The following is a 69647-nucleotide window of genomic DNA, read 5'->3' on the forward strand; positions in this document are numbered from 1 at the left end:
CCTCGGAGCCCCTCGGCGGTTCCCGGCGCGCTCGCTTTTTTCCGCTCCACCCCACCCCGCCCCGCCCCGCCTCGCCTCGTCCCGCCTGAGAACTGGGACGTGTGGTCCCTTCTTCACCCCCCAGCCCCGGCAGCCCCGGCGCAGAGCTGGAGAGGGAGACGGACCCGAGCGCAAGTCGCGGGCCCAGCTGTGAGCCCGGCGGGAGACAATCCGCCGTCCGCGCTCGAGAGACGCCGCGGCCACAGGTCAGACCCAGGAGGGCATTCCCCGCCCGCAGGCCCGGGCGCTCCGGGGAAGGTGACTAAGGTGGCGTGTGCCCCAGCGCCGCCACGTTTTTGAGGGAAGGGGAATTCTAGCTTTGGCCCCCCAGCGCCTCCGTTCTTAACCTGAGGCTAAAATGAGCCTGTGAGGTCCTATCCTCCGCCCCCACCCCCCTCAACGACTGTTTGGAGAGACTGGATTCTTTGGGACCTGGGAATGTTGGGTGGCCTAGTTTGCCTGGGCCTAGGGGCTCTCTCTGGAGCTCCTCCAGCACATCATGCCAAAAAGGGAACTTTGGGCATTTAGAGTCCAGGCTTTCCCCTTCAGCCCTCCCTTGGGACCACATTGGACTACCTATGGAGCTGACTCATCTTTTCCCTAGCCCAGGGTCACCACACTAGGGCTTTGGGCCTGGAAAGCAGCCATGTGGGGAAAGAACCAGGCAACCTGTGTTCCCTCCTGGTTCTACCACAGCCCCGGGGGCTTCACTGCCTTGTCATGAGGCTGTGCTTTCTTTTCAAGGCTGTTGGGAAGTTACGGAACCAGCGATGCTGCGTAAATGGTTGTGGCTACCCACCCAAAAGGAGTGGTTATGAAGCGTGTCCACCTTCCCCTTCAGTTTCTCCCCACAGTCTGGCCTGAAAGCTCACTGCATGCTTTTACTGGTTGAGTGGTACACCTGGCTGGGGCCCAGACTCCTGAAGACATAGTGGTGGGGGGAAGGGGCAAGACATCCTGGATCAGGGAAGAACCACTGTGGCCACTTCAGCATGTCCAGCCTTTTGCCTTTAACCATCCAAAGCCCTTCACTGGGGTGGAGTGAGTGGAATGCTGAGCTTTTGAATTTTGCTGGGCCTACATATTTTTCATTTGTTTAATGGGAGATGTCAAGTCGGGGAGGAGATCATCGTCTGGGTTCCCTCCTCTGTGACTAGACGACGACAACCTGTCCAGGAGCCCTGAGGGTTTGGCTAGGGATGAGGCTTTCCCTGAGCTCCTACCTTCCTCTGCTAGACAGTTCCCCAGCCACACCCCACCCCCTTCTCCATATTGCCTTTAGGAGGTCTTCACTGGCCTTAGGCACTCCTTGCGCCACTCAGGAGTCCCAGCCTGAGTCCCCTGCTGCCTCTGTTTCCCTGTCATCCCTAGGTGATTTGTTGGCCTGGGAGAGAGAGCAGAAAGCCAGCCCCAAACACATAAGCACCGGGGGCTGCATCCTTTCTGAGTCTGCCCAGGGAAGCCAAGCTCCAGCCTACGCTCTCTATATCACATTTACATAACATCTGTCACTTTTCTTGCTTGGAATTCAACCTCATTCTCACATTTGATTCTGGCAACCAGGCTAGGAGGTAGACAGTTCAGGCATGTGTACTCCCATAGCCAGAAGAGGAAACCAAGGTCCAGAGCAGATAAGTGACCTGCCTAAGATCACACTAGTGGACTGTCAGCCGCACAGTATCCTGGCCTCAACCCAGTGTTCTGGCCCCCAAGCAAGACTCTGTCCAAGGAACACACACACACACACACACACACACACACACACACGGCAGGAAGCTGAGTCAAAGCAAGGTTTCCAATTAATCTGAGAAAGTAAAGTCTAGGAAAGCAGAGATTTCTGTCTGCTTTGTTTATCACTTAATCTCCAGTGCCCAAGTCAGTGCCCGCGATGTAGTGGGTGCTTATCAAGTGTTTGTTGAGTGAATGAAAGATTCTTGGGAGAGAGTCAGTCTCCTGCCATTTGCTACACACTCGGGTCTTGGCCCAGTCCCAGGCCTTGATTCATAGGGGCCTCAAGAGGCCCTGACTCTCCTGAACTGCTGGAGCTCATTCTCTCTGTCCTTTGTCTTTTTTCTAGGGTCTCCATTTTAGGGTGTTCTAACAACTGAGCCCTATTAACATTTTCATCATGGGCTTCCACTCGGCTCTGACATGGACACTCCTGGTTGGGCCATGGGTGCCCATGGGTGAGTACAGATTGGAGAAGAAGCACAGCTAGGAGCAGAGGAACCCAGCATCCTCTGGGGTCCTCCAAGGACAGAAGCTGTGTCATATTCACCTCTGTATCCCTAGTCAGTCCCTAGCTAATCCAGCACGCTGCACATGGTAGGTGCTCATTTCAAGCTTCTTGACTAGATGAATGGATAATGGAATGAAAAATTTCCCCAAATACACAGAATTAGGGAGCCTTCATCTGCGTGTCAGCACTTCCTGTTTTATTCCTTACAAACTGGGGGCCCTTTCTATCTCTTCTGTCTTCTCTCTTTCTTCACGCAGTAAGGACCCCTGACACCCCATAGAGGAAAAGACTGATTAGACACACAAAACAATAAAGGATCTTGGTATCGGACTGGACCCAAAGCTAAAGGGAAGTCGCCAGTGTTTTAACACAATATGATAAAAACAAAAACAAAAATCAATAAGATCCGGGAGTTTCCTGGTGGCCTAGTGGTTAGAATTCTGGGCTTTCACTGCCGTGGCCTGAATCCAATCCCTGGTCGGGGAACTGATGGCATGGCAAAAAAATTAAAATTAAAAAAATATATATATCCATAAGCATTTGTTACTTCAGCTTTGGACAGTCTCTTATTAGAATCTGAGGCCATTCTCTGTAGTCTGGGTCTCTGAGGAGAAAAGTGAGCTTAAGGTGCCACAAATTAGGTTAAGAGAGCAAGTCTCTGATCATCAGGGGTGGGGGATGCACCAGGAGAAAGCAGAGAGAATCTGTGGCGTGATTGGTCTTGGCTGGAGGTGACAGCATGGTGAGGCAGCCCGTGCAGTTTCTCCCTTGCCAAAGCTGCTCACGTTCCCTTTCCTCCCAGTCCTCTCCTTGCCTTGGCCGTGGATTTTCCTTTTTCTCCCCAGCTCTTGCCTCTTATTCCCAGAGGTATTCTCCCCCATACCCTATGCAAGAGGCGGCCTCCTTGTTCTGCCACCGGTTCATCTTATTTTAGAGACCACATGTATGTGGCTGCCCTAGTTCCTGCCCCATGTCCTGGATCCTTAGTTGAGCTCTTTGCTCAAACATCAGGGCCTGAGTCATCTACCCTCTCAGACCCCCTGGCGAGTGTATGTATGATGTGTGCTGACGTGCGTGCTCCCAGGGCACGGGGCAGGAAAGTAGCTCTGAGATCCTGTCCTTGGTCTGAGTGGAGAGACAACCGGAGGAATGGGTCTCTCTCTGGCTGATGAGAGTCCTTTTCTTTTCTCTGTTCTCTGAGGTGAGCAGACAGGGAGCCTAAGCCCTGTAGCCTCCTAGTTTGGGGAAAGGACTCTGGCTGGTCATCTGATCTACTGACCAGAAGGATCCTTGCTCCACTACTGATTCTAGACCCTTTCTTCTGCCCCCACTGCCTGAGTGCTTTCCTCGACAGCTGAGTGCTTCCTCCTAGACCCTAGTTTTTGGAGAATAAAGTAGGGTCAATAGAGGAATCATATGGGGAACATGATGCCCCAGAAGAGGAGGCAGCAAGGTTATCCACATGACCAGTCAGTCCCTGATCTCACCCAAGAAACTGGGGGAAAGATAGGGGTAGCAATAGGCCCCAAAGCCACAGCCCCATGGCCCACACCCTTGCTCTGAGAGTGGCTCAACGAGAGAGCCAAGCCCCTCTCCATATTTCCCCTGCCCAGGGGTGAGTCACAGAATGACATGTCCTTCACTGGGTGGAAGCGTGGCTGACTCTTGCACTGTATGATGTTTTAGGGCTGGGAACCGTTTCTGTCCTGTCCCCCAGGGAGTTGGGGTGTGAGGGCAGTAGAAGGCTCCTACATCCCTTGCGCCACCGCCACTGTTCTCTTTCACCCTCCTCTTCCTCTCTGAGGCCATTTATCAGCACACACTGGCTACACCACTTTAGTGGTCCCTGCCATAGTTGTCCAGTGAGCAGCTTAAAGACTGGGCTTGAGTTTGGACATACCCTGGGTAAACTCCCTCCATACCCTACCTCCTGCACTGTGCTGGGTATCCACTTTCTGCTGCTGGCCTGTCCTCTCATGCACTGATTTGCTCAGCTGCCCCTTCCCTCTGTTCTCACACAGGAGCTCAGAACCCCATTTCATGGGAGGTGCAGCGATTTGATGGGTGGTACAACAACCTCATGGAGCACAGATGGGGCAGCAAAGGTAGGTGAGAGCCAAGTGGAGATGGAGCCCCAGGGTCAGGGAGGTAGCCACCGCTAAGGGGCAAGGGCTGGCAGGTACCAGCAAAGGCTCACCCATTCCTAAGGTTTTAGGATCTGTGGTGTGGAAAGGAGCCTGGCAGAGAGTTCAGGGAGCCCCCTGAGGATTCATCCTTGCCCCTACCCCTCCTACTCTAGGCTCTCGGCTGCAGCCAGCTATGCAGTTGGTGTGTACCAGCCCTTCCGAGAGCCTCATTTGCCCAACCGCCGGGCACTTAGCAACACAGCCATGAGGGGCCCCGCAGGGCAGGGCTCCCTGCGAAACTGCACAGTGCTGGGAGTGTTCTTCCACGAGAGCCTCAACCTCTGGGGAAGGGAAGCCAGTGGGGTCAGCTGGACACCTCTGTGTCTGAGGCGGGAAGTCAGGGAATGAAGGGAGAGAGTGATGGAGGGTCTGAGAGAAGGGGTGAGAGATGGAAGAGGAGGCAATGGGGTGGGGTAGGGGTCGGAGCAGGGGGAGAACGTCTGCTTGGGGGAGGCATAAATCTGCGTCACCTTGAGTTGTTGATGGGAGTGGGGTTAGAGGAGCATGGAAATAATCTGGTAGGTACTCTTGGGGGGACTCCGTTCTCACTCTGCCCCTGTGGCTCCTAGGACAGGTTCAGGGCAGGGTTCTGATTCTGGTAAGAGGGCTGGGGGGTAGGCCAGCAAAATGGGGGTGCCAGGTGGGCCTGACTGCAGTGACTGTGGGTTGTTGGCTCCCAGCAGGAATGCTCAGCTCCTGCTGGCCATCCATGGTGCCCACACTTGTTATCCAGTGTCCCACTGAGTCTGGCAGGCCCTTTGGGCAGGCTGCATTTTGGAGCCGGTGCTGCCAGCCCTACGGCTTAGGCACATTCACTGGGCACCTCCCAGTTACCAAGGAGACCAAACTTACAACGAAAACAGTTTGGATGAAGGCTTAGGAAGGGGTGGGGAGGTCAAGGCTTACGCTTGACCATAATGGCTTCTGAGTCTTTTGAAGCTTCAGGGGAAGCGGGGGGGGGGGTCTAGATAGACTGCTCAGCGGCTCTCAGCTGGCCCTCCCACGCCTTCCTCCATTGCGGGCAGGCTACCACGTGCTCTCGGACCTGGTGAGCGTGGAAAAGCCTAGCTGCCCGGCCGAGTTCCTCAGCATCCACATCCCGCCCGGAGACCCCGTGTTCGATCGCGACCAGAGCGGGGACGTGGTGCTGCCCTTCCAGAGGAGCCGCTGGGACCCCGAGACCGGACAGAGCCCCAGCAACCCCCGGGACCTGGTGGGCGGGGCAGGCGGCTGGGGGGGTGGGGTGGGGCGGGACCTGAGGCAGCTGTGGAGAGGCTCCCACCACCCGCAACGGCCGCCCGGCCCTCGCCCGCCCTGAGCCGCCTCGGCCACCCGACCCCCGGCTCAGCCTCCCGCTGTCCCCACAGACCAACGAGGCGACGGGCTGGCTGGACGGCAGCGCCATCTATGGCTCCTCGCACTCCTGGAGCGACGAGCTGCGGAGCTTCTCCGGGGGGCGGCTGGCGTCGGGGCCCGACCCCGCCTTCCCCCGGAACGCGCAGGACCCGCTGCGCATGTGGACTGCGCCCGACCCCGCCACGGGACGGCGCGGGTCACGGGGGCTGTACGGTGAGGCGGCGGGGGCGCGGGCGGGGGACCGGCGAGGTGCGCCCCCCTCGGGCCCACCCGCGCTCAACTCCTCGCCTGTGTCCCCACCGCGCGGGCAGCCTTCGGGGCGGAGCGAGGGAACCGCGAGCCCTTCCTGCAGGCGCTGGGCCTGCTCTGGTTCCGCTACCACAACCAGTGGGCAGAGAAGCTGGCCCGCAAGCACCCGCTCTGGGGAGACGAAGAGCTGTTCCAGCACGCGCGCAAGAGGGTCATCGCCACCTACCAGGTCGGTCGCGCGGCCCTGCCCCCACGTCCTTGTCCCCGGGAGACTCCGCTGCCCCGCAGAGCCCTCCATCCTTGGACAAGCCCACCCAGAAACACCCCTCCCCAGACAGCTACCGTCTAGGGAAAGCTCCTGAGAGTGATAAGGAGGCAAAGCGCTAGTTATACCAGAGGTTTTCTCGTGATTGTTATTTAGCTGCCCCTCGCCCCTGCCCTCGTTCCTCGTGGGCAACGGGAACCTCCGCCCCTCTCCTGTTTGAGTGTCTCTCCCGTGACTGCCCCTGCCTGGTCCTCGTCTCACACCTAAGCCTTCCTTGAGCTCAGATCCTTCCTGGCCTGGCTGCTCCAGCGCTGGCCTCCCATTTCCCCCTCTCTTGACCCTCAGAACATCGCGATGTATGAGTGGCTGCCCAGCTTCCTGCAGCAAGCACCGCCGAATTACACAGGTGAGGGAGTTTGGGGAACACCTGGGCTGAGGGGGGTTTGGGGAGGGGGAGGGGGTCAGGATCCATAGGACAAAGAAGATAGGTGGGTTCGTGTGACGAGAGTGTGTGAGGGTAAAGAGCCTATTTCTCTTCTTACCCCTGTGGACAGAGTACCGCCCTTTCCTGGACCCCAGCATCTCTCCGGAGTTCCTGGCGGCCTCTGAGCAGTTCTTCTCTACCATGGTGCCCCCTGGCGTCTACATGAGGTGAGGGAGGGGCTCAGATGTTTGTGTGTTTGGAGGGGTGGAGGTGTATATTGAGAAAAATCTGCCTCAGGAGACCTCAGGACAGGCTTATCAATCAGAATTGTGCCCATTCCCCAGGGATCAGTGAATATGGAGGGAAAGAAGAACAACAGTTGTTTAAAATGATACATCATTGTGGTTTTTGAGCACCTTAATGTCCACTTTTCTGCAGCTGGTTTAGATATTAATACTCCAATTAAAGACGGGCTAATTGAGGTTCAGAGGGTGAGTCACAAAGCCCGCAGGTCTGAACCTCAGGTGTTGACACTACACTGGGGATACTTTTAGCTATAAGGACAGGAAGTGGGGCTTATAAGCCTTTGGAGGGAATTACAATAAAAATGTGTGAGAGCTGAAGAAAAGTATTGACTCCAAAATAATGAAAAATAAACTTAAAAATATACATATTAAATTAAAAGTATATAAAAGCATGCAGTCTATTTTTTTTACAATTGCGTTATAAGTTAAAACAGTTCATGGATTAGATTATTTTTACTCTGGACCAATTTCTGGATATGGCTTATGATGGCCAAGAAATCGTAGTAATTGAGTTATCCATAGACAAGTAATTTCAAAAGAACGATTAATAATCCTTTTTAAAATGTTTTAATTTACATATATAAGAAGATATATAAAGAATGTTGCCCACCATCCAGCTCTACAAGGATCATGTCATTAGCCACTGCAGTCGCCTTCTAACAGTACACCCTGAAAAGGAATTCGGGACAAAAAACAGGATAAGACACTCAGTGCTTTGGGAAAACAAATCCCTTAGATAGTTAGAGATATCTCAGGAAAAAATTTTAATGGACCCAGATTGTTGCACCTTCCCATACACAGAAAAACACAAAAACCATTTACTGAGGTATCTGATCCTTGTGACTAGCAGTAACCTTTTACAGAAATGTATGTTTGACTGCACCCATTCCCTAGCCCAAATCCTATACATACTGGGTTCTCCCCCTCCCTCTTTGGAGCAGTCCCCTCAGAGCTACTAAGAGGCTGTTTCCTGGCCGATAGTCCTCAGGAAGTTTCCTGAATAAAATTGAAACTCACAACTCTTATGTTGTGCATTTTTTCTTTCAGTTGACAGTTTATCTGTCTCTGTCTCTTTCTCTATTGAGAGAGAGAAGAGAGAGAGAATGAAACATGGTGAAATAAGGGATACACTTTTAGACGTTTGGTCTGATGTTTTCTTTATTTTTATTTTTTATTGCTTCCAAAAATTCAGGTTGTTTAGGACCTACCCTGACCACACACCACCTCAAGGAAGCAATAGCCTGGACCCTTGGCTCTAGCCTTGGACACCAGAGCTGATGCCTGACATTGGGGCTTCATAGCCTCGGTCACCACTAACCTGCTCCTTGCATTTCAGAAATGCCAGCTGCTACTTCCAGGGGGTCATCAATAGGAACTCAAGTGTCTCCAGAGCTCTCTGGGTCTGCAATAGCTACTGGAGCCGAGAGGTCAGGGCTGGGGGCACATGTGTGGGTGTGTGTGTATTGTGGTGTGTGTGTGTTTGTGTCTGAGGGTGTGTGGTGAAGGGGGGCAGTAGGACTGAGGCAGCCAGCTGGGATGGGCTGGGGTAGAGGAAGCAGCCTGGGGCACCCCAGCCATCTCCCCTACCAACTGTCTGAGATGACCCGGTAGCTATACACCATCAAACGTCAGTCCTCCATGCCCACCTCAGGGCTGTGTGAGGCACAGCAGGGGCCTGTGCAGATGTGGCTCTACATCTATCACTTCCTTCTAGGTTTCCCTTCTCCCTTGACAACTCTGGGTCCCTTGTAGGCAATGGAGTACCCCAGCCATCCCGGCCCCCAAGGAAACTTCCCAGTTAGACACACCAGGGCAGTGTGTGAATGTGAACATGTGGGGAGGGCAAGGTGGAGAAAGGAATTCTGAGAGATTACCAGGCATCATCTGTCCAGGCCAGTATGGGTAAAGACCATTGACCATTAATTTAAAGCAAAATCAGATACTTTGTGTAGAGTGTTCATAAAGGGGGAAGGCGGTGGGAGGAAAGAGGGAAGAGGCAAGCATAGAATCAGAGTCATGGAGCTGAGCTGAATGAGACCTCAGTGTCCTGCTAATACCTGTTTATTATTTTATTTATTTTATTAATCCCTAAGGCCCTTTTTATTAAGGGCAGGACACTGAGTTCAGAGAGGTCCTGTCACACAGCTGGTTACTAACCGAGCAAGGACCAAGACCTAGATCTAGTGCCTTTGTCAACCATACCGTCGAGTTTCCTAAAATAGAAGCAAAGTTTTCAGTTCCTTGTGCTTGTGGAGACCTGTGTCCTAGCAGCATGAGCTTTGGATGGGGACATTGCGCACCCTGAGTGGGGAATCAACCTGTAGAGAAGCAATGGCCCCACAGTTTGGGAGCAAATAGCAGGACTGGGTGGGCCCAGGACATGAACTGTGGGGTTGAGAGAGCCTGGCTGCCCAACCGCTGGCCTCATTAGCCATGCCCCTCTCTTCTCCCCACCCCAAAAGCACCCAAACGTACAAAGAGCTGAAGATGTGGACTCGCTGCTGCTGGGCATGGCCTCCCAGATCGCTGAGTGAGAGGACCATGTGGTGGTTGAGGATGCATGAGGTGAGGCTGAGGCTGTCCCTGCAGGCTGTGTATGCCTGGCCCCTGGGAAGAAGTTCAGCTGGAGCTCCAGAGTTGGGCAGGGAGGGGTGCCCAGGGCTGGGAGCCTGCACTCTCTCGCTGCTAAGAGAGCTTCTGACCTACTGACCATGGCTCCCTCTGTATGGCTCAGGTCCCCCTGGGGCTGATTGGAGCCTGGGGCATGGGCTAGAGGAGCTCCCTCAGACTTGGTATCTCATCCCGATTTCTTGCCTGGGCCACTGAAGTTTTTCCGCACAGACCACCTGGCCAGTTGCCTGCAGCCAGGCCGGGATCTGGGCCTACCCTCTTACACAAAGGCCAGGGCAACACTGGGCCTGCCTCCAGTTACCAGATGGCAGGACGTCAACCCTGCACTCTTCTGGAGTGATGGCACTGTGAGGAGGGGTCAGGACCCAGAGGGCAGGGTGGGAGGTCCAGGGCACACTGGCTTGAGACACGGAAGATGGGCGGCGAAACACATGCATCAGAGACAGGCACCTGGTGAGAGGGGCAGGGCTCACACAGGTCGCTTTTCCCAGTATCACACACCAGGATAGAGGTTACCAGACCAGCAGGATTAGGCTTTAGACTCTGTGACTGTGCAGATCCAGCGAATGTTTATTGAGCATTTGTTGCATGCCAGGCACTTAATAGAGTTCATCTCATGTATTCTTCCCAACAACTCCCTAAATGGGTTTAGAAGGTCCTTGACTCAGGAACAAGCTATCTTTCATGCACCAATATTCGAGCTGCTTTTGAGGAGTCCTCTGTCATACCCTGAGCTACCGGCTGGACAAATGGCATTGCCTGCCAGCCAACAGACCAGTCTTGGCTGCCTTAACATCTTGGCACAGCATTGTTTCTACACGTGGGTGCCTATTTTATTGTGTTTGCCCTTGCTATTTTATAACATTGTTGGAAAGTGGAGAATTGAAAGGCTATAAAGAAGTGATGTGTACATGAGACTTGTAACCTTTTATAAAATCAGTAGGTAGATAGGAATCACCAGCTATGCCAAAGGTAGCAAATCTTTAACTTTGGACTTCCCTGGTGGTCCAGTGGTTAGGACTGGATGCTCTCACTGCCAGGGCCCCGGGTTCTATCCCTAGTCGGGGAACTAAGATCCCACAAGCCTCTTGGTGAGCCAAACAAACAAAAACACGTAATTCTATGAGAGAAACCAAAGGAATGAACTTCTAATGGTATAATTTCAGACGCATGTGGCTATTTACATGGATGGTGTGTATATGGGGCAAGGGAGGAACAGGAGGTTTATTAAAGAATAGAAGTCCAGATCCCTAGGGTCCTTTTTCAGGCCCCCAACTCTGGCCGGCTGGAGTCCTGGAGCTTGGGCTGAATGGGTTGAGCATCCCCAGTGGGCTGGCCCCAGGCTCAACCCCACCCTGTCTGGTCTTCCTTAGCCTTAACACAGTGCAGGCCGTGTGGTGAATGTCTACCTCTTCTCCATCAGCCTGCTCAGCGTCCTTTCCTGCCTCTTACCTGGTCTCTTCCATGACAACGGGTGAGTGAGTGTGTGTGTGTGTGCGCGCGCGCGCGTGTGTGTGGCCTGGCTCGGGGGTGAAGGGGGTGAAATTCTTTGCAGAAATTCTCTTGGTTCAGAGGAGTGTGTCACCCTCCAAGTTACAGGACAGTGACCAGCCTGAGTCCCCAATCCCAAGTCACAGAAAGGGAGACTGGTGACTGGTGTGGGGCGCTTCCTCTGGAGGATCCTTTCTGGAGGTCCCAGACATCTCCTCACAGGATCTGTCCTTGCTTTCCCTAACCCTCAGGTCCGAGTTCCCCCCAGAAGTGTTACTGGTGGTTCTTCCAGACCATGCCAGGTGAGAGCCCTCTCTGCTCCGTGAATTTCTGGGCCTGGCTCTGAGTTCCAGGCTCTGGGTTCTATCTGCCACAGGCAGCCCAGTCGCTCTCACTCAGCCCTCATAGCCTTCACGGTGAGCCAGGCTCTGCCCTTGCCCCGAGCGCGCTCCTGGGCAGTAGGAGACTCTGTATTCCAGGCCTTCTCTCAGGAGCTTAGCTGGGCTTCTGCCCCAGTTCTGAGCTAGTCCCTCCCTCTGAGGAATGGGAGTGCACCCCTCCACCTCTGACACACACACCTACCATGACAGTGACTTTGAGGAATGCTATGCCCCAGCTGCATGGGGGAGGGACCAGGCTCCTGTGGAGCCTGGTGGACACCCCCTCCCCCTCTCCCCCTCCATTCTGTAGTCTGTCTTGACAAGAGCTGTTTAGGGGCATATTCCTAACTCCCCATCATCACCCATTTTAGAGCTATTAGCTGTGAATATATTCAAATGCTTCTTGAAGCTATTTATATTTTCACTCTGTTCCCTCCTTGGGGTAACACGTTTTCTATAGTCCTTTCTGTGAAACACAGCGTGTTGTTTTTTATTTTTCTTTAAATCCTAAAACGATTGGCTTTGAACTTCAGAGAGTGCTTGCTAACTTCTGCACACTGGGGTTTACTGGCTGAGGCCGCGTTTATGCCCTTCTCTCCATTCAGGACTTTACAGGCTTTGGCTAGATCCCTTCTTTTTTTTTTTTTTTTTTTTTTATAAATTTATTTATTTATTTTTGGCTGTGTTGGGTCTTCATTTCTGTGCGAGGGCTTTCTCCAGTTACGGCGAGCGGGGGCCACTCTTCATCGCGGTGCGCAGGCCTCTCTCTCACTGTCGCGGCCTCTCCCCTTGCGGAGCACAGGCTCCAGACGCGCAGGCTCAGTAGTTGTGATGTGGCTCACGGGCCTAGTTGCTCCGCGGCATGTGGGATCTTCCCAGACCAGGGCTCGAACCCATGTCCCCTGCATTGGCAGGCAGATTCCCAACCACTGTGCCACCAGGGAAGCCCTAGATCCCTTCTTAACCTCTGCTTTTCCACACTACAGGGCTCTAATCTTCTTCACTTCTGCCTCTCTCCTCCTTGATCACTTGAGGGGCCGTTATCTGGAATGGCTCCAGTATTGCCCTCCTGTGCACCCCTAGCCTGGGATCCCCTTTGAGAGGAGGGATCTCCCACCAGGTCTGGGCCAGATCCACAGGGGCTCTGGTGATGAGCAGCGACAGTGTGGTCCCACTCGCTCACTAACAGGGCCAGCGCTCTTGCTTGGTGCTGTGGCTGCCAGGCAGAGTGCAGCTGGAATGCTGGCCAAGCCTTGACTCCCTGACGGCAGGGCCTACAATGTCCAGAGTTCCACCCAGAGGGCTCAGAGCAGCTGCCCTGTACATTCATTCATTCAGCACACGTGTCCATAAGGCCCATGGTGTGCCAGGCCCTGCACTAGGCACTCAGGTGCAGTGGTGAACTAGCCTAGCCTGGTCCCTGTTCTTGTGGACCTGAGAGTCAAGAAAGCGACAGACGTAAAACAAGTAATGACACAGGTGCTTGAAAAATAACAATCATGACAAGGTCCACAAAGGACAAGTAGGATCTGTTGAGATGAAAGGTACCTGTGATCAGTGGTGTCGGAGAGAGGAAGAGGGAAGGATGCTGGGCTTTCCGCCCCCTGCCTGGAGCTGTGGAGTGGAGAGGGGACCCTGGCAGCCTCAGAACAGCCCCCTCTGTGAGGCCCTGCGCCTCTGCCCTTCACCCCATGTTCATTTGCAGGTCTCACGGGGGTCATGCTGCTCCTGGTTCTCGCCGTCATGTACGTCTTCGCCTCCCACCACTTCCAGCGCCGCGGCTTCCGGGGCTTCTGGACCCACCACCTCTACATCCTGCTCTACGTGCTGGTGAGGGCTTTTGGCCGTGAACCAGGCCAGCGGAGTCTGGGCAGATGTTCCCAGGGAGGCAGTGATGCCTGAGACATCAGTTCTCCATCCCCTTAGTTATTTCAAGTATCCTCTTCACTTCTCCGTATCTCTCTCAAAAGGTGGAGATTATATAGTATGGGGCTCTCAGGTAGGCTGACCCAATATGCGGCACTTGGAAGACTGACTCCCTGGCATGGGATTTGTAGTAGCAGCCTTACCTGGCTGATCTGCATTCCTTCCAGACACCCCACATCATTTCTGCCCAGTCAGTCTTTCCCTACCTTTGGGTGGTGGTTTGGGCTCTTGGGTGGACTGTCTGCATTCAAGGGAGCGTCACCTTCTTAAAGAGAAACTTACCTTAAATAGGTTCTGCCACTTTTGTTCTGATCCTGTTTTCTGGGGTGTTAGCTACATCCATCCAGCTAGCTAAATGCCACCTGTAAAGTTAATGAACTTGCTCAAAATGTCTTCATTGGACTGTTGATAAAATGGATTTTTAAGACTCCACCTCTCCCCTTTCCTTCTTAACCTGGGCCCCTGCCTCCGTTCCTTCACATTCCCTCCCTTCTTCTCTCCTGTTCCCTTTTCACCTTTCCCTGGCTTTGTCCTCAGCTGCTTCAGCTGGCTATTTCCAGAGATGACTCTGATCTGTGCCCCTATGTCATGGCTCTACTTGGCCTGCCTTTCTCACAGACACAGGCATTTCCCCGAAGGGCACCCTGAGGGCCTTGCTGAGGAGTTAAACCAAGTCCCAATGCTCTGATGTCCCCATTGATGATAGCTTGGCTGCCAGCATTCAAGAAGTGCAGAGCCCAGATGGCTGCCCTGTCACCTGGCTCCAGGCAGAACTGCACACAGGGGTCTCCTTTGTCCTGAGACAAGGGAGAAAGGCCATCATTGCCTGGGTCAGGCTGGTGCTGGGGTGCAGTCTGTCTTCACTGGTAGGTAGGAGGGTCTGCTTCCAACCTGCTTGAGGCTCAGCACTTCATGCTTCTGAAGATGACTATCCAGCCTGGGCTTAGGACGTTTCCTAGAACTGACGTTAATTTCTCTGGAAACTGTGGCTAATTTATGCCTCCCTCCCAACGTTCCTGATAATGGGTAGAGCCCTAGCATCTGGGTTACTGTTTCTGTTAGGGGTGGAAATGATGGTCTTGTTTCTGGTGATAAAGCAGCTTTTTTGAACTAGATGGGAGACCCAGAAGAGTGGCCAGCCTGGTACCCTGAGACCAAGACCGGTTTCTGATTTATCCCCAGTTGTGGGGATCACTGGGGGATCCAGAAGGGAAGTTAGCAGCTCAGAAAGGTGCAGGCCACTCTGCTGGGAAGTCCTAGCCCCTGCAGCTTGGGAGCATCTCATCTGGGGGGAGATCAGAGCCAAAGCACCTGCTGCCTTCCTGTTTATCTCAGGTATGGCCACTTGACCTCTGGCAGAAAGAGAAGTTACAAGTAAACGACCCCAGTGTGGCACAGACCGTGGGGAAGGGTGTCCAGGCTCCTGATCCAGGCTGTAGAGGGTGGAGTTAGCACAGCAGAAACGGAGCTGGCAGGCTGTTCCCCAGGCTCCTCAGTCAACCATGACCCTGCAGCAGCTTTGTGGTTTAAAGGTAGAGCCAACACCAAGCAAGGTGTATAAACAAAGGAGTATGAAGTCACCTTGACATTGTTCTCAGCCTGGTTGGATTCTCAGAAAGCCTTGGGGGTGGGCGTGGGCTCCTTAATGAAAGAGGAACCTGGGAAAACTGGAGCCAATTGAGAGAAGAGCCCAAGGAGGTTTGAGTTAGCTCTGTGGGGAAAGTTTCAAGAATTGGGTAACACTCAGCTGGAGGAATGGAGAGCTGAATGAGGAACCAGAGTTCACTTTAACTGTTATGTGTTGAGGGTCTAGTAGATACTTGCTCTGTGCTAGGCCCAGCAGAGGAGGGGGAGACTCTAAGCTCTGCCCTCAGGAACTGAGGATTTGCTGCAGAGATAAGTGCCATGCATGTGAAATGATCAAAATGAACAGATAATACAGGATTAATTGCTGAGCTGAGTGTTCCAGTCAGTCAGTTAGAAGAGCTCATTGAAGGGAGTTTCGTTTGGGCCAAACTGGTTAGAGAAGACTTTGGGGAGAAGGTGGAACTTGTGCTAAGCTTAAGGAGAGATAAGCTAAGGTTTGACAGGGCAGAGTGGAAACTGAAGAGCATTCCAGGTGGAAGGAAGGGCATGAGGGACTTCCCTGGAGGTCCAGTGGTTAGGACTCTGTGCTTTCACTGCCGAGGGTCGAGGTTCAATCCCTGGTTGGGCCAAAAAAAAAAAGAAGAAGAAGAAGAAGAAAGGCACGAACAGTGGTGCAGAGGTGGGAATGATGGTAGAATATTCGGGGCACAGAGGAGATGGGCCTGGCTATGAGTGGCCAACAGGGCAGTAGGTGGTGGCAGGACATGGCGGACCTGTGCAGGCTGCAGCTGCAGCTGAAGGGCTGTGGCTCAACTGAGAGGCTGCGCCAGGTGGGAGATCATAGAAAGAGAAGAGCAGAGGGTGAGGAAATCAGGCTTGGGCAACACACAGGATTGGGGGTGGGAGAAGGAGCAGAGCCAGTGCAGGAGATAGAAAGTAAACAGCCTGAGAGGGAAAGAGGGAGAACCAGTAGAGCACTGTTACAGAAGTGGCAAGGCGGGGGTGGTCACTAGGGCCACAGGCTGCCAAGCACGGGAGCGAATGCAGTCTGAAGGGAGACCTCGGGGTTTGGTCACTTGTGAGCCTTCTGTGAGCAGGTCCTGAGAAGATGTGGAGGCGGGAGCCAGGCTGACCATACTCAGGACCAAGCAAGTGGGAAGAAGGGGGCAAGTCGTGTCTGACCACATTAGACCAGCTTGTTGGGGAAAGGACCGGAGCTGGACAATACCTGTCAGTTATTTCATGGAAAAGGAGGACTGGTTAGGTGTTCTTAGTCTCCAAAGGGACAGGGTAAATTGGGGAAACTCCTTCCATTAACTCAGTAATTACTGAGCACCTACCATATGCCAGGCAGAAACTGATTGGAGCTGAGAGTGTCATGGCAAATGAAATGGACACAGTCCCTACTCCTCTAGTCCAGTGGGGAGAACAACAGTAAACATGTCCATGGATGAAGGAACACAAGTATCGTGGATGACGACAATGCTCTGAAGGGAGTTAACAGGGAGAAGGGATAGAGAGGGCTGGGTGAAGGCCTGAGGAGGTGGCATTTCTGCTGAGACCTGAAAAGTGAGATGGATGGGAAGAAGTAGGGGAAAGGCATTCCCAGCAGAGGGAGCAGCAGGTGCAAAGTCCTGAAGCAGAAAGGACGTGCGGTGTTTGAAGAACAGGGAGGGGGAAATGCTGGCAGGTGGAGGCCAGAACATCGCAAGGCCTTGCGGTGCAATGGGAAATCATCTAAGGCCTCTTGAGCTGGGAATGACATGATAAAACAAACTTTAAAATGTCACACTGGCTGTCTTGGAGAGAATTGATCACAGTGGGGCAACCCAGTGGAAGACCAAGTAGGAGGCTACCGCATGAGTGCAGGTGGCTTGGTCTAGGATGGTGTCAGGAAGATGCAAATAGTCTCATTAACATAAATGCTTTGGAGGATGGGTTGGGAGAGGTTAAGTTTTGGAGCCTGGAAGGAACATGGCACCTGGTGAGGTGAGAATTGCATGGGCCAATTGGGAAAGGATGCAGGGGTCAGACCCTGTTGTGAGTGTGGCTTGGATCTCAGCTATACTCTTTGCTCTATCCAGCTCATCATCCATGGCAGCTTCGCTCTGATCCAGCTGCCCCGTTTCCACACCATCTTCCTGGTCCCAGTACTTATCTATATGGGGGACAAGCTGGTGAGCCTGAGCCGGAAAGAAGGTGGAGATCAGTGTGGTGAAAGCGGAGCTGCTGCCTTCAGGTACCAACATAGAGGCTGTCAGGGGAGCAGGCTGGTGGTACTGAGGAAGCTGACAGGCCAGGGGCAGAGCCTGGACCTTGAAATCTCCTGGCCTGGCCCAGTGGAGTTAGCAGGGTCCTTGAGGTGGTAGGGATGAGGGAGCTGGTAAGAGAAGCTCTTTGCCAGGGGACCTGAGTCTCTCTCACAACAGAGAGAGGAGGAGCCCAGGCCAGGCTGACCACCAACCCCAGTGCTGCCCAGCACCCGCTCAGGGTAGACGTGGCCTGAGGGGAGTAATGACCTCTGATGGCGGGAGGCCTCCTCTGTCATATTCCAAAAGCAGAGCTGAGGCTGCAGGTTGGGGAACTCTCTAGGGGTCACATTGTTGCTGGGTTCAGGACAGCCACCTCCCACCCACCTCCCCTCCTCAGGAGTGCCCCGCCTCGAGTTCTAGTGGCCCCAAGGCTTTGAGTACAAGTCAGGACAGCGGGTGTGGATCGCCTGCCTGGCTCTGGGGACCACAGAGTGCCACCCCTTCACCCTGACTTCTGCGCCCCACGAGGACACGCTTAGCCTGCACATCCGGGCAGCAGGGCCCTGGACCACCCGCCTCAGGGAGATCTACTCACCCCCGACGGGTGACAGCTGTGCCCAACATCCAAAGGTGCCCAGACCCAGGCTGGACGCACCACATGCTCCCACAGTCCCTTAGCAGGCCTCGGTCCTGCTGCCCCAGACTCCCCACTGTGTTCCTCCCTTCCCCTATCCAGAGACTGATTCTTCCAGATGATGCTACAAGCCCCCCACTACTCCCCACTCCATACACCTACCTGCATTTCCCTGCCTCCCATTTCTGGCTTCAGAACTATGGTGGTAGCCGAACTTAACTCAAACCCATTCCCCTCCCTGCAGCTGTACCTCGATGGACCATTTGGAGAGGGCCACCAGGAGTGGCATAAGTTTGAGGTGTCCGTGCTGGTGGGAGGGGGCATTGGGGTCACACCCTTTGCCTCCATCCTCAAAGACCTGGTCTTCAAGTCATTGGTCAGCTGCCAAGTGTTCTGTAGGAAGGTGAGTGTCCCCTCCTCCCACCAGTCCCTGGCCCCCTGTTCCCTATCACTGTGTCTATCTGAACCTGTCTCCTGCCTCTGTCCTTGGCCTCCCTGGTCTGGGAAAGGCTGAGTTGGCCTGACCCCAAGGGACTCAGGGTATTCCTGGACCCTAAGGGACAGAATTGTTTTGCTGATGCCTTCCAGGCTCTTCCCTCAGTTAGGGGGTGCCCCACGTAGGATGTGCTTCTGAGAGTCCCTCCAGGCAGCGTTGGAGAGGAAGCCAGCACTTGAAGCACTGTCGGGTCGGGAGAGGGAAGGGCATACTTGGGGTGGGGCACAAGTGAAACTGGCTCTGCTCTCAAGAGGAAGAGGAGGGGAGGCAGCAAGGCAGGGCTGGCGGGCCTGGATGGCTCTAGGAGCACAGCCCAGGCCCTGAGGGCCCTCCACACCAGGCCCCTTCGCCTCACCCTGGCCCTGGTGGCAGGCCCCTGCTTGTCTCTCTGGGCCTGGCAGGTGAGTCAGGGCCACAGGAATGCAGCGGGCAGAGGCCCGGCCTGTATGCTGTCAGCACTCAGAGGGTGACAGACAGCTCCCCTGCCCCTCCGTCCATACCAGCTCTGTCTCTGCCTCTTAACTCACACAGCCCCGTTTCTCCCCATCAGAAGCTGGAGGTGGGTACCCCCCAGGGCAGCTTCCATTCCCCTGGTCTCTCTTTGAGCCCATGCCCATCCACTCCAGGCAGCCAGCTGGGTCTTTCCAGAGGCTGTTCTGTGACATACCCCTTAGCGGGACCCTCTGCCTCTGGGCAGCCTGTAGGTTGGGAGCCTAGCAGCCTGAGCAGGGCCCACTGGAGGGAGTGGAAGGTCAGGCTCGGCAAGAGAAAGCTGCTTCCCACCCCAACAGACCTTCAGCTCACTTGACAGGCTCCTTTCTCATGGCCCCAGGCTATTGCTCACTTCCACTGCTCTGTGCCCTGGGGCAGCGCCATCTTCTGCCTCAGAGCACGGCCCTGTGGCCACATACATTTCCACCTCCCCAGGCTATCTGGGGAGAGGCACAAGCTGCTAGAGACCAGAAGACTTCTATTGGTGTGATGATTCCTGGGGTGTAGGGAGCCTGAGATGAGCTGGGTCCCAAGCTGTAACCCTGTCCCCAGATCTACTTCATCTGGGTGACACGGACCCAGCGGCAGTTTGAGTGGCTGGCTGACATCATCCGGGAGGTGGAGGAGAATGACCACCAGGACCTGGTGTCCGTACACATCTACATCACCCAGCTGGCTGAGAAGTTTGACCTCAGGACCACCATGCTGGTACGTCAGGGCCGGCCAGGCAGGGCAGCTCAGTGGGTATGGGGGTTGAGGGTAAGGATGGCCAAGGCAGGTGGGTGGACCGCTATCTGGACTAGGAGCTGACCCTGGCTCTGCCTGGCTGTGACCTTCCTCCTCCCCTCCCTCCCCCAGTACATCTGTGAGCGGCACTTCCAGAAGGTGCTGAACCGGAGTCTGTTCACGGGCTTGCGCTCCATCACCCACTTTGGCCGACCCCGCTTCGAACCCTTCTTCGACTCTCTGCAGGAGGTCCACCCAAAGGTCAGTCCCACCCCATATTCAGGTTTTCTTCACCTTTATTGTTTGCAGTCTGAGCAAAGCTCCCAAACCTGCTCCATAAGGGAAGGAGAATCCACCCCCAGGGATATTGGTGGGGTAATGGAATGGAAGGGGAGAGGTGTGGGTCACCCTGAGGGGTAAAGGGAGGAATCAGGCAGCAGGGACTTGCCACCTCTGAAGCCGTGATGCCTTGTCCAGAAGGAAAGGCTCGGTGGTTGGGCTGGTCCTCACCATAGACTCAGAATTATCCTTACCACTAATGCTGTCCAGCCCTCACCCTGGACACCAAGCTAACCTTCACCACGAACACTGTGCTAGCCACACTCTCATAAAAACTGGGCTAGCCCTCAATGAGACACTAAACTGTCCTCAACCTGGACATTGATTAACCTGGCCCCTATTGGAAACACTGATCTTGCACCTGAAGCTAGCAAATGCGTTGGAAAACGGTAAAGGCTGGACGCACAGAGAGCAAGTCTACCAAAATTGGGTTAGTTTTATAAACATTGAGGCAGCCCTCACCATGCATGGTACGAAGCAAACCTTCATCAGGAACATGGAATGGTCCTCACCAAGGACTCTTGCTGGTCTTTAACATGAACATGAAGCTAGCCCTCCCTCTGAACACTGAGCTAGCCTTCACTTCTTCCTCCAACAGGTCCAGAAGATCGGGGTGTTTAGCTGTGACCCCCGTGGCATGACCAAGAATGTGGAAAAGGCCTGTCAGCTCATCAACAGGCAGGACGGGATTCGTTTCTTCCACCATCATGAGAACTTCTAGGCCTCCTGCCCAGGGCCTCTGCCCACTGCCCAGCTGAGCAGAGGTTTGGCCCCATACCTCACCTCTAGCTTTCCTGTTTCTGAATCCCTCAGCCGTTTCCCCATTCGCACCTCCCAACCTTGGTCCAGGTGGCCATGGTTAGTCACCTCATGCGGGTTCAGGGACTCCAAGGCCCAAAAGGTCTCAGCCTGGAGAAATGCAAGGCACTGTGTGGGGACTAGAGGTTGGGAGGTAGGAGAGCTATTATTGCTTTGGGGCAAAGTGACACCTCTTTTTCCAAAATAAGAAAAAAAATCAAAAGACTGGAGCAGAAAAATTGTGTGTGTGTGTGTGTGTTTAGGGGACTGTGAGCCTAAGGATGAAGTGGGAGCACAGATGCTGGCATCCTAAAACCCCTTCCCCCAAATCTCCCCTCCTCTGAGCTCCCCACTGTCAAAAGGGCTGGCAAATGCCTTAGAGAGGGTAGAGGGTAGACCCACAGAGAGCAATTTACAGGACCCCCTCAGCACCCCATTCTAACAGCACAGTTGATCTTTTCTGCCAACTTTTTAAACGTGTACTGTAGTCAAAACCTGCCCCAACAGGCCTCAGTGCTCCTCAGCTCTTCTCTCCTGTTCCTGCTCTAATAGCCTTTTATAAATAAGCCACTTTCCTGCCTTAGGGTTTCTTTATTCTGCTGCAGGGTGGGGTCCTCACGCAGCCAGCTCACCGAGGCTGGTCCACACGTTCTCTTTGAGCTTGCCTGTACCCACTGACTAAGGAAACCCCTCCAAGGCCAAGCGCCCCAGCTAGAGACCCCTTCCCCTGCTCAGGGGCACCTTTCCTGACAGAGGGCCTCTCAGGGCAGCTAGTGTGGGGCTCCTGAGGCCTGGTCAGGAGGGGCAGAGGGAGGTGTGAGGGCTTCTGGTGACGGTGGGCTGGGCACAAAGAAGGGAGCAGTGTAGCAAGACACAGCAGGAGTCTACAGGGAGCCAGAGTTCACTGGCTTGCTCCAGGACCTCAGTTACTCCTGGTCCTCTGAGCCATGGGAGGGTGGAGCACCTGTATGAGTGCCTGTATGAGTCTTCCGTGTAGTGAGATGACAGCAAGGAGACTGGTGAGCACATCACCTAACCTCTTTGGGCCTCTGTTTTCTCATCTGCAAAATAACTGAATGCCCTCCAAGTCTACTTAAGCATAGGGCAACCTCTATGATGGAATGTTTGAAGCAGGACTCAATTTCAAGTGATCCTTTCCACTGTCCCCACAGAATTCTTGCATTCGTCAGATCACATATCCTCGATTTCGAGAAACTAGCCACTGGATTAGAAAATCCAAATTCCCGTGCTTCACACCACGCTTGGGAGTTGCAGGTATCCGTTCTGGAGGAGGCTCTCAGGCTGGGCAGCCGTCCCAAGGATGTTAGTTCAGCGGGTCATCGGTCATTGGGAGCTTCTGTTCAGCTTGCTCGTGGGAGCGGGAGGGCGGACCTGGAGTGGTTTGACAGCAGCTCCGCCTGGCGGCCCGGTGGTATTCCCCGGGGACTGGGCCCCAGGCCTCGGCGGGTTCCAGCTGCGGGCGCGGGCTGGGGGGCCGCTAGGGCCGCGGGCCGGGCGGTGTGGCCCCTCCGGTAGAGGCGCGGCCATCAGGGGGCGCGCGCGGACGGCCCCGCCAGGCGCCACAGCCACGAGGGAGATCCGGGCCCGGGCTGGCCGGCTTCAGGTCTCGGGGTCGGACCCATCGGCCCGAGGCCGCGGGAGGCGCGGCAGGCCCCCCGCTTCCTCTGGAAAGGAAACGCAGTCGGCCCGCCAGCTTTCCCGCCTCCGCCGGCGCGCGGCTTCCGCGTGGCAGGGGCGCCCCGCTCCCTCCCGCCTGGCGCGCTGCCTCTTTGTCTCTCCGTGGCTCCCCTCCTCCCAGACAAATGGCTGTTGGCAGGAAATTAGATGCGCTCTCTGGGAGCCGCGCTCGTCGGGGCGGCGGGGAGGGGGCGCCGCGCGGCAGGCCGGCTCTGGTGCCCGAGCCGGGGCGGGGGCGAGGGGGGATGTTTTGACATCTCGTCAAAGGAAGGAACTTGATGCTTCGAAAGTGCTTTTCACAGCCGCCTGTGTCCGCTCCAGAGCTGATTTATAAACAGAATCTGTGCTCGCTCAACTCCCTCCCCTGTCAGCCGGGGAGGGGGGGGGGGGGTTGGAGGGGAGGAGGCGGAGGGGAGGAGGGGGCGGGAGGGAGCTGCGGCGCTGGAGGCGCGGAAGCGGCTGTGCCTGGCAGGACTGGGTTTATTTATTGCCTCTGGCCCGGAGCCGGGGCGGCCCCGGGCCTGCACAAGTTCCCTCCGGCCGAGCCCTTCCCCTCCTTCCCCACCCCCAATGCCGTCTCCATCCCAGGGGTCTGTCTCCCCGAAGCCCCGCACCAGACTCCGGCGGAGCCCGCCGGTGGTTTGGGGGTGTAGGCGGAGAGGTGGTTAGAACACCCCGAAGGCCCGCGTCCAGCTCCATTCCCAATCCACCCCTCCACCCCTGGGTAAAGAGGGTGGAGGTCGTCACCTCTGCCCTAGGGGAAGAAAGGGGCTGGAGCTGTCTACCTTAAACTCCTCAGGAGATCAGCGATTCTGAAATCCCTTCCTCCAGGGGCTATCCTTTCTCCCCAGGGAGTCCTCTATCCTCAGCTCCAGACCACCGCTTATTCCAAGGCTCCAGTAGTCCTTCCCTTTAGAATAAATTAAGGAATCTCCAGCTGCCACTCGATTCCAGGGAGAGGGCCAAGAAAGGTTTGAGAGATCATGTGGCCCAGGAAGGGCCACAGCCCTCAGCCAGGGGATGAGCACAGGGCTGGGTCCAGATCTGTCACAATGCCCAGGCCTCACACCTACAGAGTCCGGATGGCCACAGGGTAGAGCAGGGACATGTGCTCGGCCCCCTTAATGGGCAGCTTGCGGCTGGCATAGTGGTGCACGATTTCAGGGACGCTGCTGAAGGGCGGGCTGTTCTGGCCCAGCACGTACTTGTGTTCCTTGGTCCGGGACAGCTTCATGTGCATGAAGCCCTGACTGCTCCTGGGAAGAGGAGGGGAGACCCTGGTGAGTGGGGCCCTCTCCGGTTGTCGTTACCACCCCACCACCCGCTGCAAACATGGTTGTTCCAAGCCAGCTGAGAGTGGAGGCAACTAGGGAAGGTGGAGGTCAGTCCAGGAAGCAGGGAGGGGATGTAGGGGCTTTTGTAAGTAGGCAGCAGTAGGTACTGGCTTTGTGGTGAGGGCACTGGGTGTGCCAAGAATGTGCAGGTGGAAACAAGCTATCAGCACCACCCCGCAACCCTGGGATCCAGTCGCTCCTGCCTCAGCCTACTCACCCCCCCCAGTCTGTGTGACCAGGGCCAGTTTACCCTCCCCCTCCTTGAGCTGTGGGGGAGGACATCTGTGTGGGGGGAGCTCCTGGTGCCTCGTGAACACAGACACCCTTGGCAAGACAGTGGGTGGACACATGCGACAACCAACCAGGTGAATCTTGGTTGGGGCTCTCTTGCAGAGACTAGGGGAGAGAGGGAGCTGGACATCACCCCCAAATCTGGGAATACTCAGCTGCCTTGTCCTGGGGACATCCCTTCACCCTCCTGCTAACTGGGTCTTGGGCCAATCCCCCAGCTCATCTATCCAGCTCTTCTGCCTGGGATGACATCATCTGTGAGGCTGCAGCTCCATCCCCTCCCTCAGAGAGGACATGCTCCACTGCCTCTCCCATCTCCCCACCACAATCCAGGAAATCAGCATCAGTGCCCAGCTCTGCCCACAAGACAAGGACCCTGCTGCTCAGAGCTCTGGCCAGCTCCCAGCAAGAACGTTTGTTCAAACTACCACAGGCCTGGTCGGCCAGGCCCCAGGTCTGAAACTCCAAACAGGCAATGGGGAAATCATGCTCGGGAGAGCCCTGAAGCCCGAGTACTTGTTTCTGCTGGTCAGAGCTTACTTGGGGACAAGAGCCGGGCTCAGAAGCTGGTGTGGGAGGTAGGACTGGGGAGGGGGCTGCCTTCTCATGAGGTTTGCCACCCTTGAGAGGTGAGGCTGGCAAACCCCCTCACTTGCTTCCCCTGTCTGTATACAAAGAGGGCTCTGACTGGTCCCATTTCACTAGGGCCACAAGTGAGAAAGCACAGAGAGTGGGGAGACTAAAGAGGAAAGGGATGGGAGGAAAAAAACAGGCCCTTAACACCATCCTTCCCTCCCCTGCCCCCAGGGTACAGTTCCCTAAAGCCTGGGCATGTGTGTCAGGGTGTGGGACCATCCTTCATCTGCAGGGCCGAGATAACGGCTGAAGTTGACAGTGACCACGCAGGCCCTGGGGAGGCAGTGAGTGGTTGCCCTCCCCTGTCTGCCCTATGCCAAATCCCAGACCCAAGGCTATGGGCATCAGGGTAGGCCCTGTGCTTCCACAGTTTGGGGACAGCCCCTCCCCACAGTCCACTTGACAGAATCCCCTCTCCTGAAAACTGTACATTGTATCTTCTCCTTCAGGGACAGATCTGGCCAAGAAGGGCAACAAGTGGCCAGAGAACTGAGTTGGCAGCTGAGCGCTCAGCCTCCACACCTGGATAACTGACCTCCTGGGACGAAGTCCCAAGGGTCCATTAAGACACAGCAGAGCCCTTGCCTGACCCTCAAGGAACTGAGGTGGGACTAGCTGGGCAGCAGGGCTAGGGCTGGCATGGCTTTTGGAGGAAGCTGTTTAATTACCAGTGAAAGCCCTTCCATTACAGAGAGAAGAGAAACCATAATTGTATTTCAGAGAAGCCATTTATATGTAAACGAGGCTCTGGCAGACAGATGCTGGCAGGGCCTGGTCAGCCTGGGCTGGAGCGGTGTCCAGGCCGGGCTCCCCCTTTCACTCCTCAGGATAAGGCAGGGCCCAGGCTCTGCTCTGCTCTGCTCGTGTCTCTTCTTGCCTTGGACCATACCAGACTTGATGGGGGGTGGAGCTGTGTAATGGAACAGTGTGGTTCTTGGAGTTGGCCTGAGCTGGGTTCAGATCCTGCTCTGGGCACTTTATTAGCTGGTGGCCTTGAGCAAGTCACATACCTCTTTGAATCGATTTTCTTTCTATAAAAAAGAGATTGATCTTGCAGGACGGTAGCTGGTTTGGAGATGGTATGTATGCTGCTTGGCACATAGTAGATGCTCTATGAAACTTAACTATAATTTTTAAAGCAATACACATTCTGAAGTTATGTAGATCAAATTTTTGACAAATGAATTTTTCCTAAATGTTCCTTTGATGTTATAATTTGCAGACTCCCCCAGCATAAGAGGTGGAAGAAACCTAAGAGGTATCCATTGACATATTTTGCAAAGGTAGAAACCGAGGTCCAGAGAGGTTAAGTGATTTGGCTAAGGTCACACAGCTATTTTTTTTTTTTTTTTTTTTTTTTTGCGGTACACGGGCCTCTCACAGTTGTGGCCTCTCCCGTTGCGGAGCACAGGCTCCGGACGCGCAGGCTCAGCAGCCATGGCTCACGGGCCTAGCCGCTCCGCGGCATGTGGGATCTTCCCAGACTGGGGCACGAACCCGTGTCCCCTGCATCAGCAGGTGGACTCTCAACCACTGTGCCACCAGGGAAGCCCCACACAGCTAGTTTTATTAAAACCAAGAATGAAATTCAGGTTATCTGACTATAGTCTGGCATTTTTTCCATTATCTTGCAGTGAAGTTGAATAATTATCCTCCAGTGTATCTGTTTAATACTCCCAAATTTCCATATATTGGATATGTCTGAAGTGGGGGTGTACCTGTACTCTAATGCCCCCTAGAAGATGTGACAGGAAGTGGTACAGATGCCCCAGTAATGATGGGGGATGTGAATGGACACAGCACTCTGACAGGCTGCTATGTGGGGTGCAGGTTCTACCAGGCAGAACTCCTAGGTACTGAGGAGAGGACTAGCCATCCTGCCAGTAGAATCTGGGAGGCTGATGCTGGTCTCTGTATCTGTGCCCAGAGTGGAAGGCTAAGGAGGAGGAGGAGGAGCCCTGCCTCCCCTGCCTCTTCCAGGACCCTTTAAAGCCCAGTTGTCAGCCGCTAGCACCCAGATCTTCTGCCCTCTTCTTCAGAGTGAACACGAACAGCTTTGTGTCCACTGCTCCATCCTCCTCCCAGCACCCAGCCTCCATCTCACCCTGTTGAGTCCCACAGGCAAAGTTCCTATCTCCTCGCCTGTACTTGTAGAACATCTTGGGCTTCCGTTAATAATGATGATAGTGATAATTCATTAAGCACTTGGCCCTATGCTAAGTGCTTATTTCATTTAATCCTTCCCTGTAAGTCAGATATGATTATTCCCCCATTTTATAAGGAAACTGAGGCCTAGAGAGGTTAAGGGCTCCAGGCCACAGAGCTAGAAAGTGACAGAACCCTTCTAAGTTGCACTCTATAGCTTGACTGCTTCTCCAATGGACTCTGCGCCCCCTGGGAGCCGGGGCTGAGCCTCAGACCTCTCCAGATGCCCAGGGCTTGGCACAGAGTCGGCACATGTTCACAGGGGATGAAGTTCTCCCCAGCCTGGCTGGGCATGGGAGAGATACTGGCGGCTCCTCCTGTCCTGCTGGTTATCCTCCCACCGATTCCCCTTGGAGTCATCCTGACAGGCTCACTGCCTAAAGCCACCAGCCAGCAGGCCCCACTCACTTGAGGGACAGGGAGAAGTCGTTCTTGCTGGTCTCACTGTTGCGCACCAGGTAGCTGGCCTCTTTGCACAGCCGGAGCAGGTTCTCGGCATCTGTTCGACTGATGGCCCCGTGGTACCAGCTGAGGACAAGAGAGAGGAAGGGGGGGCATCTCTGCTGGGTCCCTCGCTGTCCAGGCCCACCCATTCTGGGTGTCCCCTGCAGGCAAGCTGGTGCCAGGAGGGGAAGGGAGGGGAGAGTCCCCAGCTGGACACAGACACTCACACCTGGTTTTCCAGAGGCAGTGCTGGGTCTGTCCACTCCCCCAGGGGGCTGCTGGGCTCCACGCTTAGGGACTTGGCTGACTTGGGGTTCCCTGCAGAGAGTCGGGGAGGGAGCCGCCCCTTCTCCTCCCGGCCAGGTGACAGGCAGCTCTTCTCAGATCCTTCAAACTGGGCTGTGGGGGACATACCAGTCATAGACTCTGAGGACCCTAGAGATAGAGCCCTATAGACTAGCCAGTGCCCCATCCCCATTTCCAGCCAAAAGGGGGCAAAGGAATGTTCTGGAAGGGCGGGGCGTGCTCATGAGCCTGACCAGCTCTAGGGACAGTATCCTAGGTCCATCCTTGGGTGGGGGTGGGGGGGCTCAGCTCTCCTGTGCCACAGGGCCTCCCAGTCCCCACACCATGGCAGGAGAGGGAAGACAGCAACATGAGAAACCACTTAAGCTCCTCCCTCTGGAGGAGCTGACTGCCTTCCCTTATTCCATCCCCCTCAGGGTGGCTTCAGTGCTGATAATATTGTTTCTTTCTCCTCCTCAAGAGTTCATTACCGTTCTCCAAATCACCCTGCCAAGCCGTTCTGTAGAAATGACTTATCGATCTGAGAACAATTATCCGACTCCCCTTGGTGCCATCCTGACAGGCTAATCCTGCCCAAAGCCGCCAGCCAGCCCGCCCCTCCCCCGCCCCCAAGGTCGCGGCCCACAGGCTCCCCTCCCCCACCCACAGAAGCCCAGCAGAGGCAGCTCCGGCCTCCCAGACTGGGACAGACATGACCGCTGAGCCTGCCCAGGGAGGGATGAAGCCAGTGAGCCAAATGGGCACGAGCACACATGCACAGATGACAGAGACTCTCCTTCAGCCTGTATTTACAAAATACCCACTCACACCCACGCACAAATGGACAAACAGGTGCTCATGCAGGAGTGCGTATGCACAGATGCAAGCACATCCCTGGCTGCCCATTCTGGGTAAAACTGAAAGTAGATGAAGTGTTCAGTGTCTTTTTTCGCCGCCTAGCACTTTCAAGCCCTCATTGTCTTTCCAGTCACCAGATACAAAGATCAAACCTTTCCTTTAACTTCCTGTGCTAGCATCACCCCTGCCTCAGGCGTTGTTTGCACGGCTGAGGGATCTGGTCAGGCAGAGCTCTGCCCAAAAGACTGAATTTAGAATAGTGGATTTTTACGGCATGGGGGGAAAGATATTTGGAAGGGGCCTCCCTCAGGAGATACCTTCCCCACCCCCTTTAGGGGAGGGAGGAACGTGTACTTTGTCCCTTCCATCTTCCTCCAGGGCAAGAGGGATTCCTCCTGGGTTCTCTGAACTCTGCCCCACCTCTGTGCTTCTCCAACCCAATCCACAGGGCCTGAGGGCTGAGAGGACACATCACCCTGGCCAGAAGCCCCCAAAGGACCCACCGCTGCCGTCCTCCAGGCTGGACTCAGGGAGGGGTGAGGCTGGACCGGAGATGTCCCTGTCCCCGTCGGGAAGGGAGGGGCTGCTGTCCAGCTGTCCCACCGGTGGAGGCCAAGGTAGGTCTTTGATGACCTTAATGTCAACTGGAGCCAGTAGCAGCAAGGAGAAGAGAGACAGACAGGGACAGAGACAGAGGCAGAGATTGAGACACCAAAACCCAGAGCCAGGACACAGGACAGCCTAGAAAGGAGGAGGGTCAGAGCAGAGGCAGGGGCAGCTTCTGAGGGAAGAACAGGACTCTCAGAGGACTGGGCGGAGCCACACTGACCGCACCATGGCAGGTGGGAGGCTCCAGGAGCAAACAGCCAGACACAGGGTCTTGCTCTGCCAGCCCCACAGGTCCCCTTTATTTGACCTCTCACAAGCCTCCAGGGCCCAAAGGGCCCAGGAAGGGAGGGAAAAGCAGGACCAGGAGCTGCCCATACTCCCCAGCATCATACCTGGACACCCACACAGCATCCTGGCACGCCCCACCTTGCCTCCCTTCCCCCTTTCGCCTGGAGCCTGGGAACTCATGGGCAGCGAGACCGAGACAGCCCAGCCTCAGGCTGTCAGGAAAACTCAGAAGCCAGAGCAGATGTTTTATTGAAATTTACCCACCACACCCTCAATCCTGAGCCTTGAGAATTAGGAGAGCCATGCCACTGGCGGCTGCAGGACTGCTAACAGGTTTCCTAATGAGGAGCATAGATTTTTCCATTAAGCAACTCAAACAGTATTGATTCTCCAAGGAGACTTCGGGAGATAAACGGCCCATCCTCAATGGTGCACGCTTTATGGGAAACAAATTAGGAACCTATGGTTTCCCAGTCTGGCTGCCGGGGTGGGGAGGACAGAGTGGAGAGCCGGGTCCAGCTCCAGGATGAGCTCCTTGCCCAAGGAGGGCTGAGGAAGACATGGGAGTAGGAATGAGGTCTAACGGCACTGAAGTCCTTTATGTTCTCACTGAACAAGGCTCTTGTACCAGGCTCTTGTATCACCCACTCAGGCCCTCTCTATGTTGGACTCCGGGCCTGGGATGGACACTGGGGTGCTTGGTACAGGAGAAACCTGATGATTTCTCCCTCTCCCCACTGGTTCCTGCTCCTGAGAAATACCCTTGGGGCTAGGCTATACACACAGTGGGCTTTCACTGTCTGGAGTGTCAATGCTTTCCTTTGTTACGTGTACGTATTTAACATATGCCACAAGTTTTATCGTTTTGTTTGGAATTTCTTTATTTTTAAGTATACACTGCCTCCCAAAAGATGGAAGTGGCTCAAGCCTCTTGGCCTCTGAGAGGTGGTGATGCAGGGAGTCATCCCCGACCCTGCACACAGTTCTGTGTCTACACCGCCCAACTCACCACTCTCCATGGTGCAACTCAACTGCACTTCCCTTGAGCCCAGCTCCTGCCCCCCACCCCCACCCCAAGTCCACTCCTCCCATCCCCCTGAGCCTGGAAAGCTGCTCAAAGGCCTCAGCAGACCTGCCCTCTCCACCCAGGACTCACCTGCAAAGGCTTTGGAAATCCGCTCCTTCTTCCACTCCCAGGGCTGGTCATACTCCTCAGGGGGCCTCTCATCATCCTCTGGCAGGCGGGACTCCCGGGGCCAGGAGACCCCCTCACCTTCCGGTGTGGCCCCCTCCTCCTCCTCTGGCTCATAGGGCGTGTCATACAGAGGCAAGGGCTGAGCTGCTGTCTCCTTGGAGCCCCGGATCTCTGCCAGGGCAAGGCAGGAGGGAAGGTGTGAGCAGTCCTGGCTGCCTGGCTCAGCGCCCCCAGTAGCGCTCCCCGGCTACAAGCCTTCAGAGGAGATGCTGGCTGTGGGGGGAGCCCAGTGACCACACATCTGGGGTCCCTCACCCTCAGAACACCTCTAGGGTTCCAAAAGCATGGGACCCAACAGAGGCAGGGGCAGAGAAGCACCAGAGTGAAAGACAGAAAAAAGATCCTGCAGTGGCCAACAAGGGCTAGGGAGCTGAGGCTTACACATTTAGGAAACTGAGGCAGGGTCCATCTCCTTGCTACTCAGATCCATTTATTTCCTTGTGTCCCAAGTTATGTCATTTTGCAATCAGAAAATCCTTCTTTGTTGCTCAGGTACTGCTGACCACCCCCTCCTTGAAACTGTCCCCTTTGGACAAGTCATTTTCACGGACTGTCCTCCTCTCCCATCACCCCCGTTTGGTCTCTTTCCCTGGATCCTCTCTTGGTCTCTGTCCGCCAGGGCCAAATCTTATTCATTTCTCCCTGCTCTCACTCTCCAGTCTCATGGCACCCTTTGCATCTATATGTTTCCAACTGCCATAAAAATGTTTCACTTTGATGTTTCAAACTCACTGCTTTCCCCAAAAATTCTTCTAGTCTGTTCTGTGATCCTCTTTTGGGGATCACTGACCCAGTGAAAATCTGATAAAAGCTATGGAGCTACTCCCCAGAAAAATGTGCGAATTTTCACATACAATTCCACGACACTCATGGACCTCCTGGGGGTCTACACCCTTCTCATCTAAATACAGTAGCCGCCCTCTCACTTTCTCCATTTCTGTCTACTACAGTGCTCTCCTTGGTCCTGGCCCTCCTTCATTCTCTGAATCCCATGTGTTCAGTGCCAATACCTGATGACTCTCCCCCTCAACTCTCCACGTCTAGATTACTGCTAGGGTGAACCTCCAATCTACAGGCTCATGTTTCAGGGGCTCCATGGAATGACACTCCCTACTGCTCTCTGCTCCCTCACCCACCTCTCCCAGGGAGGGAGAACAGCTTATCTGATTGGCCAGTGGAAGCTTCCTTTCTTTCCCAGATTTGCCTACTTGCAGAGAGAGAACATTCTGGTTCTTTCTCCTCCTGCCCCCATGCAGGGGCCTATAGCTGTCCTGAGTTGCCCAAGCCTGAGTAGGCAAGTTTAATTCTGTGGTGAAGTATTTATTCTTAGCTATGTCATTCTGGTGACATAGCTAAGTAATGTTCTCCAATCAACTTTATCAGTAATAAAGCTGGCATTGCTATCTCCATCTGTTTCCTTAATCCTATTCCTCAGTTATTTCTAAGGTCAGAGGGGAAAAAAGGGGTGTTAATTATTGGTCCCTTAAAGCCTCAACAATTTCCACGATAGCCTACTAACTCATCTTTCTTATTTTTTAATTAATTTATTTATTGGCTGAGTTGGGTCTGTGTTGCTGCACGCGGGCTTTCTCTAGTTGCGGCGAGTGGTGGCTACTCTTCGTTGCAGTGTGCGGGCTTCTCATTGCAGTGGCTTCTCTTGTTGCAGAGCACAGGCTCTAGGTGCGTGGGCTTCAGTAGTTGTGGCTCACGGGCTCTAGAGCGCAGGCTCAGTAGTTGTGGTGCGCGGGCTTAGTTGCTCCGCGGCATGTGGGATCTTCCCAGATGAGGGCTCGAACCTGTGTCCCCTGAATTGGCAGGCGGATTCTTAACCACTGCGCCACCAGGGAAGCCCCCTAACTCATCTTTCTGATGCCCAGTTCTTCTAGGGTGTTCTGTACACCAAAGCCTCAGTAATCCTCTAAAAATGCCACATTCATCCTGTTCCTTTCTTGCTCAAGAATCCATAATGGCTCCCTTCCCATTATTGGAGCAAGTCCAAATGCCTCATTTGAGCCTTCAAGACCTGCATTACCCCCTCTTAGCCTCTCTCATTTTAGCTCTCCTGTATGCCCAGCACTAAGATTATTTGCCCCTGAACAAACCTTCCTCTCATCCTTCCCTGGGGCCTTGGCTTACACTGATTCACCCCTGTCCTCCTCTCTGATCACCCACATTGTTCCCTTTCCCTGGATGCTTTCTTGACATCTGTTCCCCAGGGCCAGGTCTCATTCACTTCTCCCTGCCCTCACTTCTTGAACTACTTGCCCAATCTCATGTGCATTGCACCTGCATTTCTAGTCATGTGTTTCCAATTGCCATAGATGTTCGCTTCGAGGTCCCATCATTTCAGACCCATCACCTTCCCTAAAGCTAGTGATTCTCTTCTTGGGATCAATGACCCCAGCCCACACCACTAGCTTGTCATTCGTGACTATCCCAAATGCTTCTGTTGTCTGCCCTTTGGTTGTACGGCCTTCTCTAGCACCTCATGTCTCAGGCACCGCAAGTCCCAGCTTCTTCTCCAAAATGACTATCGTGAAGACAATGGCCACCCTCCCCAAAGACCCAGCAAAGGCTTTCTCCATATTTTCTAGGGACCAAGGAATCAGTCCTTAGACTTGTGGGTCCCAGAGCCTGTTCTGCAGATACTCAAGCCTCAGGGAGCAACCCCCAACCCCACCCCCACCCCAAACTCCATCACTCACCGGCCATCATCTTTTGGGCCTCATAGGGCTCCATGTAACCATCATTCTCGGGGACCTTCTCTGGGGCTCCTGAAGCTCCTACTGGGCCTTCACCAGTCTCCTGAACATCAAACGGATCCGCATAGTCTTCTAGAATTGCTAGCTTTGGGAAGAGAGTGAGGGGAGCAAGCTTCAGACGTCTGAGAGACAGCTCTGCTTCTCCCCAGGATGCTCTGTCCATGGGAGCAAGAGTCCTGGGCAGGCTGCCCAGGAGCTTGGATGGGGAGAAGCTCTGGCTGTTCCTTTGCAGGGGTCCCCAGTAGGCTGCCAACAGAATGGTACATCTTTCTTTTCTGTTAATTTTGTGCCTCTGGCCCATTCCCTAGGCTAAATGGACAGGATGAGGCTCTGGGCTTTAAGGCCTGCCTCATTCAGGGTCCAGGCAGGACCAGAGCCTATACCAGGTGGCCTAACAGAGGGAATTAATTCAGAGACCTGGTTATAAAGGTGCTGGAGTTCAAAGAATAAGCAGGGAACAGTAGGCAACTGGGGGATTAGCTTGGTCCATGCCTAGCATTGCATTCCCAGATGCTAAACAATTAAGTGTTTGCTGACCTTCAAGGAAGATACTGAGTTTATGCCACAGTTCACTGGTTTATCCTCACAACATCCTTCACAATGTCATGTGGGAATTATTATTCCCATTTTAAGGAAATGGAGGCTCAGGGCAGGTAGGGAACAACATGCCCAAGTCCATTCCACATAAGTGGAGAAACCAGGATTGGAACCTGTGCCCTTTGTGCAAAATCATGCTGCCAGTCTGCTACCACTGGGCATCTTGGCTGTCCTGGGAGAGAGACCACCTTAGGATAGCCCTGAGAAAGCCAGGGTTTGGGCCTTGCTGAAATCCCCCAGGCTCTTGGAGGACAGGGACAGAAAAGGTATGGTCTTGGCCCTCCTCATCCCAGGCTGCAAGCCGCACACCCTGCAGAGGAGCTTAAGGTGCTCGGGGTGGGGCACAGCTGAGGACAAGAAAGCCTTTCTCCAAGCTGGGCACAGGCGTGGGGGGACCTGCTGAGGCAGAGACAGAGCACAGCCCGCTGCACGCTAACTGCACCTTGGGGCAGGAGAACACTGCACACCTGGTTGCCAGGCGTTGACAAGAGGTAGCTCTGGGGCCTGCGGCATGGGGAAGGGGCCACTCCTGCCTCTCCCCTATTCTCGGTCTAGGCTTTGGTTCTGGTCCAGATCAGGACTGTGGGAGACAGTTGGGCAGGGAGGCTGTGGGGATGACCACCTGTCCTGGGTTACAGGACCTGGGACCCCTACCAAGGCGGAAATGGAGAAAGAAAACTTCCCACCTCAGAGACCCCTTCTGCATGTTCCTTGAACCCCCACTGGCCCCTCTAGGGGTCTCAAGAGTGTCCCAACAGCTCCTACCATCTCATGCATCGGTTCTTCAGCTCCTACTCATTTCACCTTGTTCCAGTCAAGACCCCCAGCTCCTTTACCTCCCTCGAATCTCTGCCTGCTTCTGAGAAGACCACCATCTCAGATCATCCCATCACCTCCACCAGAGCATCCACTGGCCTGGGGCTCCTTGTCACTTCTGTCCTTCCAGCTCCAGTAAGCACCTGGTTCACAGTGGGCACTAGAAAAATGTTTCTGCTAGATCACTGCCTATTTCCCATTAAAGCCCCCCACCCTGCTCTGCGAGTCCCCCTTCCTGCAGGAAGTGCAGAAAAGGAATCCACTCCTACCCCAAGCTGCTTCACCCCAGGCCACCGGGCACCCACAGTCTCACCCACCTGACCAAGGGGCTCTGGAGCCAGCCCATTGGGTACCCACCCAGGTCGGCACCCAGCCTTACACTCATAAGTGGCAGCTACTTAACAGTAACTGAATCAACAAATGTGCTATCCTTAAACCTTGCAATGGCTCTCCAGTGCCAAAAGAACAAGTCCAAAGTTAAAGGGATTTAAAGATTCCACTTTGCTCTTTGGGTTCTCTCAACCCACCCTAGGTTACTTTGTTACCTGAAAGCTCTATAATCTCTTTCTTATCTCAAAGGCTTTCCCTTTACCTGGATCAGATTATTTTTCCTTAGAAAGCCTTCCATTCTCCCTCCAGGTCTGGTTAGGGCCTCTGTGCTGGGCTATCAACACACTGTGTAGTAAATACTTGTTTTATTATCTGTCTTCCTGCAGACTGTGAACTTCCTGAGGGCAGGAACCACGTTCATTGCTAAATTCCCAATACCTAAAAGTGCTCAGTAAATATTTGTTAAATCAGTTCATATAAAAGAGGAAGGAAGAATGGACAAAGGAAGCACTTTGCCTTGTTCATTCAGGAGAGGAGGAAGCATGAATCTGGCTGGGGAGTCAAACATGGGGTATGAGTCCCTGGAAGCTGCTCAATAAGTAGAAGCACCTGGCCCAGGCCCCCCTCCCCAACTCCACAGAGCCCCCCTTGCCTTCCCTTAGCAAGCCCAGTCAGAGCTGCAGGCAGTGCCCTTCCCACTGGAGTCCTGGGCCAGTCGTGGCAGCTCAGGGCCCATGGGCACCCAGGTGGCAGCTCTGTGGGCAGCTCAATGGCTCCTCTGTTCCATTCCTGGCTCCATACCCTGCTCCAGGAAGCCCTGGCCTCCGCCCTGGGCTGGGGCGCCTAGAGAAGCCACCCACGGGGCCGGGTCGGGAGCAGCAGCAGAGACACCTGCTGGGAAGGACGGGCACCCGACCTGGACGTAGAGGACGTGTCAGAGACCAGACCTGCTTTCCCAGTGGCTTCTAGGTCACGTGAAGAGGCAAAACTGCTCAGCGTGGGGAAGCTGCCCCTGTAGGCTTCTGACACCTTTGCGCTATCATGATTTACTTTGTTTATGGGCCCTCTACCTGACTCTGCCGTGCTCACTGTTGTATACGGCATCCATCACAGGGCCTGGCACACAGTAGGTGCTCAGTGCGCATTTACTGGATGCTCGAAAGGCCTCCTTCTACCCAGACTCCATCTTCTGGAGTGACACAGACTCTCAGATCCCCATTCATCCTAACTCTGACCTGACCGACCAGTAGGGGCTGTAGGAGCAGCCTGTCAGGAGAATCCACATTTGATAGGGATCAAAGCCTTTGGCTCAAGGGCAGAAGGAAGGAACTGGCAGGGAAGGCACCTAAAGCCAGGGCTGATATTTAGGCACATCCTCTGGTACGCTGTTGAAATGCTAAAATATTTCCAAACTAGTAGGTAAGTAGCTCTGCCCAGAGAGCCCCGTGGCTCCCTCCACTCCTGCAGGAGGGTGGCAGGGTACCTCCAGGACCCTGGTCTTGCACCTGTTCAATGGGGCAGTGCTCCTCCCAAAGCAGCTGTCAGGCCTTGCCTCTCCTTCCTGCCCAGGCCTCTCCTGAGGTAGCTGGCAGGCCCACCATCTGGTTGAACCCTCCACTCTGCAGCTGGGCCCTGCTACGAGTTTCTGACCCCACCCGTGGGGCTTTTGAGGCCAGGGGAGCAAAGGAGACACATGTCACGGGATTTGGGCTCTGCAAAGTACCCGAAGTCTACCACTGTCCCTTTTCTCCATTTCTTTAGTTTATATTTAATGTCTGGAAGCCTCTGGTTTTTTAATCTGTAGAATGGGGATGGTATTAGCACCTACCTCATAGGACTGGGTAGAGGACAATGAATGTAAAAAGTCCTTGGCCCAGAGGCTGGCAAGGAGGAGTCAGTGCTCCATAAATGTTTGCCGTGATGATAATCACTTTTATTCAGGCATTAAGACCCCAGAGTTCAGGTGCTTGTCCAGGGTGCACAGCTTGCAGTAGCAGAGACAAGAAAGACAGAGACCCAGGTCTCCTGAGTCTCACTGCCTTGCCACAGATTTTCTGGAAAAACTGGGAAATGTAGCATCTTCTCTCCTCTATTTGTAGATTTAAAATACACCTTAGCATGTTAAAGGCTCTGAGAAGTCCTGCAACCAAAAGACTAACTTAATTTTGTTTAATTCAGCATTTCTCGAAACTATTTAACCATGAAATCCCTTTTCCACTGAAAGTCTGTCAGTCTGGGAAATGGTGTACTATTGATATTTACCTTCCTCAAGATTGAACTTTTTGCACTTTCTGTTCCCACTTACTAGAATGCCCTTCCCAATTTTATCTGCCAGGGAAACTCCTTCACGTGAAACAAATTTGTTATTATCCTTTTCTAATAACAAAGCAGTGCCATGCTTGTAAAACATTCATCACAGACATGCAATTGATGCTACCAAACCTTTTAAGACCCTTATAAGGCATGTCTGAGGCCACTTTGGGATTGGGTGGCAAGTGCTGGCCTTCAGCATTCAGGAAATGGCGAACTCAGCACAGAATGCAATCCTCATTCCTTCCTTAAGAGCCTCCTTCCCCTGGTTCATTAGCAAATGCTCAGTGGATACTTCCTCTCTCTGCAGGCCTTCTCTCAGCAGGTGCAAAGGTCCCGTGCAAAGGTCCCATACACGAGCTGGCAGCCAGTCTGGAGTCAGGCTGCCCAGCTGGGAACCTCGGCTCTCTAACTAGCTGTGAAACCATGCAAGCGTGACTCAACATTGCTGTGCTTCAGTCTCCCTTTTCGTAATGCTGGAATAATAACAGACTTGTCCTCATAGGGTTGTTGTAAGGATCAACTGGTCTAATACACATCAGCTGCTTCAAATGGTACTAGATACAAGGTGGAGGCTCAGTAAATGTCCACAATTATTAAATACAAAGGACAAATTCCTGGATCCTCCAAGAGCTCACAGTGACAGACACAAAACAAGTTCCCAAAGAGTGAAGCACCTTGAGGTGCTATGAAGCCACACGGCTGAGCCCCAGGCTCTGCAAGCCCCACAGGCTGCAGATAGCCCTCCAAGTAGGGTAGGCTGCAGTAGGCTACCTAGGCTGCAGGTAGCCCTCCAAGTCCCGGGCCCCAGCCAGCTGCTCCATCCAGGGTCACAGGGTCCCGGCTGTTCCTGGCTCCCAAAGGGTGGAGCACCAGGGCTGCGGTGTCACTGAGTCACTGCCCAAGCAAACAAGCCGCAGTTGTCTTCCAGAGGGAGGGAGTGCTGCAGCACGAGGAGGCAGCAGTGGATAGGGTGGACAGGCCTGCGGGCCTCAGCCCTCCTCGAAGCACCAGAGGCAGTGGCACCAACAACAGCACAGGCCACAAAGTTCTGATCCCTTGACCGGAACCCTCCTCCTTTCCTCCATCAGGGGACCCAAGGACATGTGTGAGATAAACGAACCAGACCTCTAGACTCTGCACAAGTCATATGAAAGAAAATTAAAGCAAAGAAGGAAACAAACTCAAAAAAGGTAAGGACTCGGTCTTCTAGGTGGTGAGTCTCTTTCAGTGCCTAGGCCAGTGTCACTTAATGATACTCAAAACACTCAATGAACACTGGCCAGGGAGGGCCCCTACCTGCCCTCCTAATCCCAGGGCAGGCATGTCTTGTTCATCTTCTGACATCTGGAATGTATCCTTCACTTTCTTCTTCTCGCCTGTCTGTTCACTCGTTTCCAAACTTGGGCCCAGAGGATCCAAGTCCATGTGAAAACCATCTATGAGGTACAGTATCTATTCTTCAAAGTTCTTAATATTTCGGGCCCTGTGAACACCAGTGAGAATCTGAGAGCTGTGAGCCTTTTCCCAGAAAAATGCTCATGCCCCCAAATATGTGCACAGTATTTCTGGAGGTTCTTGAACCCTAGAAGCCCCTATGTGAGCTAAGAACAAGAACCCTAGTTTCAATTCATACAGGGTGCCTGACTGTCTTAGTGTTCACATCACCTCTGTCTCTCTGTTTTGCTCTCTCACTCTCTCATTCTCTGTCTCTTTCTCTCACACACATATCTTGGCATGATGGAGGCAAAGGACACACTGTGCAGATGGTCAGAGGCTACTCAAAGCTTCATCCAACCAGGGCCCCTCTCCCATCCCCATCCCCTTTTCCTAATTAGATCAGGGTTTTCCTGTTGAAGGTCTGGGAAAAGGGAGCAAAGCAAGGGAAGGCATAGCTCTCTAGCCCCTCTGCCAGAGCATAGCCTGATGGCCAGACAGGGCCCAGTACCAAGAGGGAGTCTTCCTGCAGCCAGATGGCGAGGCCCTGCCTGCCTGCTGCTCCCACACCTGCCCTGCCAGGCCTGCCCAGATGGCCACCCTTGCACCCCTGCCAACTGCAGCCGTGGTTCTCAGGGTGGGCCAGCAGCCAGAGCCCTGCACGGGGAGAAGGCTAATGGTCCTGAGCCCCCAGGCCTCTCAGGGTCCTGTCTGAGGCCTATTCTCTCCAGCCCCTACATCCACTGGGCTCATTCCCCTTCAATTTCTCTGGCTCATCACAGAAGCATTTGCACCCATTTCATCAAACCTCGTGATCCAGCTCCTCTCAGAGGGTTCTGACCCACCCAGCACCAGCTGCTGGACTGCAGAAGGAGAGAAGTGAGCCAGCCCAAGGCAAAACCTGGTCCCCAGCCTCATCTCACCTCAGGAAGAGACTCAAAAGCAGCAAGCCAAGAGGACCTGCAGGGCTAAGCAGAGGGGGAACTGAGACTAAGGAGAAAGCAGCCACACAGGACAGGAACACCAGCTCAGCAGGGCCTCAGGGGCCAGGCCGGCTCACCATCCAGCAGGCACAATCCTGTGTGAGCTCTGCAGGCAGGTGCTGACCCTTGGGTTTAGGCTAAGGGGCTCAGGTACCTAGTCTGGGCTCTTCCTGAGAAGATCCAAACTCCGCTCCTGAAGAGGTGGAGCTGCTCTCTCTGAATGGTGGGAGCCCCCAGGTCAGTCAGCATCCCTGCCCTTGGGCCAGCTCAGATGGCATACTGAGTCTTTCTCACACACTCATTAAATCACAGATTGTGTGGCTCCTAGGAAATCCTGCTAGATTTCATTCCTGTCCCTGCAGCTGACAAAGGAGTCAGATACCTCTTAGCCCCCAAGGTCTGAGCAGCCCACAGATCACAGAGACGACCCAGGGAGAGGCATGGATGCCCTTGGTGAGAAGAGGCTGTGGGCTTCTGCATGGTTGTGTGGGCACAGCCCCTTCCTTGGGGTCTCTGTGGGGAAGTGTACAAGGGGAACTTTAGTTAGGGGAGTCTCTGACCCTCAGGTCACCCTAGCAATGGAGAGTCACCACTCAGGACTTATTGATATTTATGCACCACCCCTCTTTATGCCAAACAGTGTGTCAGGCCCTTGGGAGACACAATATGAGGATAAGGCCCTTGTCCTGGAGGAGCCCACGGCTTGGTGGGCAGCCTGTTATGCCATTCCAAGACAATACAGAGAGGAGGAGGGCCAGGGACAGTTCAGGCCCACATGCCAGCAGGCAGTGGTCAGGGAGGAGGAGACTAACTGATCAATAGTAAGAACAAAGCCTAATGCTTCCTCTGCCTCACTGCCACCACCACCATCGGGGAAAATTAGGAAGAGGAGCCTAAGGACCTGTGAAGAAAGCATAGGCTCCTTCTGCAGGCGAACAGTCCTGGCCCAGGATGGGTAGCCATGCCCCATGGCAGGAACTAGGGGAAAAATAATTCACATTCCTGAGGCTTCTGCTCTGACCCTGACACATCTCTCTTACCCAAGAATCAGGCAGAACAGTGGCGCACTCTCAGCTGAAAGCCTCAGCCCTGGAGCCAACAGATTCAGACAGCAACTTTGCTCTCCAATCAAAGAAAACTGTGTTCTCTGCTGAGGAGAGGGGAGTCAGCCCCAGAGCAAGCTCCCAGGGGTAAGTGAAGAGGGACAATAGAGCTAGGGCAGCCCACCAAGTCATCGTCCTAGAATTTAGGACTACAGGGACCTGGGGATGACTTTCAGCTGTCAGGGAGGGATAAGGCCGCACTGAGGTTGGGCAGGGGGTGTCTTCTCTACCAGGGGCCTTTGAGCCACAGTGGATGTTCTTGGAGACAGTAAATGCCCAGCCCGCCTCTCTACCCCAAGCCTTCAGATCCACAAAAAGCTCTAGCCACCCTCAGAATGGACCCAGGGAGCAGGAGGCCAAGAGGAGAGGAGGAGTGGGTTCAGTTGCTTAGCCCCTTCTGGGCAACAGGTTCTGAGCACTGACTGTCCGCATACCTGGGGGGATAAGGGAAGGAGTGCAGGAGTGGGCCTGCCTGGACCTCAGTGGTTAGCATCCTTGGTGAAGAGCTGCATACTGCCTGTTCTGGCTTCCTGAGAACAACAGTCCACCCGGCTCCCGTCCCAATGGGTAAGGCAAAGGCCAGCTCTTGCCGTGTCCACAGGGAGAAAGCCAGCCTTCACCTCCTTCCTGGGGCTTCAGCACCTCCAAGGATGCTTGGGCTTTTTTAACAGGAGAAGGAGTGGAGCTGGGTGCTGGCTCTGCCCTGAGGGGGAGGGGTCAGAGATCAAAGGGCAGTGAGCTGCTGCTCCCAGAGGATTGAAAGGCCATAAACTGGGGAGAAACGGGCTCAAATCCCGTTAGAAAAAAGGCTCCCCGATTAGGCTCCGGGGTCTGCGATGAGGAGAGCAGAGATTGGGAGGGGGAGGGTCACTAGTTCAGGGGCTATAATAAGGGAAAGAGGCAGAGTTTGGGGCGCACGTCCCAAATTAGAAGGTCGAGAATCTGAACAAAGGTGGATGAAGGCTCCGAGCCCCGGGGTCAGGGACTAAGATCGTGTCCGCCAGGAACCGTGACGCCAAGGGGCCCGGCCCCGGTCAGGCCACCTTTGTCCCTCTCGAAAGCCCCAGACCTCCGACCACCTCTCCTCCTTGCAGCCCCCCGACCGGCGTGGCACTCACCCTGTCGCTGCTGGCGGGTGGTCCAGAGATCCGTTCCTCGGGAGGAGGCGCTGGGGGGCCAGGGGTCTCGACCCGAATAAGGCGGTGGGGTGGCGAGCCGTGGCGCGGGGGCGGCGTGGGGCCGGGAACAGCAGGGGTGGCTAGAGCAGCGGAGCCGGACGGCCCCCCGGAGTAAGGGTCTTCAAAGTCGCGCTCCCTCTGCAGTCGGTAGGCGGCCAAGATGTCCGGGGGAGGTGCGGGGGGCGCGGCCGGGGAAGGTGCGGGGGGGCGGTAGTCCGGCTCCGGGGGCGCCGGCTTGCCCCCACCTCCGCCGCCGCCCCCCCCGCGGAAGCCCAGGTGCTCCCGGAGCCACTTGGCCACTCCGCCGCTGCCGCCCCCTCCTGGGCCGGTTCCCGCACCTCCGGCGCCCCGGCGCGATCCAGCCGGGCCGCCCCCCGCGCTCCCCTGCGCCCGCGGCCCCGGGCCGGAGCCGGCAGGAGAAGCTCCGCTCAGTAACATGAGGCCAGCCAGACTGAACGTGGGGAGCTCTGTGGCCGGGCAGGGGGCGGGGCGGGGGCGGAGCTCGGCGGGGCGGCGAGAGGGGGCGGGGCTCGTCAGTAACAAGGGAGAGGCGGGGTTCCGCTACCTAAAGGAGGCGACCTCCCTCCGCCCGGCGGAGAGGAGCGGGTGGGGGCTTCCAGCCTGTGTGGATGGAGAAGTGAAGTGGCGACCCTAGGGCAGGGAATGCGACTCTTGAGGATGAACTGAGGATGAATCCTCCACGTGTCGCCACGCGCGCCCCCCTGGGGGCGCACCTGTGCACGTCTGTTCCCCCTCGCCAGCTCCCACCTCGCGAGTCTTCGGACTACGGGGTTCCTGGCCCTCCGGCGCCTTCCGCCCCTCCTTTACCCTCCCCAAGGCCTCCCAACTGGGAAATAATATCCTGGGAGGAAAAACTGGGGTGGGGTGGGGGCGAGACAGGGGCTGTTCTGTAAGATGTGTCTGGAACTACCGGCTCCGGCGTGCTGCCTTCGGAGCCCCACCTACCTCCTCCCATCCAACTGCTCTCTGTGCACATACTCGAACCCACTCCAGGTAGACATCTCACATCACAGACAGTCACCTCCCTAGAGGCACCCACTTCTCCCGAGTGGTTTCCACACACGCCCTCCTCACAGGCAAACGGCCCTTGCACAAACGCCTCCCACCCGGCCCTGATGGCAGCGCAAGCATATACACAGGAATCCCTTCAAGTCCCAGGTTGCATTGCCAATCAGCTTAGTGACAGAATAGAAACAGACAAGTCAATAAATCAAGTCTAGAAACAGTTCCAGTGTTGTCTATCATAAACCCCTTATCCTCCAGAGGCTCGGATGCTCAAGCATTTTTGTCTTAGAAATAAAACCAATTTCTCCCCAGGAATGTTGTAGCCCTGAGGCCAACGCCAACATTTGCTTTTGACTCTGATGGAAAGGTAGCAGCTTCACCTCACCAGCATCCCTCTGAGCACTACCTCAGTGTCTCCCTCACTCTTAGACTCATATCTGTCTTGTGGGGGAGCGAAGAGCCACGAGAGGCCCCACAGGGAAGGGAGCTCAAAGCTGGAGCAGCGTAGGATGTGATGGCAAAACTGAGAATACCCTAGGATTCCCAGGGCCCCAGGTCTCAAAATATTTGTTGAGTTTCTGCTTTGTGCATATTCTTTGGTGTTATAGGACAGTGCTTTTCAAACTGCGATATGCACACGAATCTCCTGGGGAATTTGTTCAATTGAAGTTTCTGATTCTGTAGGTCTAGCTGGGATGGGCTCCCAGGTGATACAGATGCAGCTGGCCCTCCCACCACACTTTGAGTAGCAGGACTGTAGGAGATACTGAAGTATCTGATATTGTGTCTGGCTTCATGAGGTATAATAGAGAAAATAACGTGCACGTCGTAAAAATGCGCAGCTTAAAAAACTGACTAACAAAGCTGGACATAGAGATAATAATTCTAGAAGAATTGTCCAGTTGATGCATATTGGAGGGTCTCCTCAATCACCAGGTGTCTGACAACAATAATTGTGGGCTGTAACCAGATCCCTGAGGATCAGTGGCAAGATACTCAATGCCACTGATTTTCACTTGCCTTATATCTGCAAAGGGCATGATGACTGTTGTGTGAGGATTAGGGGAAATGATAGATATGAAATGATGGAAATGATGGAACAGGATTTAAAAACTGTAAAGTGCTAACCATGGTAGATGTCAAATGAAGCCACATATGTTTAAGAAATATGGAGTTAAGCTGCTGACAGCTCAGAGGAATGGAATCAATCAAGTCTACACAAAAGATAGTTAGGCTTCATGGAGGGGGTAGACCTGAGCTGGGTAGGATTTGGACAGATGAAGCAAAGGAGTGAAAGATCATTCCAAGCCAGGAGGTCAGCATGAGTTGAGTGAAGGGATTGAGGTGGGAACCAGCCTACCATAAAGAAGGGGTGGGTTCATAGCGTGGAAGGGTAGGAAGTAAAGTCGCATGAAGAGTGGGGAGGATATCATAAGGGTAGAGTTTAAATGATAATTAAAAAGCTGTAGTACCTTATGTGCACCATGAACTTACTCTTGTTTTAAACTATCTGTTAATGCACTTTCCTCCCCCACCAGAGTGTGTGCTCCTGGAATCAGGCATTGTTGAGCACCTCATGGGGCCAGGAAGCTTGCTAGGAACCAAGGATACAGAGGTGAGGCCCTCTCGGCAAGCCTCCTCTACGACCTGGGTGGAGTTTGCCATATCCAAAGTCCTGCAGTTAAGCATGTTAAGCATTGTACCATAGACTCAGGATTCTGAAAGGGAGCCGGGGGTGTTCCCATCACTTAGTGCAGAGCCTGTCATGTGGCAGGAGCTTAACAAATGTTGAAATGAATAAAGATCATTCCTCTTGTTCGTATTTTTATATAGCTATAATTGTGGTATACACAATTTTATGTCCTTATTTTTTCCACTTAACATTGCATATTTTCCCCATTTTTATTATGTAAGCTTTATTTTCTTCCAATTTTTTTTCAAAATATTTCAAACCTACAGAAAAATTCAAAGAAAGTACAGTGGAAATCTGTATAGCCTTCACCTAGATTCACTACTTTTTAACATTTTGCCACATTTGTTCTATCCCCCCACACTTTTTTCCCCTTAACCATTTGATGCAAGTTTCAGGTATCATGATACTTCAGCTCTAAATACTTCAGCAGCCATTCCCTAAGAATAAGGAATTCTTGCATGGGGCCATTAGACCATTACCATAATAGTATTGTCTATTATGCAGTCTACATTAATTTTTTTCCATTTCCCCCCAAATGTCATATATATATAGTTGGGGTTTTTGTTTGTTTGTTTGTTTTTTGTCCTGATTCAGGATTTATCAAGGTTCCTTCCCCTGTTGCACTTGTTTGTTTCTTTAATCTCTTTAAATCTTGAACTGTTCCCCATTTTTTTCTTGCTAGTTTGTTGTTCATGACATTGATCATTCTGAAATGTCCAGGGCAGTTGTCATGTAGAATGTCGTACATTTTGGATTTTTCCATAGTTTCCTCATGATTAGATTCAGGTTAGACAGTTTTTAAAAGACCATTACATGAGGGATGTTGTGGACTTTCTAGTGTGTTACACTGGCGGGCCAGCCAATAGTGCACATTTGTCCTTCATTGGTGATGCTAGGCTTGATCACTTGGTTAAGTCGGAGTCCATCAGATCTCTCCATTTCACAATTTCACAAAGTAAGTTGTGGTGTGATAACCTAAGACTATTAGCTCCCAACATGTTTTACCCAGTGGTTTTAGCTTCCATTGATGATCTATGCTTACATTTGTTATTACACTGGGGATCACAAAATGATGACTCTGTCATTCTGTATTTGTGGGTTTTTAAATTCATTTATTTATTTATTTATTTTTGGCTGTGTTGGGTCTTTGTTGCTGTGCACGGGCTTTATCTAGTTGTGGGGAGCGGGGGCTACTCTTCCTTGTGGTGCACGGGCTTCTCATTGCGGTGGCTTCGTGGTGGCGTCTCTTGTTGTGGAGCATGGGCTCTAGGCACACAGCCTTCAGTAGTTGTGGCACACGGGCTCAGTAGTTGTGGCTCGTGGGCTCTAGAGCACAGGCTCAGTAGTTGTGGCACACGGGCTCAGTAGCTGTGGCTCGTGGGCTCTAGAGCACGGGCTCAGTAGTTGTGGTGCACGGACTTAGTTGCTCCGCGGCATCTGGGATCTTCCCAGACCAGGGCTCGAACCCATGTCCCCCGCATTGGCAGCCAGCGGATTCTTAACCACTGCGCCACCAGGGAAGTCCCTGCATTTGTTATCTGGCATTCATTTCTGTAAAGAAGAGTTTCTCCTCTTCCTCCTCCCTCCCTCTCCCCCCTCCCCATGGTCTCAAAAACTCTTTTTTTGAAAAAAATTCAATGTGATATAATCCATTACCATCATCATTCTGTTTGATGCTCAAAACTGTCCCAAATTGGGCCAGCAGGAGCCCCTTCAAGAGGCTTCTGCATTCTTTTGACTTGGTCTCGCCAATCTTTAAACACTTACTTGCATTCTCACACAAGATGTTCCAGACTCAACTTGTACTTACCCTGCTGCAAAATGTAACCAGTCATTTTTTTTAAGGGAGTCTTACTCCTTTTAGTTGGAAATGGTACTTTAAAACTGACTTTGTACTTTAAAAATGGCAATTTAATATCTCATCAAATGAGCATACCTCAGTTTAGCTCATCACTTTATTTGTTGAGCATTTAGGCTATTTCCATTCTCCTCCCTTCTAAATAACTGTAACAGACATCTTTATGTGGATAACTTTTCCAAGTTTAGGATTATTTCCTTTGACAAGATTCCCAAAAGTGGAGTTGTTGGGGCAAAGAGTGTACATTTTTTTCTTACTCTTGATACACGTTATCCATCTGCTCTCATAGAAAGTTTTAAAAGTCAACAACGACTTCTAAATGTTAAGCCCAGTTATTTTGTCTCATTCCTCTTTCTCCTTTGCAGCACCTGAGTCTGCTGACCTCCTCTGTGCTTGCAACTGTCTTCTCCCAAACTTTCCTTAAAATGACACTGTTCTCCTTTCTCTTAAGGCAAATCCTCTCTTCCTCCCTTCACCTCCTAAATTTTCGCATGTTCCAACACTTAGACCTTAGAGCTCACTTTTCTTACTGGGTACTAAGTGGGGTGTCCCTCCCTTCTATTTGCTTGACTTTGAATGCCCAGTCCCATCCTGAGCTCCCATTCCTTCTGGTTTTGTCTTCTAAGTCTGGCCCTTGGCTTTGCTCTCCAGCCTTGCCTTGGGTCCATCTCTGTCCACAACCTTGAGAGGACAAACATATCCCAGTATACTCATATATGCACTCTGTTCTTAGAGATTTTGCATGTAAATGGAGCTTCATTTGGGCCGTGTTTTCTATTTGTCTGATATAAAATAACAAGGCGGGGGGGGGGGGGGGGAGACTTCCCCGGTGGTCCGGTGGTTGAGAGTCCACCTTCCAGTGCAGGGGATGAGGGTTTGAGCCCTGGTCGGGAAGCTGGGATCCCACATGCTGTGGGGCAACTGAGCCCGCGCTCTAGAGCCCGCGTGCCGCGACTGAGACCTGATGCAGCCAAATAAATTAATTTTAAAAATATATTTAAAAAAATTAAAAAATAACATAGGGGACTTCCCTGGTGACGCAGTGGTTAAGAATCCGCCTGCCAATGCAGGGAACACGGGTTCGAGCCCTGGTCCGGGAAGATCCCACATGTCACGGAGCAACTAAGCCTGTGAGCCACAAGTACTGAAGCCCTCACGCCTAGAGCCCGTGCTCCGCAACAAGGGAAGCCACTGCAATGAGAAGCCTGCGCACCGCAACGAAGAGTAGCCCCCGCTCGCCGCAACTACAGAAAGCCCACGCGCAGCAACGAAGACCCAACGCAGCCAAAAATAAATAAATAAATGTATAACAAAACAAAACAAAACAAAACATGGTTCCGTGTTGCAGGAATACAACTTCAGATGCAACCATAAAGAAAACCGGGCCACTTCTCTCATTTATGGACTCAAGCAACCTCTTTTCAAATATTTATGGAGAGGCTGTATTCTTGGAACACAAGTATAGTAGGATTCAGTTCTGCCTTCAATGAACTTGAATTTTCTAACTTTAGTGGTTTGTGATTTAAGTTGGATCCTGACAATAAGATAAGAGATGGAAGTGGAGGGTCTCCAAATGAACTATCAAGTCTAGTCCCTCTTCCCAACTCCAAACCCAGGAGGCTTCCCTGACTTTCCAACCTGAAATAAAAATAGGGCTGATTCCCAGCAGAGCCCAGGCCCCCAAAAGTTTTTTACAAGCACAGTAAGGAATTCCTTTCCCTTATCTTATCATCCCAAATAGTGTCCCACCCTCCCTAGCTGCGAGCCAGTGCCTGGGGAGAAAAAGGACTGGATCAGGTGGAGATTCCCCTGGGTATGTATACTCTTTCCTGTAAAGGGAGATTGTCTACCAATGCAAATCTAACACTTCAGGTCCGACTTCTGAGGGTGAGGAGGAAGGGAAGAGGTCACCTGTATTATGCAAGAAGCAAGGGGGGAATATATTTGCCTACATATATACATATATAAATATTTATTTATACAAAGACTGCCACAGAAAAATATATTGGAAACTGGCAATAATTGGTAGATAGGGTGAACAATGAGAGGGAGACACTTTTCACTGGCTTGTGCATATGTATTCTCTATTTGATAATGAATACACCATTTTTTAAAATAAATGTATGAAAAGGAAAAAAATCGCAAGGCCACAGGGGCGCTGTTTTGTTGGTGTAGGAGAATGATTTAGACACTGATTTTCCATTTATTTTCAGGAGGTAAGGGGTTACAACTGTTTGATCTAAAGCTGTATTCAGATAATTAAATGAGAATTACTGAAGGTGGTGATCATAGAGGTGTTTCAGTTTTCAGAGGAGAGAGATGCAGCGTTTCATTTTTAAAAAATGAGTCACGATTTATACAAAGTGTTATGGGCTGGGGAGGAAAAAAAGGAATTAGAAAAGACAAGCCCCTTGCCGTGCCATTGTTCCCACAATGCCGTGACTCGGATTCGAACCGAGGTTGCTGCGGCCACAACGCAGAGTACTAACCACTATACGATCACGGCGAGCTACCGGGGACCTGTCAGCGGCCCTTTCTCATTGTCGTCTTCAACAGTTAAAGGCCTTCCCATTCTGCACGTCACCAAAAGGTCCACCTATGGGGCGGGTTCCGGCCTAAGGCCGGGTCTGAGAATGCGCAGGCGCATTGCTCTCTTGTCAGTTGGTGTGGTTCTCTCCTGTTTTGGCCCATTAGCCACGGGAGGTGGGGATGATGCAGTGGGAAAGGGTGGGTTCCATGTAAAAGTTTAGGGGGTACCACTTGGGCATCCATAGACGGGACTGGCCGGAGCTGAGTGTTCACAAGCTGTGTAACTCTCATTCCTTGGAGGACGCCCATCTCCTCTGTCCCGGAGACCCTTCCAGCGACTCCAAACCTGCCGGGGTGCGCTCCTCAGGGCTTCTCTCTACGGATAATGTAGATGCCCGCAGAACTGGGCAGTCCACTTAGAAGGGACTCAGTGAACACACCCTGCCGTTCTCCCCGCCTCCAGCACCCGCTTCCTTGTTCTCTTATTCCCGCGACGGCCCTGACTCGTCCCTCCGCAGGGCTCCCGCCGGACCCGGTGCCCTCCTCTGTTGCGTCCCTGGGCGCAGCAGGGACTGGGTCTGATTTTTCTTCTTGTACATCAGTGCTCTCGTCTCCATGGCGCCTAGAACCAGGCCGAGTCCACAGTAGGCAGTGGCTTTTTGCTAAAATGAGAACATACCCCTGGTTCTAACAAGTGAATGCAGAGAGACCACCGGTCTCTTCAGTGTTGTCTGCTCTAGTCACTGCCCCCCTTCAGAGCCGCCAGAGGGATCTTGCTAAACACGAATAGAATCCTCTCACTCCTCCGCCTCTCATCCCCACCCCCGAGACTGCGGGAAATTTGTCCAGCTCATCCTGTGGCCTTCCCTCAGTGTCGTTTCCCATTCCCTAGTTACTTGCTTTCATTCAATCAACAAGTCCTTGAGAGGCGCCTGCTACCTGTCAGACCAGGGCCTGTGGGCGTAGTGGGGGTGGGGAAGAGAGAAGACTTACAAAGAGGAATTATGATTGTTTCTTTTGGAGCCCTTAGCACACGAGATAATCCTGGTTGCTTGACAATCCTGGCTGTTTGACAAATTCCTTTTCTGCCTTTAAGAGCTACTTCAAAGGTCACCTCCTCTGCGAAGCGTTCTCTTCCTATTATTGGGAGCCCGTTTTCAGTGTTGCTATGGACATTGGTACATATGTCAATTATAACATTTCTTGGCCTTGTGAGTGTTCTGTGCTTTGTCTGGGCTGGGCAGGATAACGTGCGTAGGCCAGGGTAAGCGGAAGCCTGTATGCTTCCTAAGTCCAATTTAGCTAGACCTGGCGTAAACATTGTTTCCAACTGTCACAAGGGGATTGGGATCCATTTTCAAGGAAGTTATTACAAACAGAAGATAAAAATGGAGGAGAGCGTTAAAAAGCCGACCCCTTGCCGTGCCACTGCTCTCGCAATGCCGTGACTCGGATTCGAACCGAGGTTGCTGCGGCCACAACGCAGAGTACTAACCACTATACGATCACGGCGCGCTATTGGGGCCCGGTGCGCTTTTTTTTCTCGCCTAAGCTCTTCTCTGTTTACGGCCCCGCCCCTTTGCCATGTCACTGCTGGTTCCCGCCCATCTCTAACCTCGCCGCTCCCTGAAGGGACGCAGGCGCACTGCTCGCTTGCTTTCTAGATATCCGTAAGCACTCACCGGGCCGCCAGATCCCACTGCTTCATTACCGAGGCGTGTGTTTTCTGCGAGTTCCCTTTACTCCGCATCTCGAAGGAAGTTGTGCGGCTGGGTCCGAACTGATTTTCCTTCTTGTGGGATTTAAGAGGCGGCCCCATTCCTAGCAAGAGACCATTCAGATAGCGTGAGCGCCAGGGCACGGTGGGTGTGATAGGGGCCCAGCGCCGCCATTCGGGCGACCCCCGGGCCTCACATTCGTACAGGCTGCGTGAGAGTCCCGGACGTAGGCCTGGCCTCCTAGGAGTCCTTTAGTTTGCAGAGGACTTTCATGTCCTCTCTTTCACGGGTCGTGCGGACGACCAGCAGAGACTTCGGCCAGGCGTCCACGGCGCCCCTACTCCACTTCGGGCTGGGCGCCAGGGCCAGAGGAGCCTGGTCGACAGTGAGCAGCTTGGGAAGGCGAGAGCGGCAGCCACCTATACGAGGACGACACTCAATGATCCGCTTCTCGTGGCGTCCCAGTAGCTCGCCGTGATCGTATAGTGGTTAGTACTCTGCGTTGTGGCCGCAGCAACCTCGGTTCGAATCCGAGTCACGGCATTGTGGGAACAATGGCACGGCAGGGCCGCCTTTTTAGATTCCGGAAGCCACATTCTTCGGCGGTTAGGCCCCAGCTGCTGCTTGACGTTAGGTCAGGGCCGAAATTATAACGCGGCAAAGGGTGAACGCAGGGTCTTCAGTGAATCAGCCAATCGTCATCTTCCTTCCCGTATGATTGTTTAATTTGGGGGAGGTTATTCCGTGTTGTACTCATTATCTTTCCTCATTTGGCCCCTGTCAATGGTGAAGTCATCTACTGGGTTTTCTAAAAAGCTCTCACACTCGCTAAAACGTCAATACTTTGGAGTGCAGGGATTATAGGAATACTGTGCAAACATTTATTAAGCGTTAGAAGAGTGCAGAGTAGACAATACAGTGTGACGAGTGAAAACTGACTGCTCTGGAGGTGCTGGTTCCCGTAGCCACTATGACGGTGCGAAAGAGGACTTTGTGGCCTCCATCTCCACAGCCTCCTGGGTGAGATTATTCTCGTTGAGGATTTTTCCTAATCTGCCTCAGGTTTAGAGCAAATTTTATTTGTTACTTTGTTTTATGAGCACTTAAAAAATCTAGACTCAACAAATTTAGGTCTGTCATTTAGGCATTAGGCAAAAATGGAAATATGTTTTGGATTTGGCTCTCAGGTGGCTGGCAGCGGCTGTATCACTGTCAAGGAGGGAATGAGATAGGACTCAGTGAGCAATGAGCCTCTCCAGCTTCTCCCAGGGAACCTGGGGGTGGCACAGCAAGTCAGGAAGCATTCCTGGGAGAGATGGACATTGCAGTGGGGTTGTGCTCCGTTTACTGACAGTCTGTCAACAAAGGCTTACTGAACAGCCTGTAAAGCAAGAAACTGTGGAGGGCTATAATTTTCCAGGTCTCCCCACTCCCACTTCCATAAGTTTGATGACTTTAAAGCCACCCGACAGGACAGCTCAGACCATGAGAGAATAGAATGAAGGAAGGTGAGCCTGAGAACTTGCCAGACTTTGGACACTGATTTAAGTGTTATATGTATAGAAAATCAACATCACCAGCAAAAAAAGAACCAGCCAACAGAAATGTGACAACTTCTGTTCCTCTGACCGCTTACCAAATAACTGTACTGAAGTTTTTTAAAATCTGTAGCCTAGAATAAGATGTCAGGGTGGGAAGCAAGGAAAGGATCCAGCTTTTTCTCTGATGGCCCTCCCTCCAACCCCCATTCCTCTCCTGCTGGTGCTTCAGTGCTGGGCAATGAGCTGCTCTCAGAATCTGGGGAGAAATTCTGGGGCAATCACTTCCTAAGAGTATTTTGAGTAAAAACAGTCAACCAAGAAAATAAAAACTACAAACATACATCAATGGAGGTAACCCACTCTAGCCATCCACATCCATCCAAGGCAGCTGAAGTGTATTTGAGGGCAGGAATGCACTAAAGAAATCTGAACAGAAAGTTCCCAGTTGCAGGAAGAGTAACAGAAGGGGAAGGTGCTCTCCTAACTTCTGCTTGGCAGGTATGCAATTATCCATGGAGATGGGTGCATCCAGCTATCAAAATGTCATAATATCCTCTTCTCAGGTCGCTCACTCGATTCCCCTTGCTCTGATTTCAGGCCCCCAAACAGACTTTTGGTAATGATTTGCCAGCCCACGTAGACATTCCTGCAGGGAAAGTATTGCTCTGAACAAGTTTCTGATTAGTTGACGTTTGTTCTTCTTACTGTTGGCATTTGGTTTAGACTCTTAAGAGTCTGGCTGGTATGATTCATTTCCCTTGAGTCTGCTTATCTCTGGGTGTACTGACAAAATGGAGTTTCCAGGCTGACAAAGCTGAGAGCTAGAGACTCTGGCCTGGGATGAGAGACTGCTGCTCTGGGACACCCTCTGAGCAGTCAGTCAGCTCCCTCCCCTTGACCTCTTGATTTAAACCACGTTTTGCAGTTTCTGATTCAGGGAATGTGTCCTTTCCCCTAACCCTTCCAGCTGGAGGTCGGAGCTTTTCTCTAGGGTCTCAGCACCAGGCAAGAGGCAGGCAAACCTTCAAGGGACAAACCTTGAAGGGGAGAAATGTACTTCATAAGCTTCAGAGCGTTTACTTAAATGATCAACCCCGTGGCTTGCTGGTCAGACTTGGTACATCTGGGAGCTGCTACTGCTGTAGCTGCCAGTCACCACAAGGGTGCAGTACAGACTGGACCAGCATCCTTTGGTGTCACCCGGAAGCTAGTTCAGATTCAGAATCTTGGTCCCCAACCCAGAACTACTGCATCAGAACCTTCATTTTAACAAGATTCTCTCCAGATTATTCATTTGCACCTTAAAGTTTGAGATGCTGGTCTGCTCTAGAAAACTATCTGGCTCTGATGCAGCCCTTCATTATTTACCTTGTGAGTACTTGGGGTTACTAGAAAGGACCTGCCTGAGTCTGCTGGGCCTCATCGTCTACTGGGCTTCATTGATGAGGGTGACATTGAGGTTTTGAGAAGAAGATGGAGTTCTGGGAGGGAGACACCGAGGGCCCATGTTTGGGAGCATCTAGGAAGGAGGCAGCAGCCCTGGACTTCCACTAGGAGGTACTGCACCCCAGGAAGTGGATGTAGAATGCTGAGGCTGGATAAAACTTAGTCTAGAAGGTACCACCTTGGATTTAGTCCCTATAACACTGAGCCCATTCCTCAGGGAGTCTCTGGATATTTAGGACTCAAGTTCCAGTCATTCATTCATTCAGTAAACTAGCATGTTTTAGCTCTTAAAGTGCTGTACCTCATGGGGAGCTGCAAAGCTGTATATGATCCTTTTTGCCCAAAATAGTTTATTTTCCAGCTGAAAGAAAATGCTAGTCCACAGGCAACAGCCAGAAAACAACACAAGGAATGCTGTAGAAGAGACATCTCTTGCTGCAATGGAAGGAGACTCTCCAAGGAAGAGCTAACATAAACTTCCAGAATTGTAAAATAATTGAAGTTTATTTTCAGCAATTCCAGCACCCTCATTCTGATCCCCTTCTACCTCTTTGTGTTGTCCTTATCTCATTCATTCTCGTTCATTTGATCAACAGTATTTACTAACAGCCTACTATGTGCTAGGCACTGTTCTATGTTCTGGGGTTATAGTAATGAATAAGACAGATTGGTTGTTCTCATAGACCGATAGTCTAGTGCAGTAATCAGAAAGGAATGTTAAATAAAAAATAAACAAAAGAACGTGTGCCAATGGAAAATAACGTGATATAGTGTCATCCTGTTCCCTGCCTGTTATCTACCCATGTACCCCATCAGCTCCTTTGTCTGTACAAAGTAAGATGACTGATAATAGTAAGTGTTACCTTTTAATAGGGATGGAAGTTTTACACTAAAAAGATAAACTCTCACCCAGAGTGGCCCACATGTGTCATAAAGAGCCTTCAGATATGAGGCAGTCTTGTTTGGACAGCGTGAGGAAGACTCCGTGGTGACCTGCGTGGACCTGCAATATAATCCAATACAAGCAGGTGGATGCTGAGGGCCAATGAGCAGGACCAGATGACCCCATAGGTAAGTCAAGAACTTGCCAAGGGCACAAGGAAAACAAAACATCCACCCAAGAAATAAGTAAATTTTTTGAATGAATAAAAAGCAGTGAAGTGATCAATTTCAGGAGAAAAAAAAACAAACCCAGAACTTGTTGGGAAAAAATAAACTATAAAATAATTATTTAAAAAAATTTCAGTTACATATGAGGCAACATAATTTTTTCAGTGCTTAAGACCTTGGGAAGTTTAATCCAGCCCCATTGACACACTAAATCAGTCCCCTGGATCAGAGATGCAACCCCTAGGGAAAGAAAGGGAGGAGGGGACCCTGAATTAAGACGTATTTCTGTCACTAGGTCGAACGTACTTGGATAGATAATAAATTTGGTAAGCAAAGAAGTAAAATTGCATATTTTTTGCGTTCTTGAGTTTGTCAACTGAGATGTGCACCTCATAAACGTGCCAAGTGACTAGCATAGAGGTGCTCAATATACATTAGTTGGTCTCTTCTTCCCAGGTACTTCTCTCTACACCCACAAAAGAAAAAGCCATGGGAAGATCCTACAGGACTATTCCTGTCATGAGGCCTAAAACTCATTCTTGAGTCAAGAAGATTGCAGGAGCCACCTCTCAGAAGCAAAGGTCAAAATCAGTGGTTTCCAAACATTCTAGAGCTGACAAAACAGGGATGAATTTTTCATCATGGAATGAGAAAAAATAAGGTTGATGTGGTAGGCTTTTCAAAAGGCTAAATGTGTTTAATTCAAAGAACTATTCTCTAGGCTAAGGTTATGGTCTTCCTACTTTTGAGGTGTTATAGTGACTTTTGAAAAAGATAATAATTTTTTTAAAGTCTTTAAATTTGAAAAAATTAAAAACTGGCAATCCTATTTTGGTCTCCAAAATTACTTTTGAAATTTTACTGGTCAGTGAAATCTAAAAGTACAAAGCTCACTACAGAGCCTGGAGAGCAAAGCATCAGACTGAGAAGAGATGGTCCTCAGTTTGTAGTGGTTCTGCAGAGAAATGCTCAGAGGGAGAAGGGTCCCTGTTCTGTCAGGCAATGGTCCAGGCTAACTCCTATCCACCCACCTAACAAATAGTAGTCCCTAGTATGATCTGTGCTAGGCCTTGGAGATACAAATTCGAATAAAACATTCTTAGAGATCATGTCAGTGCAGGGTTAATCAGATGAGTGAAGAAGTAATTACAGCTATATACATACAAAGTATATTGGAACTTAAATCATTCATTCCTCCAGGATATGACATTTGAGCTGGGTTCCAAGGCATGCAGAGTAGTTTTCCTGGCAGAGAAGGGGAAAGGGTATTCTAGGCAGAGAGAAAGGCAGAAACAAAGGCCAGGAAGTGTGAACAAACAGCATAGGGAAAGATAAAGCTGTGACATAAGATATGGAGGGGAGAGTGGATGGAGATGTACTCTGTACAATGTAAGTTGTGAATTAAGTTTTATCTGAGGACCTTACTGAGGACTATAGCCCAGGAAACAGCCTTTCAGATAGCTCTGAGGAACTGCTCCAAAGAGGTAAGGGAGGAGCCAGGATATATATAAACTTTTTTGCTGGGAAAACGTAGTCAAGCATCAAAAGATTACTGCTAATTACAACAAACAGGTATCTCAAGTTAGCAACTTTAGTGCTTTTCTGTGTCTGGGAAAATACAAGCATCTGAATCCATTTGAAAATTTTTCTTAGATATGCATCTTAACTATCTAAAGGCCAGTGTACCCAAAGCATAGAATGTTTCCTGTTTTTCTTCATCCTGAATTCCCCTAAGGGCACACTGGCAGTGGGCAACTGCAGTAGCTGATGGCCTGATCCTTGTAGAACTGGAACGGCAGGAAACATTTTTTTTTCTTAATAGAGAGCGAGGGTGGAGCCAAATTGATGAATCTCTTGCCCCTATTGAGACAGGCCTTTGCCCTGGAGGCTGGTGGATCTTGACATTTTGTGGTAACTTATTGCTTTGGGGATCCCTTGAATGTTATATGCTTGTTCTCCAAAATAGTGCAGCTATGATAGAGTGTCAGGAATTCACAGAGGCTTTTTTTTTTTAATTGAAGCACAGTTGATTTACAAAGTTGTGGCAGTCTCTGCTGTCCAGCAGAGTGACTCAGTTACACACATAGAGACATGCTTTTTTAAAATATTCTTTTCCATTATGGTTTATCCCAGGAGATTGGATATAGTTCTATGCACAGAGGCTCTCTTATAAGCATTGTGGGACCATTTAAATCTCCAGTTCTAAGCAGAAGAGGGACATAATCGCATCTTCCTTTTAGAAAGGTGAGGTGTAAATGGGTAATTATTGACAAAAGTCTTAATTCAAAGGAGAGATAGAAGAGGATCTCAGCCCCCTGGTCTGGTGGTTGACGTTGGGGCTTGGGGACTAATCTAGGGGGAGAGGCTCTTCCCTCACATCACACCCAAACGTGTTTCCTCTTGAGCTCAGAGGGGATGGACATGTTGGATGAAGGGAATGAATGTGAAGCTTGAGAGAAGCTCTAATATCAAGGGTGGAATATTTTCTAGAATTACAGTAGTCACATAGTATGAAAATAGATGTATCCGTGTTACCCTTATGTATATGTACTATATTGTTAGTATTGAGATGTGGATATGCAAATTCAAATGTAACTTTAAGTTAAGAGGGAGAAACACATGCACAGGTTGCAACAAACTGACTTGACCCTTACTTTTCCCAACTTCCTCATAAATTTCAGAGTCAAAATACTTCTGTGTCATGACTGCTCTTTGGTTCAGTAGCCTCAGACTGAGTCTAGATGAATTCCTTTCTTACCATATCATCAAAGCTACTAAGAACTCCTTTTCCACTTAATTCTCTTTATATCAAATGCTCTGAGAGAACTTGTTGTGGTTTTAAAATATGTTCACAAATTCTTTGATACTCCTCTCATCCAGAGGTAGAGCTTTATTTCCCTCCCTGGACTGAGGGCTGGACTTAGTGACTCCTTCAAACAAATAGAATGAAGTAGAAGTGTTGGTGTTTCATTTTCTAGATGAGGTCATAAAGTGCATGTCGCTTCCTTTTTGCTGTCTCTCAGATCACTAGCTCTGAAGGAAGCCAGCCGCCATGTCAAGAGGACACTCAAGCAATCCCATGGAGAGACCCACGAGGTGAGGAACTGAGGTCTTCTGCCACAACAGCCATTAAAGAAATGAGATTTTTGGCCAATAGCCATGTGAGTGAGCCACCTTGAAAGCAGATCCTCCAGCCTCAGCCAGACCTTCAGATGACTGCAGCCCTGGCTGACATCTTGACTGCAATTTCATGAGAAACCCTGAACCAAAACCACTCATCTAAGTCATTTCCAAATTCCTGAGTTAAGTAACTGTGAGATACCCAATGTTTGTCATTTTAAGCTGCTAAATTTTCAGGTAATTGTTACACTGTGATAGATAATTAATACAGATTTTGTTACCAGAGGTGGGGCGCTGCCATAACAAAAACCCAGAATGTGAAAGTGGCTTTAGAACTCGGCAGACACTGGAAAAACTTTGAGGAGAGTGTTAGTCTAAGTCCAAATAGCCTTGAAGAGACTAGCTTCCTCAGTTTCCCCATCTGTAAAATGAAGGAGTTGGGCTGGATGAATACCTAAATATTTTATAATTCTCTTAATCTTTATCTAATCAAGGTTCTATAAATAATATTACCCTAAACAAAGTAGTTATAGGAGACAGCTAATAACTGACCCAAGGCATAATTCCCCAAGGCGTAGCTCCACAACAGAGACAAGAGGCCCTGCACCTGACTTTTGTGCTGTCTGTAAACCTAGTTTCAGCCTGGTTTAATCTCAGGAAACTGAAGCTGGCTCTACCTTTAACAGGTTGCTTCAACAGCTCACAACCACATGCCCCAAAAGGAGTAGGGGTTTCTGATTCTTTAACAAAGGCTGGTCCTTTGTTAAAGATGAAGGTTCTTTATATTCGTTCTTCACCTCAATGATTTAACTAAAAGGTCCAGAATAAAATTGTTTTTCTTCTTACCACTGAATTTTACAAATCTCTGTCCTTGTATATATTGCTAGTGTCATCCTGTCACTGGATGGGACACCTTCAGGGGCCCAAGAGTGGGCTCTTGTCCAACACTCAGAAATGAATTGTCCGAGGAGACACACGTACTGACAAAGCAAGAGATTTTATTGAAAAGGGGCGCTCAAGTGGAGAGCAGCAGGGTAAGGGAACCCAGGAGAACTGCTCTGCCTTGTGACTTGCAGTCTCAGGTTTTATGGTGGCGGGGTTAGCTTTCCACGTCATTTCTGGCCAATCATCTTGCTTGTGCCTTCATTTGGTCCGGCTCAGGGCCCTTCCTGGTGGTGCGCGCATCTCTCAGTCACAATGGTTTTCATCGTGAGGGTTTCTGGGAGGTTGGCAAGACATATTATGGACTCGTGTCTCCTCCCCTTCTTGGCCCCTCGTGGGTTTTCCCTGGGTTGATTTTGGACCCTTCACTGGTTGTGTGTTCTTTTCAAGCATCCTGAGGTGGGAGACTTAAGCAAATCTTTTATTGTTGTGCCTGGCCAGGGTGGGCAGTTTCCTTAACAATACTATCATTAATTTGCTTGGGTCTCAGAAGGCCTTAGTACAGATTTCAGGACTCTTGAAAAGAAAATTGTTGGAATGCTTTATTTATATATAAACCATATTCATAAGTTATTCAGGTATATATGAATGGCTATTTTGGCAGGGCAAACCCCAGCAATTTTTAATGGGCCCTAAAGAAACAATCGTTGGGTCTGTGCTGAGCGATTTAGGGGCCTGCTTTCCTGGAAACCAGCAAGGCAATGAAGGCTCAGCCACTAGACAACAGAGTATCTTTTTTTTTTTTTTTTTTAACATCACATTTTTTTAAAATTCAAACAAAGTCACAAAAATTATAATCATCCTCATCAGTTCACTCAGTCCCATGTAATTAATTTATTTTTCATCTCGATCTCTTGTTAGCACTTTTATGAATTCATCAGTTTTCCATTAGAGTTCTGAAAATGCTTATTCATTCAGTTCAGCAGTATAGTCAGTTACCAGAAACCTGTACTTGTCAGAGTCTTTTCCACGAATTCCTTGAAGATGAAACCCTTTTATAGGAACATTTTTGCAAAAGCATCAGAGTACACCCAGAACTGTCTGTAAATGACAAAAGACTTAAAAATGACCACGGTTAAAGATTCGATGAAAGTTCATAATAATGCAATTGACAAGGAAATTTAGTTATTTCTGAGATATACATTTTAAAGTAATAACTAAAATTATGACTTATAACATTATACCAGAACATATAAGATTTTTAGGAATTTCATGCAATGTCTGAAACATTTATATTAACATATTTCCATACAAATAACACAAAGAAAGTTTAGTATTAGTTGTTTTTTTATTTTTGAATTTTATTTTATTTTTTTATACAGCAGGTTCTTATTAGTCATCAATTTTATACACATCAGTGTATAAATCGCCCAATTCATCACCATCAACACCACCCCGCCCCCCGCCGCTTTCCCCACTTGGTGTCCATACGTTTGTTCTCTACATCTGTGTTTCAATTTCTGCCCTGCAAACCGGTTCATCTGTACCATTTTTCTAGGTTCCACATAATATGCGTTAATATACGATATTTGTTTTTCTCTTTCTGACGTCCTTCACTCTGTATGACTGTCTCTAGATCATCCACGTCTCCACAAATGACCCAATTTCGTTCCTTTTTATGGTTGAGTAATATTCCATTGTATGTATGTACCACATATTCTTTATCCATTCGTCTGTCGATGGGCATTTAGGTTGCTTCTGTGACCTGGTTATTGTAAATAGTGCTGCAATGAACATTGGGGTGCATGTGTCTCTTTGAATTATAGTTTTCTCTGGGTATATGCCCAGTAGTGGGATTGCTGGATCATATGGTAATTCTGTTTTTAGTTTTTTAAGCGACCTCCATACTGTTCTCATTAGAGGCTGGGAATTTACATTCCCACCAACAGTGCAAGAGGGTTCCTTTTTTTCCACACCCTCTCCAGCATTTGTTATTTGTAGATTTTCTGATGATGCCCATTCTAACAGGTGTGAGGTGATACCTCATTGTAGTTTTGATTTGCATTTCTCTAATAATTAGTGATGTTGAGCAGCTTTTCATGTGCTTCTTGGCCATCTGTATGTCTTCTTTGGAGAAATGCCTATAAAGGTCTTCTGCCCATTTTTGGATTGGGTTATTTGTTTCTTTAATATTGAGCTGCATGAGCTGTTTATATATTTTGGAGATTAATCCTTTGTCCATTGATTCGTTTGCAAATATTTTCTCCCATTCTGAGGGTTGTCTTTTCATCTTGTTTATGGTTTCCTTTGCTGTGCAAAAGCTTTGAAGTTTCATTAGGTCCCATTTGTTTATTTTTGTTTTTATTTCCATTACTCTAGGAGGTGGATCAAAAAAGATCTTGCTGTAATATATGTCAAAGAGTGTTCTTCCTATGTTTTCCTCTAAGAGTTTTCTAGTGTCTGGTCTTACATTTAGGTCTCAAATCCATTTTGAGTTTATTTTTGTATATGGTGTTAGGGAGTGTTCTAATTTCATTCTTTTACATGTAGCTGTCCAGTTTTCCCAGTACCACTTATTGAAGAGACTGTCTTTTCTCTATTGTATATCCTTGCCCCCTTTGTCATAGATTAGTTGACCATAGGTGTGGGTTTATCTCTGGGCTTTCTATCTTTTTTTTTTTTTTTGCGGTATGTGGGCCTCTCACTGTTGTGGCCTCTCCCGTTGCGGAGCACAGGCTCCAGACACGCAGGCTCAACGGCCATGGCTCACGGTCCCAGCCGCTCCGTGGCATGTGGGATCTTCCCAGACTGGGGCACAAACCCGTGTCCCCTGCATCGGCAGGCAGACTGTCAACCACTGGGCCACCAGGGAAGCCCATGGGCTTTCTATCTTGTTACATTGATCTATGTTTCTGTTTTTGTGCCAGTATCATATTGTCTTGATTACTGTAGCTTTGTAGTATAGTCTGAAGTCAGGGAGTCTGATTCCTCCAACTCCGTTTTGTTCCCTCAAGACTGCTTTGGCTATTCGGGGTCCTTTGTGTCTCCATACAAATTTTAAGATTTTTTGGTTCTAGTTCTGTAAAAAATGCCATTTGTAATTTTATAGGGATTGCATTGAATCTGTAGATTGCTTTGGGTAGTATAGTCATTTTCACAATATTGATTCTTCCAATCCAAGAACATGGTATATCTCTCCATCTGTTGGTATCATCTTTAATTTCTTTCATCAGTGTCTTATAGTTTTCTGCATACAGGTCTTTTGTCTCCCTAGGTAGGTTTATTCCTAGGTTTTTTGTTTGTTTTTTTTGTGGTACACGGGGGTCTCACTGTTGTGGCCTCACCCATTGTGGAGCACAGGCTCTGGACGTGCAGGCTCAGCGGTCATGGCTCACGGCCCCAGCCGCTCCGTGGCATGTGGGATCTTCCCAGACCGGGGCACAAACCCCTGTCTCCTGCATCGGCAGGCGGACTCTCAACCACTGCGCCACCAGGGAAGCCCTATTCCTAGGTATTTTATTCTTTTTGTTGCAATGGTAAATGGGAGTGTTTCCTTAATTTCTCTTTCAGATTTTTCATCATTAGTGTATAGGAATGCAAGAGATTTCTGTGCATTAATTTTGTATCCTGCACCTTTACCAAATTCATTGATTAGCTCTAGTAGTTTTCTGGTGGCATCCTTAGGATTCTCTATGTATAGTATCATGTCATCTGCAAACAGTGACAGCTTTACTTCTTCTTTTCCAATTTGTATTCCTTTTATCTCTTTTTCTTCTCTGATTGCCGTGGCTAGGACTTCCAAAACTATGTTGAATAATAGTGGTGAGAGTGGACATCCTTGTCTTGTTCCTGATCTTAGAGGAAATGCTTTCAGTTTTTCACCATTGAGAATGATGTTTGCTGTGGGGTTGTCTTATATGGCCTTTATTATGTTGAGGTAGTTTCCCTCTATGCCCACTTTCTGGAGAGTTTTTATCATAAAAGGATGTTGAATTTTGTCAAAAGCTTTTTATGCATCTATTGAGATGATCATATGGTTTTTCTTCTTCAATTTGTTACTATGGTGTATCACATTGATTGATTTGCGTATATTGAAGAATCCTTGCATCCCTGGGATAAATTCCACTTGATCATGGTGTCTGATCCTTTTAATGTGTCGTTGGATTCTGTTTGCCAGTATTTTGTTGAGGATTTTTGCATCTATATTCATCAGTGGTATTGGTCTGTAATTTTCTTTTTCTGTAGTATCTTTGTCTGGTTGTGGTATCAGGGTGATGGTGGCCTCATAGAATGAGTTTGGGTGTGTTCCTTCCTCCGCAATTTTTTGGAAGAGTTTGAGAAGGATGGGTGTTAGCTCTTCTCTAAATGTTTGATTGAATTCACCTGTGAAGCCATCTGGTCCTGGACTTTTGTTTGTAGGAAGAATTTTTTTTTTGCGGTTCGCGGGCCGCTCACTGCTGTGGCCTCTCCCGTTGCAGAGCACAGGCTCTGGACGCGCAGGTTCAGCAGCCATGGCTCACGGGCCCAGCCGCTCCACGGCATGTGGGATCTTCCCGGACCGGGGCACGAACCTGTGTCCCCTGCATTGGCAGGCGGACTCTCAACCGCTGCGCCACCAGGGAAGCCCTGTAGGAAGATTTTTAATCACAGTTTCCATTTCATTACTTGTGATTGGTCTGCTCGTATTTTGTATTTCTTCCTGGTTCAGTCTTGGAAGATTATACCTTTCTAAGAATTTGTCCATTTCTTCCAGGTTGTCCATTTTGTTGGCATAGAGTTGCTTGTAGTAGTCTCTTAGGATGCTTTGTATTTCTGTGGTGTCTGTTGTAACTTCTCCTGTTTCATTTCTAATTTTATTGATTTGAGTCCTCTCCCTCTTTTTCTTGATGAGTCTGGCTAATGGTTTATCAATTTTGTTTATCTTCTCGAAGAACCAGCTTTTAGTTTTATTGATCTTTGCTATTGTTTTCTTTGTTTCTATTTCATTTATTTTTGCTCTGATATTTATGATTTCTTTCCTTCTGCTAACTTTGGGTTTCCTTTGTTCTTCTTTCTCTGGCTCCTTTAGGTGTAGGGTTAGATTGTTTATTTGAGATTTTTCTTGTTTCTTGAGGTAGGCTTGTATACCTATACTCTTCCCTCTTAGAACTGCTTTTGCTGCATCCCATAGGTTTTGGATTGTCATGTTTTCATTGTCATTTGTCTCTAGGTATTTTTTGATTTCCTCTTTGATTTCTTCAGTGATCTCTTGGTTATTTAGTAACGTATTGTTTAGCCTCCATGTGTTTGTGTTTTTTACGTTTTTTTCCCTGTAATTCATTTCTAGTCTCATAGCGTTGTGGTCAGAAAAGATACTTGATATGATTTCAATTTTCTTAAATTTACTGAGGCTTGATTTGTTACCCAAGATGTGATCTATCCTGGAGAATGTTCCATGTGCGCTTGAGAAGAAAGTGTAATCTGCTGTTTTTGGATTGAGTGTCCTATAAATATCAATTAAATCTATCTGGTCTATTGTGTCATTTAAAGCTTCTGTTTCCTTATTTATTTTCATTTTGGATGATCTGTCCATTGGTGTAAGTGAGGTGTTAAAGTCCCCCACTATTTTTGTGTTGCTGTCAATTTCCTCTTTTAGAGCTGTTAGCAGTTGCCTTATGTATTGAGGTGCTCCTCTGTTGGGTACATATATGTTTATAATTGTTATATCTTCTTCTTTGATTGATCCCTTGATCATTATGCAGTGTCCTTCCTTGTCTCTTGGAACTTTCTTTATTTTGAAGTCTATTTTATCTGATATGAGTATTGCTCCTCCAGCTTTCTTTTGATTTCCATTTGCATGGAATATCTTTTTCCATCCGCTCACTTTCAGTTTGTATGTGTCCCTAGGTCTGAAGTGGGTCTCTTGTAGGCAACATATATATGGGTCTTGTTTTTGTATCCATTCAGCAAGCCTGTGTCTTTTGGCTGGGGCATTTAATCCTTTCACGTTTAAGGTAATTATCGATATGTATGTTCCTATAACTATTTTCTTAATTGTTTTGGGTTTGTTTTTGTATGTTCTTTTCTTCTCTTGTGTTTCCCATTTAGAGAAGTTCCTTTAGCATTTGTTGTAGAGCTGGTTTGGTGGTACTGAATTCTCTTAGCTTTTGCTTCTCTGTAAAGCTTTTGATTTCTCCATTGCATCTGAATGAGATCCTTGCTGGGTAGATTAATCTTGATTGTAGGTTCTTCCCTTTCATCACTTTAAGTATATCATGCCACTCCTTTCTGGCTTGTAGAGTTTCTGCTGAGAAATCAGCTGTTAACCTTATGGGAGTTCCCTTGTATTGGTCATTTTTCCCTTGCTGCTTTCAATATTTTTCTGTGTCTTTAATTTTTGTCAATTTGATTACTATGTGTCTTGGTGTGTTTCTCCTTGGGTTTATCCTGTATGGGACTCTCTGCGCTTCCTGGACTTGGGTGGCTATTTCCTTTCCCATGTTAGGGAAGTTTTCAACTATAATCTATCTCTCAAATATTTTCTCTGGTCCTTTCTCTCTCTCTTCTCCTCTGGGACCCCTATAATGTGAATGTTGTTGTGTTTAATGTTGTCCCAGAGGTCTCTTAGGCTGTCTTCATTTCTTTTCATTCTTTTTTCTTTATTCTGTTCCACAGCAGTGAATTCCACCATTCTGTCTTCCAGGTCACTTATCCATTCTTCTGCCTCAGTTATTCTGCTATTGATTCCTTCTAGTTTAGTTTTCATTTCAGTTATTGTATTGTTCATCTCTGTTTGTTTGTTCTTTAATTCTTCTAAGTTTTTGTTAAACATTTCTTACATCTTCTCGATCTTTGCCTCCATTCTTTTTCCAAGGTCCTGGATCATCTTCACCATCATTATTCTGAATTCTTTTTCTGGAAGGTTGCCGATCTCCACTTCATTTAGTTGTTTTTCTGGGGTTTTATCTTGTTCCTTCATCTGGTACATAGCCCTCTGCCTTTTCATCCTGTCTATCTTTCTGTGAATGTGGTTTTTGTTCCACAGGCTGCAGGATTGTAGTTCTTCTTGCTTCTGCTGTCTACCCTCTGGTGGATGAGGCTATCTACGAGGCTGTGTAAGTTTCCTGATGGGAGGGACTGGTGGTGTGTAGAGCTGACTGTTGCTCTGGTGGGCAGAGCTCAGTAAAACTTTAATCCACTTGACTGTGGATGGGTGGGGCTGGGTTCCTTCCCTGTTGGTTTTTTGGCCTGAGGCAACCCAACACTGGAGCCTACCTGGGCTCTTTGGTGGGGCTAATGACAGACTCTGGGAGGACTCATGCCAAGGAGTACTTCCCAGAACTTCTGCTGCCAGTGTCCTTGTCCCCATGGTGAGCCACAGCCATACCCCGCCTCTGCAGGAGACCCTCCAATACTAGCAGGTAGGTCTGGTTCAGTCTCCCATGGGGTCACTGCTCCTTCCCCTGGGTCCCGATGCGCACACTACTTTGTGTGTGTCCTCCAAGAGTGGAGTCTCTGTTTCCCCCAGTCCTGTCAAAGTCCTGCAGTCAAATCCCATTAACCTTCGAAGTCTGATTCTCTAGGAATTCCTCCTCCAGTTGCTAGACCCCCAGGTTGGGAAGCCTGATGTGGGGCTCAGAACCTTCACTCCAGTGGGTGGACTTCTGTGGTATAAGTGTTCTCCAGTTTGTGAGTCACCCACTCAGCAGTTATGGGATTTGATTTTACTGTGATTGCACCCCTCCTACTGTCTTATTGTGGCTTCTCCTTTGTCTTTGGATGTGGGGTATCTTTTTTGGTGAGTTCCATTGTCTTCCTGTCGATGATTGTCCAGCAGCTAGCTGTGATTCTGGTGTTCTCACCAGAAGGAGTGAGAGCACATCCTTCTACTCCGCCATCTTGGTTCCTCCTGACAACAGAATATCTTGAAATTCTACAGAACAGCTGGTGACTGACCCTAAGACATTTCCAAGGTTGCAAAGGCCCAACATTTTAATGACGCAGAAGGTTGGGATTGGAAAATATGTAGAAAATAAGTCTGGTAACACTTCCTAACAATTTCATAGAAAAACCCTTATGTTTCCAGTGGTCTCTTTCTAGGTGCCCTCCTAAGCAGTTGGTTGTGTATCAGTGTGGAAAGGGCAGTAGTCTTTGTGATTAATGTCCAGCACTATGGCTACCCCAAGACATGGCAGTGATACAGGTACAGTTGTCAGTCAACAGAGTTCTCCCACCTCCTGTCTCTGGCCAACTTACATACTCCTCCCCTCCCCCTTCAGCCTATTCTAATAGAGTGCCCTCCTGCTACCGTCTTCCTACCCTGCCCCCCCTCACATATAAATGTATAACTTTCTAATCAGGTCCCATACCCTGGGGCCCTGTTCTTTAATTTCTAAGATAATCAATTAATCATTTAAGGTCTTATCTTAAATGCTTTATAATAGTTTATTAACCTTTGCTGAGGATTATGCTTTGCCAGCATCAAGTACTTTATTGTAGTTTTCTATCTTCTGGGAAATAGGGGAAAAACTATCAAGTCAACAACCTGGTTTGCTGATTTTAGCTTCATACTCTTGTAGACACCAGCTCTGGTTCCTAAGCTCTCCCTCCCAGGGCTCTTGAACCTTCTTTCCTCCAATTAAATATATCTCTTTATCCAGTTCCCTTCAGAAGGAGCCAGGTGACCTAGTAAGTTGTTGAAGGGTGTTAACAATATTATCCTCCTACCCCAAAGTAACATGATCATTTTAATGGAGACATCTTTTTTTTTTTAGATTTAATCCTCACAAAACCCCTTTCAGATAGATACTGTTAACATCCTTATTTCAAACATGCTTTTGCCTCATCACCAGTAACTAGCAGAGCCTGGGTTTGAAACCAGGAAGTATAGCTCCAGAGTTAATGGAGACATCTTAAGCCCAGCCCACCTCCTTGATGCTGAGACCCTGAGACAAAGACAGACTAAGAGAGAAGACTCTCTGTACCACCAGGGCTTCATAGTATACCTGGATCTTCAAAGCATTCTTGTCATGCAGAATCTGCCTCATTTGTGACTTAATATTTAAGACATGGCAAAGGAGAAATGGAGTGTGAGAAAAAGCAGTGTTGTGTCCATTTGTGTGAAATAAAAGATATATAACAGGAAGAAATTTGGCTTGGGTAAGAGTGGGCCTAGAAGGTATGTCTGCTCATTGGAACCTCTCTGAGCATAAATCTTGAAGCATTATAGAGGAAGCAGGTGTCTTGTTCTGCTCAGGTTGTCATAACAAAATACCATAGACTGGGTGGCTAAACAACAGAAATTAATTTGTGCTGGCCAATTTATTTTCTGGCGAGAACTCCATGCCTGACTTGCAGATGGCCACCTTTTTGCTTTGTCCTCACATGGTGGAGAGAGAGTGACCACTCTGGTGTCTCTTCTTATAAGAACGCTAATCCTATTGGATTAGGGCCCTGCCCTTATGACCTTATTAAACCTTAATTACTTCCTTACTATAAATATAGTCACATTAAGGTTTAGGGGTTCAACATATGAATTTGGTGGGGGGTGTGGGGAAGGGACACAATTCAGCACATTAGCAGCAGGGAAGGCTTAATCCAGACCCCTTGCTCTGTGCCCAGAAAGATGGGGGCATGTCCTCCAATGGTAGAGCCAGCATTCTACTATTTTGGAAGCAGGGATTAGAGGCAGGGGTGAGGTTTATAAATCTCTGCTAGGAGCTAAAGGGCACCCTGGGTACATGTAGTGATACAGTATTTAGTGTTCACTACACACATTCTGCTGCCTATCTCTCAGCATCAGAAGTTCATTTGCTCAGAAGCTCTAACAACTGTGGCCCACAGGTCCACAGCCTGGGGCCAATAGGTGTTCAATTTTAGGGTCTTGAGAAGGACTTCCTGGCCTCCAATATTCATTTAGTCAACAACTAAAGAGCCAGGCAATGATCTAGGCACCGAGGAAGTAATCCTGAATCAGACAAAGTCTACCTCCCTCATTTGCTCACCATTCTTCAAAGCCCTTTACAGAGCACAGAAACTATATGGTTACTTCCTGACTTTGGTTCCCAGGGAAGCAGCCAACCTCAGGTCTTTTCCTGAGGACAGATTTTGATCAGGCTGGAGAGGAGGAAGACAGAGGATGGAGAAAAGGAAAAAGAGAGAGGGGCCTTTACCTCCAAAGACTCTTTTTTCTGGCTTCCTGTTTATCTGTGCTGTCCTTAGTACATGTCTCAGACATGGCCCCTCCTCTCTACGCCCCCGTCTGACCCAGGTTGGACCCCATTTCCCTCTCCTTCTCTCAGGTGATATGCACAATGGTTTCCTGGGAAAGGCTTGCAGAGGTGGAGAGGAGAGGAGGGAAGCGAGGAGAGGAGGGAAGCGAGGAGATGGTAGCAACCACTCTGTTCCATCTTTCTCACAGGCAGGTCCTACTCTTTTAGGCCATGGAGTCAACAGGACTGGAAAAGTTCTTGAGAACTTGACGTACAGACTAAATCACAGGCAGAGTTTGC

At 50.5% G+C, this 69647-nt stretch overlaps 2 protein-coding genes and 3 non-coding genes across 7 annotated transcripts; 2 read left to right on the forward strand and 3 right to left on the reverse strand.

The window, feature by feature from the left end:
* The first annotated feature begins 2167 nt into the window (after positions 1-2167).
* LOC136118459 (dual oxidase 1-like) lies at positions 2168-20738 on the forward strand. Its single transcript, XM_065871720.1, is given in 22 exon segments — positions 2168-2225; positions 4300-4398; positions 4592-4728; positions 5489-5677; positions 5832-6033; positions 6132-6298; positions 6680-6740; positions 6889-6985; positions 8400-8490; positions 9526-9628; positions 9851-10041; positions 10252-10262; positions 11079-11168; positions 11444-11487; positions 13271-13395; positions 17163-17270; positions 17272-17317; positions 17728-17960; positions 18209-18367; positions 19505-19660; positions 19811-19939; positions 20616-20738. Coding segments are annotated over 22 exon segments (2619 nt in total).
* Positions 20739-23582: 2844 nt separating this feature from the next.
* Positions 23583-42672, reverse strand: SHF (Src homology 2 domain containing F). 3 transcript variants are annotated; one of them, XM_065871469.1, is made up of 7 exons: positions 42657-42672; positions 42175-42431; positions 33424-33565; positions 30620-30829; positions 27651-27822; positions 27388-27507; positions 23583-23769 (listed from the first exon to the last, which is right to left on the reverse strand). In XM_065871469.1, exons 1-7 carry the CDS (start codon positions 42670-42672, stop codon positions 23583-23585), a joined length of 1104 nt encoding a protein of 367 aa, XP_065727541.1. The 3 variants fall into 3 exon arrangements, with proteins under 3 accessions (XP_065727541.1, XP_065727539.1, XP_065727540.1); XM_065871467.1 differs by adding an exon at positions 29070-29210 and having other exon boundaries at positions 42175-42672; XM_065871468.1 differs by having other exon boundaries at positions 42175-42672.
* A 6573-nt stretch (positions 42673-49245) lies between these two features.
* TRNAH-GUG (transfer RNA histidin (anticodon GUG)) lies at positions 49246-49317 on the reverse strand. Its single transcript has one exon. It is a non-coding gene; the product is annotated as a tRNA-His (tRNA).
* A 1463-nt stretch (positions 49318-50780) lies between these two features.
* Positions 50781-50852, reverse strand: TRNAH-GUG (transfer RNA histidin (anticodon GUG)). Its single transcript has one exon. It is a non-coding gene; the product is annotated as a tRNA-His (tRNA).
* Positions 50853-51529: 677 nt separating this feature from the next.
* TRNAH-GUG (transfer RNA histidin (anticodon GUG)) lies at positions 51530-51601 on the forward strand. The gene has a single exon. It is a non-coding gene; the product is annotated as a tRNA-His (tRNA).
* Positions 51602-69647: the final 18046 nt, after the last annotated feature.

The sequence above is a fragment of the Phocoena phocoena genome, chromosome 2 (assembly GCF_963924675.1).
Source record: "Phocoena phocoena chromosome 2, mPhoPho1.1, whole genome shotgun sequence".
In the NCBI taxonomy this organism is placed as follows: domain Eukaryota; kingdom Metazoa; phylum Chordata; class Mammalia; order Artiodactyla; family Phocoenidae; genus Phocoena; species Phocoena phocoena.

Excerpts from the sequence above, each read along its gene's own strand:
- SHF (XM_065871467.1), bottom strand. The coding sequence starts at position 42,672 with ATGTTACTGAGCGGAGCTTCTCCTGCCGGCTCCGGCCCGGGGCCGCGG. Across the intron at positions 29,211-30,619 it reads GATTTCCAAAGCCTTTGCAG|TTGACATTAAGGTCATCAAA; the intron begins GTGAGTCCTGGG and ends TACTGGCTCCAG. Across the intron at positions 23,770-27,387 it reads GACTTCTCCCTGTCCCTCAA|GAGCAGTCAGGGCTTCATGC; the intron begins GTGAGTGGGGCC and ends TCCTCTTCCCAG.